The 72089-nt window shown below is 36.1% G+C and overlaps 5 protein-coding genes across 5 annotated transcripts in view; 2 read left to right on the top strand and 3 right to left on the bottom strand.

Moving 5' to 3' along the window:
• Positions 1-2332, bottom strand: part of LOC130742399 (NAC domain-containing protein 54-like) — a 4035-nt gene extending 1703 nt beyond the window's left edge. The window contains exons 1-3 of the mRNA XM_057594500.1: positions 2052-2332; positions 1538-1818; positions 298-657 (exon numbers count right to left, since the gene is read on the bottom strand). Coding sequence (XP_057450483.1) covers positions 298-657; positions 1538-1818; positions 2052-2208 — 798 coding nt within the window. The 5' untranslated portion in view covers positions 2209-2332. The remainder of the gene's footprint in view (positions 1-297; positions 658-1537; positions 1819-2051) is intronic.
• A 12885-nt stretch (positions 2333-15217) lies between these two features.
• LOC130748983 (E3 ubiquitin-protein ligase RGLG4-like) lies at positions 15218-20993 on the bottom strand. Its single transcript, XM_057602234.1, has 11 exons — positions 20517-20993; positions 18861-18945; positions 18561-18701; positions 18357-18470; positions 17986-18083; positions 17832-17911; positions 17333-17438; positions 17109-17236; positions 16659-16791; positions 16432-16488; positions 15218-15545 (listed from the first exon to the last, which is right to left on the bottom strand). The coding sequence occupies exons 1-11, from the start codon at positions 20829-20831 to the stop codon at positions 15459-15461; spliced, it is 1344 nt and encodes a 447-aa protein (XP_057458217.1). The 5' UTR covers positions 20832-20993; the 3' UTR covers positions 15218-15458.
• Positions 20994-23085: 2092 nt separating this feature from the next.
• On the top strand, positions 23086-48578 carry LOC130745973 (protein FORGETTER 1-like). The gene is made up of 33 exons (XM_057598448.1): positions 23086-23436; positions 24821-24886; positions 24996-25169; positions 25253-25383; positions 25555-25631; positions 25877-26058; positions 26208-26285; positions 28948-29080; positions 30251-30311; positions 30404-30485; positions 31021-31146; positions 31245-31388; positions 31480-31579; positions 31671-31802; positions 33895-33951; positions 34187-34260; positions 34335-34504; positions 35823-35916; positions 36212-36309; positions 36397-36529; positions 36787-36893; positions 39058-39153; positions 39245-39332; positions 39441-39561; positions 39679-39790; positions 39872-39995; positions 40088-40165; positions 40257-40375; positions 43326-43379; positions 43468-43570; positions 46071-46199; positions 46539-46650; positions 47858-48578. Exons 1-33 carry the CDS (start codon positions 23182-23184, stop codon positions 47887-47889), a joined length of 3642 nt encoding a protein of 1213 aa, XP_057454431.1. The 5' UTR covers positions 23086-23181; the 3' UTR covers positions 47890-48578.
• Positions 48579-48862: 284 nt separating this feature from the next.
• On the bottom strand, positions 48863-49903 carry LOC130748295 (17.8 kDa class I heat shock protein-like). The gene has a single exon (XM_057601478.1). It carries the CDS (start codon positions 49661-49663, stop codon positions 49145-49147), a length of 519 nt encoding a protein of 172 aa, XP_057457461.1. The 5' UTR covers positions 49664-49903; the 3' UTR covers positions 48863-49144.
• A 16093-nt stretch (positions 49904-65996) lies between these two features.
• Positions 65997-69003, top strand: LOC130748023 (uncharacterized). Its single transcript, XM_057601109.1, has 5 exons — positions 65997-66771; positions 67008-67065; positions 67174-67257; positions 67347-67482; positions 67999-69003. The coding sequence occupies exons 1-5, from the start codon at positions 66138-66140 to the stop codon at positions 68284-68286; spliced, it is 1200 nt and encodes a 399-aa protein (XP_057457092.1). The 5' UTR covers positions 65997-66137; the 3' UTR covers positions 68287-69003.
• The last annotated feature ends 3086 nt before the right edge of the window (positions 69004-72089 follow it).

Here is a 72089-nt window from a genome sequence, read left to right as displayed (position 1 = left end):
TTGATGTGTGATAGTGAAGCCCTTAAATTAAAAAGCGGCAATATAAAGCAGAAAAAATTGCTGGAAATGCAGGACATGACAAAGGAAGTCATGATGAGGAAAAATGCTACGGACATGGGAGAAAAAGGAAAAGTTAAAATTCTTCTAAGCAGATCATTAGAATAATGATCATGCTTTGGTCCAGCTTGCTTTTTCAATATGCCACGTCTACGTGAATGTTGCTACCATACAAAATAAATCAATGATGAAGATTATGAAAGTGAATCTGTAAAAAACAAGCCATTGAATTAATGTTACCTGAAATAGATTTGACGGGTAGCCTAATATTCCCATTGGATATGAATTTGCTGCACTATTTGCTTCATCACAAGAAAATTGTGCTTGGAAATCATCTGCCATGCAGGTTTTATTTCTATCTGTTGGGGTACATGTCCCTTGTGTGACATCAGAAGAAGAAGCATGATTAAGAAGTTTCTCATCCATGGTTTCGATTTCTCTTGAAATCTCAGTGCCAGTACTTGAGTCTTCCCTTAATACTTGTTCCTCTGAGAACCATTCCTTCTTTGCACCCTCCTCGGCTTGTTCATGATCTTCTTCTTTTGGCTTGGCTTGAACTTGAATTGGCTTCTTGAAAATGCGACATAAGGAATATGAATCCTGTTATGTGTGGTGAAATTTTGTCACAACAGTGTATATTGTCTTTTCATTATCACAAAGGATCAAGCGTGAAAAAAATAAAGCAAATTTATGAACAGTTTGAAAAAAGAAAAGGGTCAGTGAAATAGTGAGATGAGAACATGGATCTGAATTTTTCATCATGTTTCGATCATAAGCTGTTGTTCTTTTTACAGAGGAGAAAAATTAAAGTTTACAAATCATACAAAGAAAAAGAAAAATAAAGGAACACATATTGCAGGCATGTGCATCCTTGTAGAACAAGGTTCAAAACAAAGATGGGGTTAGCTAGCTACTCTATATTAAAAGAGTTGTACCTCAATTCCTTTATCAGTGTTAGACCAACTTAAAGAAAAGACTTGATCAAAGCAAGCTCTAAATGAGGATTTAGTTGTTGGTCTCATCTCATAGACTTTTATAGATTTGTAGGGTTTCTTCTAAATACAAATCTCACAATCAATTATTATCAATTACACTTAGAAAAGTATATATAAAAGATAATACAAAATAATTTCCCAACTAATATATACAACAAGCTAACAAATGACAAGAAAACAGTGAAGATCTACCACTTCCCTCCTTTATTTGCTGTCATCCTTTATCTTTGAAACCCTAGTTTTACTCACCCCTCTCTCTATATGTGTGTTTCACACCATTAAAATATAAGTGATAAAATATATAAATCACTTATAATTCATTTATAACTAATTTAGTTTGGACTTTTAAGAATGTGTAATAGAGCTCACAATTTGGAACACTAAACTCAAAATTATAAAGAATAGAAGAGGAAATCAAGGAAGAAAAAAGAATAGAAGAAAAATGATGAGCCAAAGAAGCAAGACAGGTACCATAAACTATATACCTTCAAAGATGAGAGTGCAGCTCCAGGCACTGATTCCATTAAGCGATATTCATGCATAACCCAGTTGGTTCTAATCCCATGTGGAGCTCTGCCTCTGTAGTACACCAATGTCTTCTTCATTCCAACTTGTTTCTTTTGAGAGTTCACTGCCCTATCTTTCCCAGTAGCTTTCCAATAACCAGCTCTTGTCGCCCTGTTAGTCCTTGATCCGTTCGGGTACTTCCTGTCTCTTGGACTGTAGAAATACCACTCCAAGTCCTTGCTCGGAAGGAAGGATTTATCTGTTTTCACAATTCATAAAAGAAATTTCCATGAGATGATGAAGAAGTTGCTATCAAAATGACAAGAACTGAATCTCAGTAAATCATGACAGCATAGAGACTGCACATGAGATGATGATGAAGTTGCTATTAAAATCACAAGAACTGAATCTCAGTAGATGGTGACAGTAGATGGTGACAGCAAAGAGACCGCACAGTGATAACAAATTATGAAAGTATAATAATGTATATACCTGGTAAATCCCAAGGTTCGCATTTGTAGAGATCAACTTCTGCTATGATGTCAAGCTCTATAGAGCGGCCTGTTATTTTTCTTTCTAAGTAGTAAGCAACAAGCTCTTCATCTGTGGGGTGGAACCTGAATCCAGGTGGGAGAGTCATTGGAGCCATTGCAATGTTAGATGAATTCTAGAGAGAGAAAGAGAGAACTAGAGAGAGAGGAAAATTTGTGAGTGTGGCACGGATATGAAACAAAACAGCTTGTACGACATTGAACTAAATAGGCCACTGTTGTGACACATTGAACCGAATTTGCCCCTGAAATAATGACATATTACAAAGTGTTTATTTGTGTTGTGCAAGCACAAAATGTAGTTAATTATATATAGTGGAAATTGAAGGGTAAAAGTGTGAAGGGATAGCTATGTCTTTGGCTTTTGAAGAGATTCTATGTGTAAGGTTTTGTGTGAAAACCTAGAGGGCTAGAGGGAGAGGATAAGAAGCTTCTCTGCTTTTGTCTGCTCACAAACTAACAAAAATCAGAGACTCCCTCAAAAGGCTGTGTGGGCCACCACACCGTCCATCTCTGCAACACGCTATACTAGGAGTATTTTTAGTTAAATAATGGCTGCCACATTTATTTTTATCTTATAATATGTCGTATATCTACCATCATTATACACTTACATACGTATTCTACAGATAATGTATACAATACAATTGATAAATGTACTATTTGTTAAATGAGATTTTAATACAATCATGTATTTTAAGATGTCACGGCAGTTGCTTTCAGGATAATATCACAATTATTCTTAGCATTCCATGCTAAGGGGAATAAGGTATAGAATCTTATACGTATTGTATACATCATATGCAAGTAGGTTACTGTCCAAAGCTGCCTGGTTTTCCTTTATAATAAATAATCATGTGAAAAGATAAGGAAAAAAACAATCTATGATCAGAAAATTTAGAAATACCGCATAGTGTGTGTTTGGTTTGACGGCACTTTAAATCTAACCTTGATTTCACATATTTTAAGGTGTTGATGTAGGAATTAGAATTCGTCACATTGATTTTTTAAATAAAACGGAGAAGCAAAATTATGACACATTGAGTTTAAATGAATTCACTTGTTGAATTTAACGGAAATTTAAACACACATTAAGTCCTACATGGGAGAGTTGAAGAGTAAAACAATAATTTATAAAACAGGATGTAGAAACTTCAATTGTTGTATAGGTAGTTTTGGATCACATCACACACAAATTTAAAGTCGTCACTGTTCTGGACCACCAGCTTTGGGCCTACGTGCATCTTGTCCAACAAGTGGTATCATATATCACACCATATAGAGCTACCACTCTCCTGGAAAACTAGCCCCATTTTGGGTTCACATGCATCCAGCACAACAATCGCATTAAAAAAGTGTTATTTTTGCAATTTGATGTAGATTGGTTTCAAAATTTTAAAATGAATCCTTGAACTTACCAAATATTGAAGTATCGTCTTCGGCTCACCGCATAAAAACACCAATCTCTTTGTCTTCCATGGTCTACAATGATGAGCCACCATTGACACTAGAGCACCTGGATAGTGGTTCTGGTTACGAGTGTTCGCGGTTCGGTTTGGACCGATTTTAGGTGAAACCAAAAACCGATCCAATCAAAATTCATTGGTTCGGTTTCTATCCATTGTTAACAAAAAAAAATCCAAAACCGAACCAAACCAAACCAATGATGAACGGTTTGGAACGGTTCGGTTCATCGGTTTTACAACTTCTTTTTTTGGTCAATATCAATACCACAACTTTAAATAAATAAGAATCACATATAATTCACAACTTAACTATGCATAAAAATGACAAATTAGTAACTCAATCATAGTTAATCACAAATTCATAATGCAAAATCAACAACTTAAGTACTTAACAATGTAGAAATGCTTAAAATAGTGTTTAGTATTAGCACCATTACAAATTAATCAAAGTTTTCAATCAATAAGAGGGTGCTTTTGTTGTAAACAAAAACATTACCAATTAACAATAGAAAACAAAGCATAATAAGTATGACTAACATAAAAAATCTAACCTAAACAATATTTCTTCAAAACATTTCTTTAATAAAAATATATATATCTATACATATTTTATAAATAAATATATATCATCGGTTCGGTTCATCGGTTCATTGGTTTTTAATTTTCCAAACCGTGAACCGAACCAATTTTCATTGGTTTCTATCGGTTTGGATCAGTTTTAAACCGAATAACAAAAAAACCGATCCAATTGCTTTGGTTCGGTTTGGTTCGCCGGTTTCATCGGATCAATCCAATCTGATGAACACCCCTAGTTCTGGTGACGGGTTCGTTGCGCGATCGGAGGAGCTAGCGCCAACCTTGATGGAGACGATGGTGAAGTGGTGTTGGTTGTGAGATGAAGCTCTCGGCGGAGATGGTGAGGATGTGATTCACAACAGTGCAGGCCACTCCCCGAATCTTAACCAGAACCACCACACGCACACACATCATAAACCGCATCCCATCCCATCGGCCATCCATTTTTTAAACACCATTGTCGCAGCTTTTGGTCGCACCTTTTTCCAACCAACATCGAACCCAACCAAGACCACCCTTGCTTAGCCAAGAACAAAAAAACCTAACCCGGCCTATTTCCCTCAACTATGTCGTGATTGGTCCCTTACTTACCATAAACCAATATATCCACATTGAGCCTGACCTCGTTTATCCCAGGCAAAGAAAAACCCATAAGTTAAGCCTCTAAACCACATATCAGAAACCATTGATCCCACCACCATCGACCACAATGAAGCTAGACTTCCTCAAGCCACGACCTAAAACTCTTTCGTCATGAAAGATTCACTCACCTCCGTTGAACCACATCTAGACACTAACCTAAGGACATCCTCATAACCTTTTTTGAGGAGGCGGAAACTTTCTGGTTTGATCATGGATTGAAGGGAGTGATGGGGGAAGTAAATGGGACATATTCTAGGAGGACAGTTGGATGGGGAAGAGTAAGCTAAATGATAGGTTATGTCAGCTCTAGAACCTATCCTCATTGAAATTTTCATTCATCTTTGACATGGGTAGCTGGGACAATGGCTCTTGGCGCTAGAATCTCATGTGGCATAGGCCTTTTAGCTTCTCCCTAGAGAATAAGTGATGGTGGAGGAGCTCTTGAACTTCGTGCAACTAGCCCCCTTGTTCAAGAAAGAAAGGATAAATGGATTTGGGAGGCAAATAATGAAGGGACCTATACTGTGAAGTTAGCATACGATCTTTTGCAATGTTTGGATTTAGAGGAGCCGATTCCAATGTACAAGATTTTGTGGCAAGGGGTTGTACTATTTGGTTGGCGAGTTTTGTGGGGGAGAATTCAAACGAAACAAAATCTGGATAAGAGGATAATCATCCCTGCATAATTGTCCTTGGTGTCTGTCTTCTGTCTTGACAAGGAGGAATCTCTGGAACACCTTCTCTTTACATGCCCCTTTTCATATCAAGTATGGAGCTCCTTCTACAAGTGGCTAGGTGTCTCTACAGTCCTACCAGAAAATTACTGGCAGCATTTCCTGCAGCATAGTGCTGAGTTAGGATCCTTATATCAGCGTCAGGGGGACACAATCGATGTGGCTTGCAATCGCCTGGTCACTTTGTCTTCTCAAAAACACGATTATTTTTAAGGATGAGAAGAAGGATGTAGAGATAGTCATGGAGATTGCACAATTAAGAGCTTGAAACTGGCTAAGGGTGAAGATAAAAAACTTCAGGTTTTCTACGTATGAGTGGATCTCAAACCTAAGGTACTGTTTAGGATGTTGTTCCTTCCTCTGCCCTGTTGTAAATATGAGTTATCTTTGGTTTGTGGGCTTTTGTGGAGCCAGCTACCCTGCTTTATGGCCTCGCGGGGGTTGCTAATTTGCCGGCTTGGTTTCTCTTGGGAGAGGTAGTCTTTCTCTCTGTTTTTAGAGTTTGAGGGTGGGAAGTGGTCTTCGTGGTGGATTAGTAAAGTGTTTTCTTGGTGGTTTGATGTGATGATGGAGCTTCGACTTTGTTTTTTCCTGATCAGTGAAGGGGTTGAATCGAGTTGTTTCGAGTGCTCCCCCTTCCTTTTCTAGTTGTTTAAGTCTCTGTTTTTGCTTAGTTTTGTCTCATTGTATTCTTTGGGTTGAGGTACGTACCCGTAGTACCTCCATTAATATTCATTTTTCTTACAAAAAAAGACCCTCGACACATACTTTTTCTCTCACCATCATTAGCCAAAATCTCCATAGACCTTGCCCCACCAAACCTCTGATGCGAGGCACCCGCTATTTCGGGGATGGCATTGATGGTTTAGGTCTCTCAATCATTCTCCATGTTTTCTGTTTGATATCTACAGTATTGTGGTTCACTCTGCTGAGGTTTAGGCTGAGAAGAAGATTTTGTGTTGGGGATGATGTCTGGTCATGGGGGGTAGATAGATGGTTTTGGTGGTGGTGCAGGTGAAGTTGATGGTGGAGGTCGGTAAGAAATGCCCAGAGGATATGGTGGATTGGTGGATGAGTGCTTAAATATCATGTGCTTGTAGTGGAACTACCTCATAGAATACAATCATAACATGAAAGAAAAAAGATCCCATTGTTCGATCTCATCCAAAGCCTCATGTCTATCCTATTGGTTTACCATGACACTAAGAAAGAGTTGAGGAGTTGGTTGGAAATGACTCATGACATTGAATCATCTTAATGCCAACGAGGTCGATGATTTGAAATTGGCACCTGATACACTAAATCAAACGCAGGGTTCGGCAACGACGGTTCATCCCAACTATTTCCATCCCCAAATCTATTGCGATTCCAAGCACCGCCACTGCCACCGAAACCACTACTAATGTTGAAAGTACCATCTCCACCGCTTTCAGGGAAGAGGAAACCTTTTTTTCTCGAAATCGTCGCTCGACAACTTACATTTGGTTTTTCTGTTGTAGAAGCGTCCGACAAAGAACCCTACATGTGTTGGGCTTCATAGGCGGCAACACCAAGACGTTGTAAGTCTAAATTGTCACTCATATATGGTTTGACGAAGGAAGGAATCAAATTATTTACTTATGTTTTGTCAATGGTGAATCTGTAAATAATAATAAATAAAAAACCACTCCAACCGATTGCAGGTAAACAATCTTAGCCATCTAATAAAAAATGAATAAATCAAACGGTAAAAAAAAGTCTTGCACCTACAAGACTTGGGCGCTAGCTAGTTCACCTTAGAAGTCCCTTTGAACCTAACCTAATATAGAACAAGGATCAAAGATTAACAATGTCTAAATGATCATGTGTCATGTGTGTAATCGAGGCAGATGTATTAAATTAATTTCATGCATAAGAAATTAAAGCGGCTGAGTAAAGTATCTCCGGCATGTTGCAAGAAATGACATGCTGCAACATTGTTAAATAATTTATTAACAAAGCTGTTCTAGTGTTCTTGCAATATTCTTTCCTGAACATTCACTTATTATTTTAATAATTGCCTACAAGCTTTTAATATGTTAATGGCTCGACAATCTTGTATTTTCGTTTGCTTTTGTACGATGTGGTGGCATACGCGGTATCTTTAATCTGATTAATTGGATATGTTGGAGGAAGAGGATCCATATACCATATATGGTCGCTATTAATCAAAAAGCTTGTTTTAATCAAACCAATGGAAGTTTATCAGGACCACCTCTTAATATATATATACAATTAAAAGTAAGATGACAAAATTATCTCTTGAGCAAGATTTGAGAAAATGATCAACTTGCTCATCACTCTAATCAAAACCGATATAATGTGTTTGGTCTGGACATGTCTTTTGGGGACTAAAATAAACTATTATCATAATCAGCATCCTAATCATCCTTGATCAACAAAAGCTGGAAAGAATTACAATATTTTAATTTTTTTCCTATTATTCCTTTGAGAGTGGTAGATGATTGAGATGTGTGTGATAGAATAGAATATTCTTGTATTAATTCTCATGTAATTATGTCTATAATTAGGGTTTAGTTTTTATTAATAGTCAATAGTGTATTTGTATAAATAGGGTGTTTACCCATCAATAATATTCACGGAAAACATTTCCTTCATGGTATCAGAGCAGGTTCAGATCAATAACATTCACGGAAAACATTTCCTTCAACAGTGTATTTGTATAAATAGGGTGTTTACCCATCAATAACATTCACGGAAAACATTTCCTTCAGTGTGCAAATAATTAAGTCGAGCAGTTCATACCATAATTTAATTTTTATTTGTATTGTCCCAGAAAACAATGCGCTCCTCTGTTCTAGAAATCATACGGGGTGTAGTTATAAAAGATATTTTGCCACGCAAGTTATCTGATCTATATCAAATCCCTTAAAGTTTAAAAAGAACAATGAGTTACTTAAATGAGTAATACTTGAGTAAATGAACAATTAAATTCATATTTATAAGCACAATGATCGTTAACTTCTAAGAAGCCTTGATGAAAGACTCCCGAGATGATTATTAACTATAGATAACCTATTTTTTTGGCTTCATCCGCTTAGCTAGTATTGGGACAAGAAGTTTCTTAATTTAGTCACATCGGCCAACCTACTTGGTATTGGTTGTAAGACCTTTGGACCGGTTACGATGCAATCGGGCCTTGTGGCCATTTGGGAAAGCTAGAAATTGAGCACTATCTTGACATGTAATGCAATGAAATGTCAATTATAACCGTTAATCAAATTTCAATAGTAAATGCAGGGCTCAAAAGGAAGTGCCATTTATCCAATAATGATGCAAGCAATCCATAACGGGTTTAAGGCGTTGATTTCTACTTATTTGAGCTAACTGAGTTGTTATTGGGTCTTATGACCATTTTAACTCGAACATATTGATGTCTTAGACATAATAATCATGGAAGGATTAAACTCATGTTAAAAACTTAGTCATATAGTGCTATCATTCTTCGGCTAAAAATGTGTTAGTCGAGTTGGAAGAATTGAGCTAAAGCATTTTTGTGATTACATTTCTCAAATGTACGTAGTATGTTTCTAGGTGAAAGTACATCATATAGTGGGTCATACAGTGTAGCGAAGGGATGCTGCTGGGCCATATAGTGGGTCCATTAGTAAATTCCCTTCCCTTTAAGGCTTTAATATTAGCCCAAGGGAAAAGAACCCTTTTATCATTACATCAGTTCCTGATTTGAAGACGGGCCCACTAAGCATCTGAACCAATCTATCTGGCATACAATCACTGTCTTCTTTTCTTTTTATAGTAAGCCCTTTAATTCTTTTTCCCTTCCATCCAACCTTACTTTTTCTTTACTGTTTCCTTTGTTCCTTGTTTATTGTCCTTTCCTTAAAAAATCATTTTCATATGAGTAAAGACATACTCACCACTTTAATGATTGCAACACAAAAACTTTGACTGGATCAGGATGCCCCCCTCACACACTATAGTGTACTTGCTAATAGCTACTGAGTACCATGCTAAAATTTTGTTTTGCCAACATTGAGCAAATTTATGAATGATTGGAAATCACTTAAGAAGTTTTTGAAAGTACATTCAAACTCAATGGATGTGGGGACATTAATATGTATATGATGTTAGAAATTCATCTACAATACAATTCATTTTAGTAAATCAATTTTTAAAAGAAGGTTTGTAAGTAATTTTTGGGTTGCGGAATTCAGGGTGTTAATCGGACATGTTATGTTTGACATTCACCTGACCCTAAATATTGATCGGGCTAATTTTTAAACTTGAACTCATCTCTAGACCAAAGTAACTCGATGAGGTGCGGGTTTAGGAAAAACAGGGCCATAAAATGATGCGATCATGTTTATACTGATAAACAAGTCGAATGATAATTCCAAATCTCATATAAAAATTATATGATAAATACTTCTCACTATGTAAAAACACTTCCTTACAATCCTATTATGACTTGTAAAAGAATCTCCACATATATTAGATTGTTTCTACTAATTTTCTAAATTTCCCTATATAATGATATGAGATGCATTTTCTAGTAGGAGAGTAGGTTGAGATGAGTTGTGTTTGTCTTTCACACTGCCCTATATCATGACTAAATCAGTTTTTTAAACTCGAACTTGTCCATAGATCCTACGAAACCCGATGAGGTGCGAGTTGAATTGGGGCCATGACGGGTCAAGGTACAATGTTGGGTCTTGTACACTGCTAGTGAAATTGATTTGAGAAAAATAAGGTTAATCAAAACATGGTATTAGTGACAATTATATATTCATAGGAGCTGCATTATCATGTCTTGATTAGTGTTACAAGTTGCATGAAATATTGGTCTAAAGTAACGCATATATACAGTAACGCATATAAACAACTTGCTTGTAGCACCCAAAAAAGTAAAAGAAAAACTATAACTTATAGGGTTTATATATGGCGGTAAAATGAAAAGAACTAAGGTCAATTAATCCTTTTGGCCCATACAATTTTGGTCGAGAAGTGATAACATTCAAGTAAAACGGCTATTCCACTCTCTAATCATTGGTTAACTGCCTACTTTTATCAGTTTGAAACTAGCTTTATGGTTTTAGTACTTCAAATGTGACGTGGATTGAGTTGTGTAAAACCAATTATATTGAGAGATAGTAAAATAGAAAGGGTTCTATAGGGGTCTTTTGCCGAAAGACCTTTTCTATTGTCTTAAAATTCCGTCCTCCATAAATTTTCCATTCTCTTCCGTTGAGAACAATTTCAGTAACCTTATGTGTGAATTTTTTTGAGGAATATCTTTTGATTTGCATAAAGAGATTCTAAACTTATTCATTACCCCCAATGGAATAGTAAACACCATACGCTCCTAGATATATAAAGCAATACTAGCTATTTTAGCTAAGTACAGTATCCTAAACATCTCACAAGATTCTGATCCAGTTAATGTACACATAACTTTACCACATGTCACATGGGTTTTTTTTATTGATATCACAAAGAGAGAGATGTCTAATGGTACCTAAAGCCATGCAACCTTTCACACGATCTTAGTTGTTGGGATGATGATAAAGCACGCAAATGCATGAAAGCATAATAAAAGGGTGATGCAAATACGAGTAAGGTGTAGTGATGAGTACTCTCTTGAGCGGTGGTTGGCTTGGATATATGATATGGAAACAGAAAATGAATTTTCTATATAGTGTGATATATATATAGAGAGAGATGAAAGATGCGAGAACAAAAAAGGGTATGGATATGTGTCTAGAGCGGTGGTTAGCTAATTGCTTTGGATGAATGATATGAAAAATATTGCATAAATATCAATGAATGTAGACACTTGGAATAAAAAAAAAGTTAAGAAAATTAAATTAAGTTACGGATGTTATATGTCTTGTGATGTGATTAAATACGAAAGATAGAAAAAATAGGGGGTGTATAAAATGTTTGTATTGTTGGCTCGGCTGTCAACATTACTCTTTTTTTTTCAATCATAACTTATACTCTTAAGCTTAATAGTATTATATTTAATATTTAAGGATATGGAGCAATAGATTCCCAAAAGTTGTCACGATGTGTGACCATATTAGTTAGTGCACAAAAGACAAATTGGTCAGATTTTTCTTCTTGCTTTCATGTGGGTTTCTGAAGATTTTATCATATGATAGAGATACTTACTTGAGGTTGAATGGGAAAAAAAAAGTTTATGATAAGATCTATTATGTGTAACTTATGATTGGCACGCACGCCGGCAACTTGGACCATGTTTTTTCACCTGAAGGTTTGAACGTAAGCCGTAATGGATTCTTTCCTTTCAAGACAAAAAGTGTGATGATACTTGATAGATAGACAAGGACCAACATTTAGCGGTTGTGGCCTGGTATCCTATATACCTGCGAGGTGTAATTGTTACTTTATTCGTTAAAAATTAATATTTGCATACAAATGGTTGATCAAAAAATTTCTCTTAGCTCAAAAAATCACTTCATCCACCATCACATTGATACGTTAAAATAACTACACGATCATGTCATGTGGTAGTCAAGTTAGTCGATCGGAACAACCAAATTAAATACAAGACTTTCACTTTCCAATGGACTAGCCTAGCATAAGGCTTGCTAAGTGGATAGAGTGATGGTTAAATTCACTGAAATAAGATTGACATATATCTCAAATATCAGCTAAACGAGAGCTTAGCTAAAGGTATAACGCTGATCTACTATTGTTTACTATGACTTTTATATATACTGATTTTGTTGTAAGCTAAGTGTTATTCATAGTTACTTTAATATTGCTTTTCTTGATTTACACAATTATTTATCTAGTTCGTTAATCCTGATTTAAGCTTTAGAATGTCTTTTGTAGATACTTCACCCGTCATGGATTATCACTAGCTACTGCACCTTAGTCATCACACCAATGTTCCCACCACGATTGAACAGAGAATATCTCCTCTCAGATCTGGAAGAACAACTAGTGTTGCCGGTCAGGAACGTTGTAAGTCAACTCTCGTTACCATGGTGGAAACATGCCATGATTTTCTTCATCTAAGTTCCATTCCAAGCGAAGAATTTGGAGTTCAAAGGCCATTCTCGCAAGCGATTTGATCTTCGAATCTCCCAAAAGAATCGTTGAAGCGGATTAATGTATAAACCACATTCTGGTGGACCTGATCTTCTGGGGCATTTCGACGCTCAATGCATTCACAATGTTGATTGGAGCCATTGACGCCCAAGCTTGCAGAATTTTTCATTGACCCAGAGAAAAAGTGTCAAAAGAAATGACCCATTTGGTAAAACAAGTCACCAAAATCGTCCTCGTGCACCAAGGTACCACACACAATTTACAGTCACAGACATCGAGGTGCGAAACTCGGTTCAATCATGTTGGGAGGTGAGGCTCGACCTTCATCGATAATTTGACCTCACAAATTTTCAACTAGGAAACACCAATGCAATGTGGTCCTAGCAGAATTAGATCCAAGGATTGACATTAATAAGAGAATAGAACTCGGTCGTTCTCACCTTGAAGGCGAACTTGTTAATTTTAAAATTGGAAATTCACAAGATAGATGTACTCGAATATGGGTGAATTTTTTAGTTTGATTTCCCGGATTTTTAAGAAGATTAGTGGAACTTTTAATGAAAATAATATTTATTTTCCTTCACAACATCTACAACGCTTCTTCAAAATATGTGTTGTAGCATATATTTATACTACCACACTTTTCATAAATAAGGGTTGTAGATATTTCATATTCTACAATGCTTTCTTAAAAAACTGTTTGACAGTATTATAGTGATGGATGCTACAACGCTTTATAAGCGTTTTAAAATGTAGAAAATAAGCGTTGTAAAATTACTTTTTTGGGGTAATGTTTTTTGCCATAAGCTCGCCATTCGTCGTAAGTGTAGGTCAGACGTCCAAAAGAAAAGAAAGATATGATAGGCCTAGAGCGTAAAAAGGAAATTAATGAACAAGTAATTAAGCTAGCAAAAGATGAATTCATAAAGGAGATTTGTTATGCTTGTTGGTTGGAAAATCTAGTGTTGGTGAAGAAATCTAATGGCAAATGACGTTTGATCATTGATTATAAATATTTGAATAAGGAATGTACAAAATATCTACTCCCTTTACCCAATACAGAAAGGGTAGTAGATAATTCTTTTGGTTTCTAGTTCTTGTGATCAATTGCAAACTTAATAGATTTTCCTAGACAAGATTGAGATTAGCCATTTGCTATTTGGGTCGAGATGATGCTTGCGTCTCATTCTAACCACATCGTTATTAGTTTGATTCCCACGAACAGTGCCAACTGTTCTTCCAAAAAGTGAGAGGAAATGCACATCATACCAAGATGTGGTGGTGCATACACGGTAGTGAACAAGGCAGAGGCCTATACTCAACCACAAAAGCTAGCTCAAGAGTTGAGGTTTGCACTACCCTTATAAAGCTTATCTTGGCTCTATCTATGTTAGAAGTCCCACATTGGCTAGAGATAAGGCCAATCAAGTGTTTATAAGGGTAGTGCAAACCTCAACTCTTGAGCTAGCTTTTGTGGTTGAGTATAGGCCCCCCAATTTCTAATATGGTATCAGAGCCTATCCTAGATCCATTTGTTGTGGAGACCTCCCATTATTGGGCCACCCGTTGTTAATCCCACGTTCCAGTCTGTTCAATCCTGGACGTGAGGGGGTGTGTTAGAAGTCCCACATTGGCTAGAGATAGAGCCAAGATAAGCTTTATAAGGGTAGTGCAAACCTCAACTCTTGAGCTAGCTTTTGTGGTTGAGTATAGGCCTCCCAATTTCTAATATGGTATGTTAGAAGTCCCACATTGGCTAGAGATAGAGCATAGATAGCCTTTATAAGGATAGTGCAAACCTTAACTCTTGAGCTAGCTTTTGTGGTTGAGTATAGGCCTCCAAATTTCTAATATGGTATCAGAGCCTATCCTAGATCCATTTGTTGTTTGTTGTGGAGACCTCCCATTATTGGGCCACCCGTTGTTGTTGATCCCACGTTCCAGGTTGTTCAGTCCTGGACGTGAGGGGGTGTGTTAGAAGTCCCACATTGGCTAGAGATAGAGCATAGATAGCCTTTATAAGGATAATGCAAACCTTAACTCTTGAGCTAGCTTTTGTGGTTGAGTATAGGCCTCCCAATTTCTAATAGAAAGCACGATGAAGCACTGAGAATCCACAGTGGGGGTGTACCTGCAAAAATACTTTGATGTTCAAGTTAGCTTAAGATCAGATAGAGAATCTCAAAGTTTAGCATAACAGTAATGAGTAATGTCTAACTACATGGTTAACATGTTCAAAAAACTACATGGTTAACTAACTTGTATTTAATTAGATAAAATTGAATAGTAATGAGAAATTCTAACCTTTATTAGGTACTTAGGTTGTTATGTAGCTGGCTTTCAAAGTATTTAGTCTTGTTTTAATGGTCTCGCATCATTAACTCCAACTACTTAGTCATCTGTTTAACTAGTTGTTTGGACGATTGAAGATATTGTCTTGATCGTCCTAGCCGACCAGCTTGGCATTCACGTTCTGTGAGGCTTTTAGGCCAACCAGGATGTGGGTGAACCGAGTGGCTGTGAACAAGACATAGATGGATTGAATTTTTCAAAACAATTTTAATTCATTATAAATGGATTAATGAACTGTTCTTCCCGCGATTACAATCCGATTCAAAATCCATCTAATATACAACTTCAAACGCATCAATGACATGAGCCAAATACATAAAAACATGTACAAATTCATCTCCACTTTTCAACACTCTTAAAATATTCAAACAAATTACACAAGCCATCTTTTTTACAACAAATCCATGTCCAATTCTAAAACTCTTAAGCAACACGATGAACACTAAAGAGAAGAAGTATTTGATGCAAACCATGTAATGTGCATAGTTTTTCATTCTACAATCACCCACTGTACACTCTAAGACGACTGGTGATCCTCTGGCGACATATGGGACAACTAGTTAATCTGGATCCACAGTCTCTGCAAGTCTGAGTTCCAAAATAATTTTAAAAGTTAAAAATAGTTAAAAACCAACAAGAGATTGAAAAATGAAAAGATAATACTCTTTGACAAAAAAAATAAGCAGATACTCTAATTAGTTCTAGAGTCGTTAAACAATAGAAATTATGCTAAATATTCTGTCCGTCGAATAAATTTCTACATGTGCATTTCATGAGTCAAATTAAATAAAAATACTTAATGTAGTAAATATTAACTTGACTTACAAAACACCTATTGGACTTAACATAATCTTAACATTTAGGAACTATTTAACTTGGAAAAACAGACCCAAAATATTGCTCTAAATTGGGGTGAGTTGATGGGCTAGATGTGAGGTTGGTCTGAAAATGTCTTAAGATTCTATGAACTTACCATACTCTAGTTTCTTTTTTTGGTCAAACACTCTGGCTTACTATGATTTAGTTCTTGAGTCCACCGATGTGCGACTTGGTCTTCTAACACTCTCTTGTTAGACTTGCTCTTGTTAGGATTTAAATTCAAGTGGAACCTCAAAATTCATCGATGGACCTATGGTGCGTCGTCTTATCCTTGAGTTTCAAATGCTCATGACTTATCATATTAGTGGTAGTATTTTTCTATTGAGCTATTTTTTTTGTCTTTTTTATGTGATTTTTTCGCTCTTTTTTCTTTGGACCTTGGGCTGTGTTTGGACTATGATACCACCTATCAGTTTGGAAGCAAACAGGCTCAAAAGGTTATGTTATAGGCTAGATGTGAGTATACTTAGATCTAAAAATACTTAAGGTCATCAATGTGGGATTCAATCTTTTACCAGGAACTAATATGAGTATAAACTGTTATATCTTTGGGGATTCTTTGATTATTTACAATGAGTAAATGAGGCTAGCTTACCATGTGCCCACATCCAAATGCCAAATCTCTTCCATTGGTCAGACAAACAGGGCAAGCCTGCATATTTATTGAATAAATCATCAATCAACTTCAAAGATGACAGAAAAGGCAAAACTTGCTCTTTACTTGTAATCAAAAAATCAAATTCAATTGTAGAAGGATTTCCAGACATAGGAAGCAGTCTAATAGAGAATATAATATATTGAAGCACTCTAAGTTATACATACAGCTTGGTTTTGTTCTTCTGGTGTAGATGCTGGTATGTTGCTTGGTACACGAGGTAGTGGTGGTGGTGCAGGCCGAGAATAAGGAACAGGTGGAGGTCTTGGTACTATTCTCTTTGCTCTTCCTGTTACACGCCTGTAATGCAAAGGCAGAGAAGAAGAAGAAAATTTATTGCATGTTTGGAAACGAGTTCTGAAATCATGACTAAGCCAAATTCAATTCTGAGATAAGCTTATATGAGTAGCTTCTACGCAGGAGAATTGATTTTAACAGATAAAGAAACTGTAACAAATATGATTTTAATCATCATCCAGCAAATTCTCACTTAAAAAGAAAACTACCTTGTTTAAACGAAAGTTGTGACCAGAATAATGAATCAAAAGAATATTATAGCTCCCTTCATTTTTTTGCATACAAAACTTAGGCTAATGTATGATGAGGATCATAAATACCCAAGTATTCCAAATTCCATGGTTGCTTTATATTGGAAGGGGATCTCCATGAGAGCAGCCAGAGCAAAAGCTGTTTCTTTCTCTGAGGGGCTTGTGTTTTTAGACATGATGTCTGTAAAATTAACAAACTGCACAAAAGGGAAAATATGCTTCAAATCAAATAGACCAAATGATGGAAAAGAATGCATGTATGCCTCTTAATTTGCTAGGTATTATTGCCAAACCTGAAAATTGTCATAATCACGGGCCGGTATCTTGTCATCAAACTTTCTCATGTCTTCCCAAGGTCCATCACCAACTCCAACCAGAACTATCGCGAGCGGATATGCACTGAAACCAGAAACAAAGAATAAACATATGATATAAATGTTCTTTAGCAGATGAATATGTTAATAGTTAATTTTGTGAATGAATCCCCAAATTTGTTCCCCATGTTAATTGTGATGGTCCTATACTCATGTAGTACTTTAAACTGAAAAAAATAGCAAGAGTCCTTAATCTACTTTTGCAGGTCAATTTAGTGCGTCACCGTTACTTTTTCCGTCAAATTAGTCTTTAATCAAGAATTAAGGAGACAAACATGACCTACAAAAAACAGATTAAAGACCCTCATAAACTTTGGAGATGAGTTGAGGATTCACTTTTATTTTGTCGAATTTGTCTGAAAAGCATAAGAGACTTTGAATTGAGTTCTCAACTTATTAGAATCAATGAGCTATATACCTTGCATCAACGATTGCTTTGATTGTCTTTTCCTCTTGAGGACTGAGTTCTCCATCTTCTGTGTCAACACTTCTTGTAACCTTTAAAAGAAACAAATTCATTAAGAACAAGATTTGAATAACATGCATACAAGTAGAGGTAACATTTCATGTACCTGGCCATCTGCAATGACAACCAACACATGGAATTGGCCACGACTTTTCTCAACTATGTCTATTGCAGCTTCAATCACCGGAGCATAAGAAGTTGGTCCTTCAAGTAAAAATGCAATTATTACATCAGAAATGAATCTAAAGGAAAAGACTAGAAATACATGAAAGTTTGTCAACATAAGAGCAGCCTTGATACACAAGTAAAGTCCTTATCACGGTAGACAGAAACAACTTCCCTTAGTTTTTGTGACTGTCCACCATGAATTTGGCATTGCCATGATTTGCCACCGTGTATTAAAAAATGCACTTCATCTAGCCGTTACAACATGTTGAATTACTAATAAGAACAAAATAAAAATATGGCACTACTGACCTGAAAGTTTCAAGTTCGGAACTATTTTTTGGTAGCAAGCCAAAACTTCTTGAAAGCCATGGCAAGGTGAATGATCACTGTGAAAACTGAACACTTCTTGATCGTGTGTGGTAGCTGTGCAATGGTAAAAGTCCAGTCACATGCTCAATTGGAAAAACTATAACTCACTTTTATACATGTTCTGTTTTAAGGACTAGGCCTTACCATCACCAAAGCCAAAGCATGGAATCAAGTTGTCATCATCAAAGGGAGCCATTGTCTTGCCAATTATTGAGATGGCCTTCTCATAAGGGTTAGGTGTATCTCCAATAGCATGCAGGCTTCTATTATTGAATGATGTTTTGCCTACAATAAAAAATGGATGAATTGGATTCTTAGGCGAAAAATCCGAAAGAAATCATTGCAAAAAGAAATTATAACCAAAATCCATAATTTAGTGTCAAACCAGAAATCATCTTTAGCCAATTTTAGCTCTCAATAATGGATTCATGTACTGCCACTTACCAGTCCATTCATTGCTCTTTGTGAAATCAATTCCAAGGATGAGATTTGATGATTCCAAACCTTCTTTCCTCAAGGCCTCTGTAACCTGCATAAGTATACACGGAGAATAAAAATTTCATGAAATCCCCTGCAAAATACACATTGTCAATCACATGGTAGCTTACAATTCACTGATAACAACTATTTTTATAGCTCTGATTTGTGTAACACCGTTACCAATGTTCATTGCAAGACAAATGCTGCGTATACTTTCCAAGCTTTACAGTTTGCCGGGGAATAGAGATTGAGAAGATACAAAACAGAAGAGAGAATATGAGTAGAAAAAAACACGTGCGAAATAAAGTAGATTCATATGTTAGTTGTAGAAAATTAAAAGAGAGAAGTTTGATTTTTTTATGCAGATAACATTAATATTTCAAATATAAATATGATAAATTGATTTTAAATTTTTTATATAATTTTTTTTTTGTGCATGGGAAGAAAACCAACACAACTACGGCGCTAACAAATCACGCGCGATAGGTACAGTCCAAAGCTTAACATATTTTAATTTTTTTAATTCATAATATAATTTTCCTATTTTTTTAATTTCTATATTATTTAATTATTTATTGAGCTTCAAAATTAATTTACAATGTTATAGAAAAAAAAAATATAGACGAGTTCATGGGAATTCTTCTCAAATTTGAGAAACTACAAAAAAAAAAAATGTGTGTTGGTCCATTTTCTCATGTTAACATGAGTTGGCATAACTGGCTTTAGGAGTTTAACTCTCATCTCCTCATAAGTTGAGAGTTTGAATCCTCATGGGTCAATAAAATCTCAGTTGGTGGGCTTCAAAGATTTATTTGATCATTCACTCGCTTGTGATTTATCTTACATTAAATGTACTTGTCATTCAAAAGCTATTTTTATTTTCATTATTTAGATAAAGCTAATAGAATTTAGATTCTAATTTCTGATTATGGATATAGGATTTTATCTATTTAATAAAATGACTCATTTACGTGTCAACTTATCAAATCACTATGAATATAGCTTTGCCGACATAGGCTTTTTTACTTCATATATAGAGCTCGAATTCAAAATCTTACTTTATGTGAATCAAACATGACAACTTGAAACCAGGCAATTATAACAATATTTTAACATAACAATTAATGTAGAAATGATTATAAAAAAAAAACAATTAATGTAGAAATCCTTTTACAAAAGTATGGCATAAATAGTTTCTTTTATATTTATAATTATAATTATAATGTTAATAAATCCAAATTAAAAATGAAGTACGATAACTAAAATGTTTCCAGTTAATAACTATGTTCATTGTCATCAGTGGCTGTCGTGACCAAGACCATAAAACATAAGAATGGAAATTAAATGACCTGTGACTTAGCCCATCATCCCCCCTTACATATTGGGAACTTCCTTTGCCTCATTTTCGAATCCCATGTCTAACACTAACACATTTGAGCAGTGGCACTATCCTAAAATGAATTGAATTTTATAAATTATGTAAATAAATAAAATATTTTTTTTGAGGGCATATAAATAAATAAAAAAGCCCAGCCTCTCCCTCTATAGACCAAAGAGTACTAATGCATATATATTTTTAATCTAGTAAAGAAAGAAAGAGAAGCATGAGTAGTTGCGTACCTGCTCAAGGGTGTTGAAGTTATCACGAATCAGAGCATATTTCTTGGCAGATTGCTTGCTCTTGCTGTTCATGGCTACTGAACTTTCTTCAGAATTACCTGTCCAATAACCAGCTGGTTTCTTAGATTGTGGTACGGCTAGTCGTGGCGCTTGCGGTAGTGGTGGCGGTGGTGGAGGTGGCCGGGGTAGCTCAGTTGGAAAAGGTGATCTTAAGGGTCTGCCACTTACGGAGGAGGAGATTCTTCCCTCTCTTCCTCTATCAAATCTAGAAAATTGAGGGTTATGCTTTTTATTTCTACCAAAGAGGTTGCCCATGGCATCTTCAACTAATTAAGTTCTCCAACAAAGAAAGAGATATATGTGTATGTGATTTTGTGGTCACGAGAATAAATTAAATGTGGCCGTGTGATTCATTCAAAACGTAACGTGAACGAAGGTGCAAGAGTGGTTCCCAGAAAATTCACACAGACTAAAAAGGTGATGCATTTGAAAGAAAAATGGTACTACTTAGCTACTATTAGTATCAGATTCCTTGGCGCTTTTATTTTGCTTGCAAGCTTTCTTTTGTACCTTATTCTTTCACTTGGCTTAATCCAGATGCTGCTGAGAAAATCAAATGCCAAAACTAGAATGGCCTTTTAGTGGAGTGTCCTTGCGTGTGATGATGGATAGGCCATAAAATAGAAAAAAGATTGGTTTACACATTAAAGGCTATTTTTGAATTGGTGGTACATAATAGAGCTGAACATAGTGGAGTATAATGAGGCAGAGCGGAATGAGATGGAATAAAATAAAAAATATATAATCTCATTGTTTAGACATTTTATAAAGAAGTGGAACAAGTTTACCACTATATTATTTGAATACTTGACAAAATGGAATGAGTTATAACTATTTTATTCCTAAATTATCCTTTAACACCACCGATTTCGCACCTCACCACCACCAATCTTTGATTAGCACCACCTTCAATTTATTTCCGCTAAACGGATCCTTCTTCACCACTATCACCACTCACATCATCCCATTCCACGACACTCGTTCCTTTCCACTCTAGTCTTGGAATTAGATAATTTGAACCCCACGAAAGGAATCCATGAGCTTTGAGTGACCCACGTCGTGAGCTGCTAAATCCAACTCCATCTCGCAAAGGGTAGTTCCTCTTCGTTTGAATGATGGTAGAGACGACTGAGGGAGAAGATGCCTCCTCCTTCTTCTCTTTCTTTACATGGGGAAGAATGCGCTTCATCTGTTCGCCACAAGCTTCATTCTGTTTGCCACAATCTTTGTAATGTTTAGAACATCACATTACAAAGATTTTGAACATCACATTACAATCTATAGGACCCCTTGTTTATTACACCACATGAAAATGCAACCATCAAAACCCATGTCAAAGAGGCTGCAAGACTTAAGAGCATCCCTGAATAAAGATATCAGTTGTACATTAGGGGTCAAACCCCCTTCTTCCCATCCTCCGTCAACACCAAGTTAAAATCACCAAAAAAACAACCACTAGGGAATCTTACACTGACCTGCAAGCGAAACTAAAAGCTCACAGGTCAAATGCTTCCGATTTTCCTTAAGAAAGCCATAAATATCAATAGCCCTCCACTTCCTAACCCCTCCTCCATCACCTCCATATCCACATGATTTCACGAATAGGATAGAAGATTCACCACCACACCCTCACTCCAGAAGAACGCCAAACCCCTAACTCTCCCCCTCCCTTTACCAATACAACTCTCAACGAGAATATTATTAAGACCCCAAATGCTTCGAATCTATTTATTTCAGGGTCCTTTTTCCTAGTCTTCATTGTGACCGCCTCGGTCCACTTCCTCCATCTTCTCACCCACTTCCTCCACCCTAAAACCAGGTGGTTTACACCAAATTCCACATAGCACGCTTTGAAGAGAGCCTTTATGAATGGGCTTATCCTTAACCAGCTTCCCCACCACACTGTTCGCACCCATTCACCGCCCCCGCCATTCCCTTCGTCAAAAAACACTCTAGGAATATCTTCGTTCTCCACTCCACCAACACCCTTACCCCCACTAAACGGTGCACCGGATTCCATGAGCAGTGATCACGAAGCAACAAATAGAGCAACAAAAGAGGGAACACGACCACCAACAAACCGAAGGCAAAGTTACACACAAATGAAAAACACTTTACACGTTTAACTTGTAGGAGAAATCATAGTATACCAGCGATGCAAGGAATATCCAAGCTTGAAATTTTAAATTTTATCATTAGGGTTAAAGTCACGGATTTTTTTTGCTACTTTTATATTTTCATATGTTTTCATTTTCTATAAGGAAAATTTTAATTTCACATGTGTTATTTACAATATTTGTCATTTAAATTTTTGTTGTACTTAGATGGAGCATATAATAAAAAATAAAATAAATAAATACCTATAATATAATAAATATTAAATAATATTATAAAAAATTATTTTTTCTCTTCATAAATTTTAAATAATTCTTGAACATTTTCTCATTCATTTTATTTTCTTTTTAAATTCCAATGCCTCTGTCTATTCAACTCCCCACGTCTCTACATGACCTATAAAAACACGGAAAGGCGCGCCAAACCAAACCCATTTCCCCGCTTAACTTCTCGTCTTCCTCAACTTCCCCGGTTCACTCTCGATTCACGAATGGCGACGTTCCTCACCTTACGATGCGGCGGCTGCCGCAAGAACCTCCGCGCCGGAGCGGGGGTCACGGAGTTGCAGTGCCCTAACTGTCAAATGCCGAACTCATTCGCCAGCGCCATCGATTCCTCCGCTGCGCAACTTCGCTGCTCCGCCTGCAAGTCTCTCGTCATCGCTCCGGTTGGCCTTGCCAGGTTCCCTTGCCCTCAGTGCGCCGTTGAGCTCGATGTTCAAGTCGACGGCGACGACGTCAACGAGGTTTTCACTGTTCGCTGACCTTTTCACTTCACTAGTGTATCAGTTTTTGACTTCGTTTTGAGATTGCAATAGAATGTTACATCGCTTTGAAAATGATTCCAAATTGCTTACTTGCTTACTGTGATTTTGTTTGTTACTACTATTATGATTGATATTATCATTATTATCATTTTCAATTTGTGGTGAGGGTTTATGGTTTGGGATGACATTGATGTCTGACTTAGGAATGAGAATCAAAGATTTGGGGCTTACGCATACGCGTACCGTTGATTTCAATATTTATGTGCACAACATATGTTAATGTCAGTTTGAATGTGAAAATGGAAAGTAAAGTGCAGGGAATATGCTAAAATCAAGTCAATTAGTTAAGGGATTTTTCTCTAGAACCCGTTAAAGTAGATGAATCCATAATTTTTGTTTCATTGTGCTAACATGTGCACTTAATTTTGTAATTTGCAATAGTGTGAAGGATTCGAAACCCTCCGTTTTTTTTAAGGAACTGTAGTCTGTAGCAATGCCCTTTGTTAAGCACTGGTTGCTCATGCATTTCTGTGCTTTGGTTTTTGTTATCTTGTGTCTGTAACTTGCATGGAAATTTGACATTTAAGTTTCGCGCGTGTGTGTGGGGCTGCTATGTTAGTTTGGTGTAAATGGGTGCGGGATTGTTGGTTATAGAAGGGGCATGCATTGGGAAATAATAGTTGTTTTTGTGGGTTTTGGAATTTGGAGAGTGGCCCACAGCAGCTATCACCTATCGCCACGTATGATCAATACAGATTTCTTTGTTTTTTCTCTGTTGCATTAACACCATTGCAATTTCCTGGTGATCTTAAGTTCAGATGTAGGTAATCTAGAACCCTTGACACATAGCCATTAGTTACAAGGCTCTTAAAATTGTATAAACAGCCTGCACAGCAGGGACACTTTGGAGGCTTGATTTAGAGGAAAAACATTGGTTAATTTTACATGGTTATAGGGTTCTTAGTGTCTTATATCCTTTCTTGAGTATACAAGAAGAATTCATAAGAAAGGAGAAAGTACAATGGAGAAAAATTAAAAAAAGCTCTTGAATAACCATGTCCCGTTTGCAAGTCTAACTTAAAAACTCTCATTATATTCCATGCAGAAACTCACAAAGGGGTAGGAAGACAGCCTGTCCCACAAAATGTTGGAGAAGGATTAGAAAAAAAGAAACTGAAAAAAATGGATGACTTCGTCCTATGTTATTTCTACAAATGTGTGACCACATTTTCTTTCTTTTATAGATTGTGTTTATCAATTCTCTTGAATGTTTGATATCTTCGGGAATATTGGTTGTATATATATTATAGTTTTACTATCCTTGTAGCTTTATTTTTTTTTTGTCTGCATTAAAATATATCAGCTAGTTGTTGAAGTGGAGCGTGATGAAGATGGTGGTGGTGTGGCTGGAGAAACATTTATGGACTATGTGAGTCAAAGAACCTCTCCCCTAATATAATTTTTAAATTAAAAGTTCATTTTGGTCAATTTAGCAAATTTCATTTTTTACTTGTATTGCGGTTTTTCTCATTTTGCAGCGACCTGCCAAGGTATCTATGGGACCTCCCCACCCAGATTCTGTCGTGGAGACATCTTCCTTGTCTGCAGTGCCGCCACCTGAGCCTACTTATAATCCAAGGATTAAAGATCATTTGGAAAGTTCGAAGACTTTGTCAAGCTTGCAGATTGAGACATTGGTCTATGCTTGTCAGGTTTCTTTTACATCATGATTGAATATTGGTATTAAATAATTGTAGTTTGTCTTTCTTATGTATGATGTCTGTTTCCGTGGCAGAGACATACTCAACACCTTCCTGATGGCACTAGGGCAGGGTTCTTTATTGGAGATGGAGCTGGTGTAGGTAAAGGTCGAACAATTGCAGGGCTAATTTGGGAGAACTGGCACCATGGGAGGAAAAAAGCCTTGTAAGTTTAGGGCATAATTTGAGCATGGAGCCATGGATGTGTTACTTAGAATTGAGATACTCGTGCACCTCTACATACTCTTTTTGTGATTTCAACTTGTAGTTTTTCTATGCGTTGAGATTTCATTTGTTTTTGTTAGTACCTTTGACATATTTCAGCGATCTTACACAGGTGGATTTCTGTTGGTTCAGACTTGAAGTTTGATGCTAGAAGAGATTTGGATGACATGGATGCAACTTGCATTAAAGGTACGTGTTTTAATTGTCGGACAGCCTAAAAAAAGCTCAGTAGAAGCAATGACAGATGGGATTTGGTTTCAATTATAAAGGAAGAGTTAAAGTAATCAATAATGATGTGAATGAAATTTATTCATTTTTATTTGATATTGGTAATCTTTAAGATTATAATATGTAAGAATAAGTATAAATCTGTTAATGTCATGTGGAGACGCGAGACAGCTCTCTCTAAGATTTTTTTTATTTTATCCATGCAGTGCATGCTTTGAACAAACTGCCTTATTCTAAGCTTGAATCAAAGGCTGTTGGGGTTAGGGATGGAGTTATTTTCTTGACATACAGTAGCCTCATAGCTTCTTCTGAGAAAAGTCGTAGCCGTCTCCAACAGCTTGTGCAGTGGTGTGGGCCAGGGTTTGATGGTCTTATCATTTTTGATGAGGTATGAAACTTTCTTCTATGGAAACAATTCCTGTTTTGAATATGGTATTTCCAATTTTGAAGGATATTAATTGATGATTCAAATATTTCTTCTATTCAATTTATAGTTATCCACCTTTCATTGCTTAAGTGTTTGTGACTTCATTATAGTGTCATAAAGCAAAAAATTTGGTCCCTGAAATTGGTAAGCAACCAACACGAACGGGGGAAGCAGTACTTGATATCCAGGTTTGTTCTTCATGCTCAATATCTCAGAATAGTGGATGGAGCTTCGAATATCCCTCTTTCTATTTATAAAATACTGAGTTGATGTTTACGTGGTATTCATCGTGATGAATATATGTTGCTTTTATTATAGTTTTTCGAGCCTTTAATCCTCATATTTTTTTATGTATGTGAATAATACATTTTTTTACCTCAGCTAGTAGAAATAGATTTATGTTGTTTGTATATGAATAATAGATTTTTGGAAATATTTTGTAAAAAGAAAAAGCTAAATAAACATTGTACAATGTATAAACAAGGAAATGTATTAAACAACATAGATAACAGCTCAGATTTAGTATTTCTAGAAGACACAGCTCCTACCTTATGCCTCAAGAAGCAAAGGAAGAAAATACCAATTCTCAGTATGTAAGTTTATATGTATGTAGGGATTGGATCAAACATATACGAGAAAGGCTAGCAAGTAGCTAGACACTCTTATAGACACACTCATTATGATTGGTTTGTTTTTTGAAAAGTCAACACATTTTTTAAGAAGTGAGAAATATGTTGACTCTTCTATAAATAAACCAATCACAATAAGTGTGTCCTTAAAAGAGTGTGTTGCTAGCATTACTCCACATTTACATTTGACGTGTCTATCTCATGTTACCTATTGATTTATCTTTTCCCCTTAGCTAGTTGTGAGATAAGGAGATATATACATATGGCTTTCAGCTCATGGCTGTTTCAAGGTTGTTCCAACTGTAATGCAGGGTGATTGCGCTGTTTTGCTACCATTAATTTTTAAGTGTTTCTTGTTTGATCCACTTTTTGCTTGTGCTTTTCCTTTCGTCTTTTTAATTGAACATCTTCCTGATAAAATTTCGATGACTTCATGTGGGCCCTAAGCTTATGAGTACTTGATAAGATTGTAATTGGATAAGCTACTAATAACTTTAAGTACATCAAAAAAATATTGGTGGTTGGTGTCTGAGGTTATAGGAATTAGGAAGTTATCTTCTCACTATTGCTTGAAAGTGTGGAATGGGTCATGGGATGGTCGCAATTTTTTAGTTTTTTAAATGTAAATTTGAAAACGAAACATGTTTGGCAAAAATGGTGTTGAAATGGCTTTTTACTTAAATTCAAAACGATTTCAGCCAAAATTTTAAAACCACTAATTTTTTTTTTTATTAAAGTTTCAGTTTCAATAGCATGTAACACCTCTATCCTCATTGCTTTCTTCTACCCCACTTTCCACCACCATTGACTGCCACTTGACAACCTCCACTGCCTCGGCTCCTATTGATGCTACCACCACCATCACCGCTTTGCACCCTCCACCACACCCATACTCCACTACCACCACCATCTAATATCCCACATCACTCCTTACTATTCGACTCTCCACCGCCGCCACGACCCTGCATCCTCCACCACCATGGCCAGTACTCTCCATCACAAGAAATATCCTTTGACATCCTTCACCCCCCATTGTCACCACCACCACCTACCACCCACCACCTGATAACCTCCACCAGCACCAGCGCCACCCGTTAACCTCGACCACTACCATCTTCTTCACCAACTCCACCACCACCACTTCTACCTAATACCCTATACCACACCGCTGCCATCGGGTACCTGATAAGAACAAAATTTATTATAGGGATGATGATACAACTTTGGTTTTCGAGAGCCAGCCTCTCCCTAAGTCTGGAATTCAAGAGTCTAGTCTCTCCCCATTAAACTCACAACTTCTGAATCAAACAAATGAACAGACACACCCCCTATTTAATAACCACCCCTAGACAGCTACAAACAGACATAACTAACAAATAATAACTGAGCCAATTTAAATTAAAACACCCCCTAACTGCTACTGTTGGGTGCAACTGGTACCGTACTGTTCACACGCACTGTTCATGCAATTCCCACAGACCCCTATCACTACCCTCCACCATCGCACTGCCGCCACCACCCAACACCCTCTGTCACCATCGCCGCCTATTACCCTCCTCCAACGCCACCACCTCGGTACCCTCTGCCATCGTTGTTGTCTCCACGGTTCCACCTCTACTTTCTTGCCATCCAATTTCGTCCACTACCAAGTTGCTGCAACTATCATTGACTCGTCGCCCCCCTTAGGCATTCAGAATCAGCCAATACCCTCCATCGGGGCCACCGACCACTATGCACGCTATTCCATGCCAAGTGGTGTGATATTGGTAGAAGATTTCTTGCAATGGTGGAAACAACCATGAATTTACAAAGGTGACAACAATTTTTTAAAACTGAAGACCACAAAAAACTAAAACTATATTTATAAAACTGAAAACTAGTCTTTGGTTTTTAAAAACTTCGAAACATAAAATTGAAAAACACGCTGAATGAGGCCTACATTTTTTCATTTCAAAGATATTCGTGCATTGATAGGCCATATTTCAAAATCAATACTTGGAATGAGATGTTTCTTGTTGTTTCTAATGTGTGTAAAATTAATGTCTTTTCTGCAGCAAACCACTATTTCTGCTTAGGAAAACCTCTTTCTGCTTGCTTTCTCTGCATTGAACATGTGTTGTCTCCTACTCTAAAATGATCATGTCATAATCAAATCATTATTTTGTGATTGTTAATATTGATATTGTGGATACTGGATAGTCATTTCAATCTAATTTTACAGGCTCGTCTACCTGAAGCTCGTGTTGTTTATTGCTCAGCTACTGGTGCATCTGAATCTCGCAATATGGCTTATATGGTTCGACTTGGTCTTTGGGGAGATGGGACTTCATTTTGTGATTTTGGTGAATTTCTTGGTAGTGGTTCTTTCTTTTATCTTGTTTTGTGAAGTAACAAGTATAGCTAATTCTTTTTTTTTCAGTTTTTCTTTTATTCATGACATAAACTTTTGGATATCCATTGTTGGACCTTATTTCTTTCATACAGTAGCTGCTACAATCTTTTTGGAAGGAAATATTTTTCTGTAGTTGATCATGTAATTTTGTCATCTGATATATTAAAATTATTGCAATTGCAAAAAGTAGTTCGAATTTTTTATTATCTAGTATTTTATTGTCAAGTAACATATGCTACATGTAGAGATATTTGCTCATTTTCATTTTGTGTTAATTGATATATGTTTTAGATATTTTAGGTTGTATAAATAGGAAAAGATGGCCCCTGTTTGAGCATGTTTGGGTTCTTATATAAGGTAGTGCAATCCTTACCCTGGGCTACCTTTTTGGGTATAGTTAGGCCTAGCCCTAATTCTTAGATGCTATTACCGTATCAGAGCTTATCCTAAATTGGTTTGTTGGGCCACCCATAAATTGGTCACTTGAAGATCTCCAGTCGTGCAACTTCACGCTCCAAATGTCAAACCCTGAGTGTGAAGGTGTGTTAATGCCCCATATTGACTAGACATATGACTAAACTAGTCCTTATATATGGTAAAACAATCATCACCGCTGAACTAGTTATTGGGGTACAGTTATGCCTAGCCTGAACTATATGAATACTAATATAAATATGACAACATTTTTATTCTTTTTTATTTATTTATGAAGGCTTCAGTAGGAAATGGTTAAAACAATATTTTCTCATTCTGATCATTTTCCTTACATAATCTTAAAACTATATTGTAAACAAGGTAAAATTTTGTGATTATAGAAAACATAACTGAAAATGAAAGCAAGAAACAACCAAGCACCTTCTACTATTTTCAATTGTATTATCATCAGTGTGCAACTGTTTAACAACCGTTTTGCATGTGTTGTTGAATTAAGCTGATTAGCACTGGATGTGTAGATAGGTTATATTTTCAGACTCTGATTGTATACTTTTTCAACTTTCTATTGCTGCATTACTTGGAGCATTTCAAAATTTCTGCTAATGATTTCTATGTTTGCGTATATACCTATCTTTCCTACATGTGGCTGTTGGCCCTCAACCTTTAATTGTTTAACCTAGGCGATTTATAAATCCAGGTGCTCTTGAGAGAGGGGGTGTTGGAGCTCTAGAGCTAGTTGCAATGGACATGAAAGCAAGGTTATAATATTTTCGCGCACACACCAATTCTTAGCTTTATGTACATCTATATTCATGGAATATATATTCTTTTGCTTCATTTCTAATTTCAGGGGGATGTATTTATGCCGTACTCTTAGTTACAAGGGGGCCGAGTTTGAAGTTATTGAAGCACCATTAGAAGATGAAATGATGGTACAAGCTACTAATTTCTTTACATACACAGATGATTGTTTTTACTCTAGACTGTAGCAGTAATTGTCTTGTTTTGAAAGTAATAATCAGCATTTTTTGTTAAATTATAGACTCCATGTTGGCCAGTTAGTGCGTGTTTGGATAGAATTCCCTTCACACTACACCACTGAGCTCGATCAAACCAAATTATGAGGGATACTATTGATTTTGGGATCATTTTTAACAATATCTGCTCAAGTTCTTCTTGGCCTCCCTCTACCTCTCTTCACAAGACTAAATACTGTATTATCAACCCACCTCACCGTGGACTCCAAAGATCTTCTTTGTACATGTCCATATCACCACCTTAACTGATTTTGCGTCAACTTATCCATGATAGGTGCCACCTCTATTAATTTAATTTAAGAATTTAATTCAAAATTAGAGGTGCTGCAAATCAGTCACAACTGTCTATATCATGTAAACATTCATTCATTTATCTTTTGAGTGCTGTATTCACATCTGATAATCTAACTGTTCTTTACAATTTTCTTAGAACTTGTATAAAAAGGCTACAGAATTTTGGGTAGAATTGCGTGAAAAATTGCTGTCTGCCATTGCCTTCCTAAATGAGAAACCTAATTGTAGACAACTATGGAGATCATACTGGGCAAGCCACCAGGTATTAAGTCTACATTGGTGCCAATGAACAAGTTCTTTTGATGTGTATTAGACATTTATGTTGCTTTTGGATTGTCACTTTTTATTGTAATACTGCAGCGCTTCTTTAGACACTTGTGTATGTCTGCTAAAGTACCTACTGTCGTGAGACTAGTGAAGGAAGCATTAATAGAAGATAAGTGTGTAGTCATCGGTCTGCAGAGTACTGGTGAAGCAAGGACAGAAGAAGCTGTTTCAAAATATGTGTGTAACTGGATCCTAATTTTATTTCATATAGGCAATTTTTTCTTCTCAATTCAATTTCAATATGTGCTTTTTATATGTTTTTTGATAGGGTTTTGAACTTGATGACTTTGTTTCTGGACCCCGGGAATTGCTGCTAAAATTTGTTGAAGAAAATTACCCATTGCCAGAAAAGCCTGAACTTCTCTCTGGTATCTTTGGGCTTTGTTTTTTTAGACATGTCTTATTTATTTCCATTATTTTGTAATCATTAATTTGTTTTACAATTCTATTCTATTATAGGAGAGGATGGTGTAAAGGAGCTTCAAAGGAAGAGGCACCTGGCAAGTCCTGAGATTTCTGCAAAAGGAAGAGTCAGAAAAATAGCTAAGCCGCAGCCTCCTAGTGATGCTGAGAGTGATGAAGAATCTGAAAGTGAGTCTTTGAATTTTTTCTTTTGATGAATCTTATGTATCTATCCTTCTGGGTGTTAAGCTTCAAGTGCTTATGGCAACCCTTTCTCATATGCCTTTATTTTTGTATAGCTGATAAAGGATGCCTATTAACTCTGCTGTTGTAAAGAAAATAGTTAATCTGTAATACTGTAGTTAGCAGGTTATAGTTCTGTAAGATGTTAATTAGGCGGACGAAGCTTTTTCTGGAAGCCACCTCTAGTAGGTACTAGGTACTAGGTAGTATATATGTACAGCTGTAAACAGTGTGTTAGTCAGTTAATCAGCCAGATTCTGTTTTCTGTTTGTTATTCTCTCTATCTCTCTCTGGTTTCTCTGATGGTATCAAGAGCATAACCTATCCTTGGGCCATGGCGGAAGCACTACCACCTCCGCCGCCTTCTCCGTTCCGCTCTATCCTCGTATTTGATTTTTGAGAAGCTTTCTGCCAAAAAATTCTTGCTATGGAAGCAGCAAGTTGAGCCGATCATCAAAGCTCATCATCTTCACTGTTACATTGTGGAACCTGCAATTCCACCTCGATATTCTTCTGATGAGGAACATGCGAATGGTGTCGTCAATCCTGCATACCCAATCTGGGAGACACATGATCAATTTCTTTTGTCTTGGCTTCAATCCTTGCTCTCGAGCTCTGTTCATACATGTATGATTGGATGTGTTAATTCCTTTCAACTTTGGGTGAAGATCCATTCGTTCTTTCATAATCAGACTCGTGCCAAGTCGACACAAATTCGCACAGAACTTCGGAGTGTGAAACTTGGGGGGCGTTTGTTACATGGGTATATTTTACATTCCCGGGAATGATGGGTGTGGGAATGTAGATTCCCACGTTTGGTAGGAGATTATGAAAATATATACCCAGGTATGACACATTCCCGGGTAAATTATTTACACTTGTTACCATAGTGCTCTATTCCCAAGCTTGAGGGTGGGTATCAAAGATTCCCAGGAAAGTTTAGATGGTGGGAGTGCAGTTTTGTACAGTAAAATTCCATTTTGCCCCTTTCATTTGATTTATTGCCCACGTTTGTCATAACCATTCCATCCATGTCGTCATTTTTAGTTGCAATTTGTTGCCTCAATTAGCATCTTCTTCTTCTTTTATTATAAAAGAACATGACCTGGTAGCTATTTTATTGGTACCAAAAATTGAATTTAAGGGAAATGTAGTCTGGTGAAAAATATGTTGAAAAAGTGATAAGATTTGACTTTTTATTTTGAGTTATTTAATAAAAAGCTACTATTTTTATAAAGTGTTTTATTAAATGACTATTGTTAAAATACTTTCAATGACTATTGTTATAACAACTTTTTAACAATAGTCATTTAATAAAACACTTTATAAAGTGTTACAAATAAAAATAGTCAATTAAGGAATTACATTTTTTATTTGCATTCTTGACAAAATGTATGTTTTATTTTTTTATTAAAATATAAAAAAGATTCCCGGGAATTGAATTTGTTACCAAACACATTTTTTGAAGATTCCTGGGAATAAGAATTTCATCTTAATATTCCCGGGAATGAAGATTCCTGGGTATCATTTTTCAATCCATGTAACAAACGCCCCCTTGGTAATTGCTCTGTTTTCAAGTTGGCACTTACACCTCATAACATAGACTAGACATACTCTCTAACACACATGACTTAGAACTACAATATATAAGTTTTAGAACCTGGGTTAGGCCTAACTTTTTCTCAAAAGTTAGTTTAGAAGTGAGGGTTGCTCTACCCTTTATAAAGACTTATTTTACAATAACTTTAGTCAATGTGAGAGTGAGACTTCTCAACAATTAGTGTCCTCGTCTATCTCAACAATAGGTTTGCTAGTCTATTCCAAATCATTATCCACAAAATTAATCCTATATGGTACATGATAACATGATAATACCTTCCATAACTAATCATATCATAACAAAACATATCTCATATCTAATCTTGTCTTATCATGACAAAACTTATCTAATATCTCTACAAACTATATCCTAACAAATAATGATACACAATACTATAATAGATCAATAACACCTTTTATTTCCATTGGATTGATGCAGCTGCTTCTGCTCTTGAATCTTCTGATTCTGATTACGGACCTGAAAGGGATGAAAGTGGTGCGTTTTCTATTTTGGCCAAATTACGTTTCACCCCTTTTGTGTTATTTGGATTGTTATATTTATTATTGAGAATTATTGTACACATGTGTATGCTGTTGTGAGGAACTACTATGTGAATGCTGTTTAAGAAATGAAACGATTGTCTGAAGTTCAGTTGAAATAGTGACGATAATATTTAGTACATGAAAACTCGTCATGATGGCCATTCTGTTTGACAACTGTTTTAATGCAGCCTTATCTGACCGTGAGTCTACTGACTCTGATTACGATGAGCTTCAGACATGTGAAATTTGCAGTACTGAAGAGGTATTTTTTAACTTTATTTTCTTGAATTTCCCTGATGGTGTTGTGTGGGATTAGATTCTTATTTTTCCCAGCAGGAAAGGGAAAACTTGCTGCAGTGTTCCAGCTGTGGTAAACTAGTCCATCAATCATGCTTGGGATCCCCAATTTGCGATTTGGTTCTCAAAGAATGGTTATGTCATTTGTGCAAGGAAAAAACTGAGGACTATCTCCCTGGAAGACCTGCCTACATTGAACTGAAGAATAGGTTTAGAATTTACATTATATTTTTTTGTTCTGTAGTCTATTTTCCCTGGTGTGCTTTTTTTTTGTTAGATAACTAGCCTTAAAAGCAACTTGCAGGGGCGTTTTCTTAAATCAACCAAAATTAGGGCTTAAAAGAAGAATAGGTGAACTTATCTTGATTGTATCATAGAGTAATTAGGGTAACTTAGATTATTGTTCTGGATTGTCTTCCACATTTCCGTTTATATCTCGTTTTTTCCTTATTTAATTAGGATTAGGAGTCTTGTATTAATATAAGTTTTACTGCTTTGTCTTCTGTAATAGCAACCAACATAGCTTTCACTTCAATATCAATATAATTTTATAACTGAGTATTTCTTTTCAGTCTATTAAAGTTCAAGAGAGTGAGAGTTGGAGAAATCTGAACCTGACTCTCATCACTCAGTGAGATCGTTTACATGTGTGTATATAGTGTTATTCCCTGTGTTTTGATTCCGGCTATCCTAGATGCGGTCTAGCTCTGGCTATCTAATGCATTCTTGCCCCAACTATTTCCCACAAAATTTCCCCCTTTGCTTTCCCAGATGAAATCTGGCCCTGGATGTCCCTGAGGTGTTTGTTCTCTTTATCCTTGAACCATTTGGTATCACTCATGATGCTATCTTTTCCCTTACAATTTCCTATGACTTCTTTCTTACCAATTAGTACTTATGTATTAATGATGAACTAGCTGTGATTCATACCATTCTCCCATTGTAAGTCACATTAATGGTGAATTCTTCATTGCTGTGATGCAAACCGATGTTAGTTTTAGTCTCAATTTTTTGGGTCTCCTAAGTTCTTTTATGGTTTGTGGCTTAGACGAGTTGTTCTTGGTGAATTTGGAGTAATCTAAGTTCTTTCTGATAGAGTATAGTATACACTTGTACTGCATGTTTGTTAGATAAGTATTAGTATTTAGTATACACTTATACTATATATACTGTGCTAAGCACACATCTGTAACCACCTAATCATTTCTGGGGATGATTAGCTTGCTTGGAAATTTTCACTAGTGATCATTCCAACGAAGCCTCTTATTCATTTGTCATGCAATATTCCGACCATATTACATTTCTGTTTTTTCTAAAGAGTACATTCGAAGCAAACTTAAAACTTAGTAAGTTTTATCTTGGCGGGTGTGTTAGAATATATGAAAAACATCTTAATTGTATCTTAGAGTAATTTATGGTTTATTCATTTCCATATACCTTCCTCATCAATATCAATATAATTGATTATTCTGAGTACTCTCATTCCTCCCTCTATACCTAGAAGATTAACATATAACTTCACAACAGGTATGACACAGTGTTGGAGTGGAAGACAAAGTTATTAGAGATGATTCGTGCATTGGATCTTCCAAACAATCCCTTGGATGATATTATGGACCAGGTAGTGACCAATCGTCATCCTTACCTTTCTCTTTAAACACAGTTCCTATTCTACACCATGTTATTAACTGTCACCAAACATATGACAACTTGAAACATACAAATATGCATATGAAGTCTAGTTGTTGGATATTGCCAGTCCCATAACAATAAAGGAAGCAACTGCTATGAAGATAAGATGTCTACCGAACATTTTACACTGTGCATCATGAAATGTTTTCCTGCTATGTATAACTAATGCTAAATGCCTAAATATAATTATTTTCATAAATGCTATAATTGTATTATTTTTGCAGTTAGGAGGCCCTGACAAAGTTGCAGAAATGACAGGAAGGAAAGGTGTGCTTGTGAGGGATCCTAGTGGAAAGGGTGTGATTTATCAGGCTCGTAATATGTGAGTTGCACTTGCAGTATGTTCATATCTTAATGATAAACATCGTTTCATGCTAGCTGAACTAACTCTGTATGTTTTTCCCTTTAGAGATGTCTCTATGGAGATGGCCAACATGCATGAAAAGAAGCTATTTATGGATGGTAAGAAGTTAGTAGCTATTATCTCCGAAGCTGGATCAGCTGGTGTTTCATTGCAGGCAGACAGAAGAGTTGGAAATCAGGTATATGAAACTGTCTTGAAATTTGTTCATGCGTAGCACTGATGGTTTTATCTGTCCTATTATTTTGATAGTGAGAAACCAGGCATATCAATTTGTCTTGAAAATATTTTGTTTTGTAGCTGCTTTTCTTTGTCTGTTGTTTTGATGTTTTGTGCAAATATTCTGCCCGGAAACAACTAGTATTATATTCTTGACTGAACATTATGTCTAGGTTTAATGCTTATGCTATTTTGTGCTCTTTGACCTTTACACAACAGAAAAGAAGGGTTCATATAACTCTAGAACTTCCATGGAGTGCTGACAGAGCAATTCAGCAGTTTGGAAGAACTCATCGGTCAAATCAAGCTTCAGCACCACAATATAGGTAACAACGCATTGTTGATTGTTTGAAACTAGAGAGAGAGAGAGAGAGGGAGGCTTGTTAGAGAAATTTCAGGGAATGATTCTGATTTTTATTAACTAAACTGAATAACAAGTAGTGCTTTTATAATGAGCACTTGATAGTTATTAACAGCAACACTTAGTAACTGTTAAGTGAGTTCTAGCAGCCTAACCAGAATCTAATAGAATAACAGTCTTAATAGCCATATTACAATGCTGAGCTCTCACTCTTACAGTAACATGGCCCCTTCAAACTTGGGTGGTATAACTAGGGTGTACTTGTCAATCATTCTGAGGTTGCTTCATAAATCATTAAACCTGATTGGTGTGCGTGGTTTAGTCAAAACATCAGCAGTCTGCAGTTCTGCTGGATTGTGTGAAACAATTAGTGACTTGTTGAGCCTTTTTCCTCGTATAAAACAAATCTGGCTCCATATGTTTAGTCCTAGAGTGTAAGACTTGATTTTGTGAGAGGGAACATGTAATGAGGTTGTCACAATACAGTAGAGGCGTCTGAACTTTGAGTTGTAACTCAGCGAGTAATGATTGAATCCGTGTTAGTTCCGTAGTTTGTTCCATGCCTTTGTATTTCTCCTCTGTGCTAGATCAGTTCACCAAGTTCTTTATCTTGAACCATCGAGAAATCAAATTTGGTCCAAGGTAAATGCATGAACCTAAAATTGACTTTCTATCAACCGTTCCCAATCCACATCACTGTATACGATAAGGGAGAGTGGCTTTTATATTTTAGTAGGCTGTAATACCATGGAATTTTTAGTTTTCAAGATAATGAAAGTTGAAGAAGGAATACTGAGTATAAAATTGTATTCATATACTATATTGAGTTGGATCTTACAAAAGACAAAGTACTTACCCTTATTTATAATTATATGCAAATCTTAATTCTGATCCAATAGGGAATGTAGTTAAGACTGTTCATCCTAATTAAATAAGGAAGCAAATCAATATAAATAAGGAAATATTGAAACCAATCCTAAAAGATAATCTAAATAAGGAAATATTGCCCTATATTACTCTATGATATGATCAAGATTTTACAAGAAACTCGAAGATATGATCAAGATATTTTAATGGTAGACCAATCCGTACCCCTAAGCTAGCTTTTGGGCTAGAGTTTGGCCTAATCTCAATTCTGAGATGTTAACGGAGTGGTATCATCTTCCATGTCCTCTCTCGTTACTATTCATTGTCGAGTTCTCCAGAATTTGGACCTTTGTCGTCTTGATCTTTAGAGGTACCCTGTTCCTGTTTGTGTTCTTATTTTTAGGATTCTGGTTGTCTAGTTTAGCAAATCATTCTTCATTGTTCATGTTCGTGGCCAGTGGTCATGGTTTATTCTTGGTTGTGACTGCTTTAGCTACTGATCCATTATCGCTTTCGGTTGTGGTTGTTTAGTTTAGCGAATGATCCCTTTCATGGGCTAGTTGTGCTCGGTCCACGTCTCCTAGTCAGAGATGCTCTTGTTTCTGTGATTCGTGTTGTGTATATGTTTCTGCAGTCATTATGTGCTGTAGGTGACTCCCTTGTCGAACCTTTGTACGCCGTTTGGTAAGTTTCGATCTCGAATTTGGTTTTCTTGTTTTAGGGCTTTAGCTGCTGTCAACTCTGACCCACTCTATAATTGTCAGAAGTCAAAGGTAACATCCTAACCCGTCTAAGAAGTCATCAAGTGTTGAAATTGACACCATTGTCCATCTCAGAAGCTATCAATCAGTCGATCCCATTTTTTTTTTTTCTTTCTTGTATGAAGTGTTAGTAAATTTCTTCATATTTAGCATGTCCATGCTGTACAGGATTATGAGCGGTGCTGATTGCATCTCTTTTTTCATAATGTAGCTTCATAGGTCCATCAACTGCCCAATGCTGATTGGTCTTCTGGGTATACTATAATTCGTAATGCATGACTTTGTCTGACCTCACCCAAGTCTTAGGCTCACTTTAATGATAATATTAGAAGAATGTGCTATCTTGCTTGGCCAAAGAATTATATTCCTGGTGTGAATCTATAAGAATAAGATGGCAGCACTTCAGATCTGATTTTAAATATTTGCAATGACATTGTTGATACTGAGCATCGAGATGCTCCACCTGCTTTAATAATTTCTGTCCTCGTAAATTCTTTTCAGGTTACTATTTACTAACCTTGGTGGAGAGCGCCGATTTGCATCAGTTGTTGCTAAGAGATTAGAATCACTTGGTGCTTTGACTCAGGGAGACCGCAGGTAAGATAGATTCATCAGTTTTCTAGTTTCACTGAGCAGACTAGGATAAATGGTGACATGTTTGTCTTTGGTTTTTCTGAATGCATTAAAGGGCTGGTCCTTCATTAAGTGCTTATAATTATGATAGTCCTTATGGAAGGAGGGCTCTGATGATTCTGTACCGTGGAATAATGGAGCAGGTAGGTGTCTGAATTTCATTGAAAATGAAAAATTTGCATATTGACATGCCAAGTTTATCTGAAAAATAAATCAATTAAATCCATCCACTGATAAAATAAACTTTGCAGGATACTCTTCCTGTTGTACCTCCAGGATGTTTTTCTGACAGACCAGATACAATCAAAGGTTTTATAATGCAGGCAAAAGCTGCTCTTATATCTGTTGGAATTGTTAGGGACACCATTCTTGGTAATTCATTCTTTGCCTTCATCTAGCATTCTTGGTCATTGACTGTTGAAATAGTTTGTGATACGACATTCCTTGCATATTTCCTTGCTAATAAATGCTGACTTCTTATATTTAAAGGAGATGATGAAGATTCTAGAAGGTTATTTGGTCGAATTACCGATTCAGATATGCATGACGTTGGGCGATTCCTCAATAGGCTTTTGGGACTGCCTCCTGACACTCAAAATAAGTTTGTATTGTCTGAATTAATGATTTGATTCTTATACTTTTTGGACAACGTACAATATGCTAAAATATTCTGTACCAACAGGTTGTTTGAGTTATTTTTGAAAATCTTTGATCTTCTTATTCAAAATGCTCGGAATGAAGGTAACCTCGACACTGGCATTGTTGACTTGAAAGCTAATGCCATTGAACTGAAAGGGACTCCCAAGGTTTTTTTCTTAACGATAAACTTCTTTGTACTACTCATTTGTATAGGTTAGTTATACAGCTAATATTAAGGCCGGACCTTTCCTTTTAACAGACTGTCTATGTTGATCAAATGAGTGGGGCTTCCACTGTTCTGTTCACATTCATCTTCGATCGTGGGATCTCATGGGAGGTGCATATTCTTTTTTTTCTTTCAATGGCCTAACTAAATTGTTGTGCTATACTCTAACGGCCTTAGTTTGCTGCTATTTTTTACGTCTTAGTTAGCAAATACCATGCTGAATGAGATGCAGAAGGATGGACTGGGTTCATCTAATGATGGTTTCTACAAGTCCAAAAGGGAGTGGCTAGGAAAGCGGCATTTCATTTTAGCATTTGAAAGGTGGTTTTCCTTCTTTTTATCATATGCGCTATGTAATGTACTTTCAGTTTCAGTGAATGTAAGTTTATTTCAACTATCACGCATCACTTTCTGTTGGCTTGTGGTGTGGGTTGTGAATTTAAATGATCTGAGCTAGTTTGGGTTTCACTTATGGCAACACAAGAAAAAACAGATGTAGATATTTCACAATGTTAGATTGTGATAATATCAAGTAGAGAGAGAGAGAAGAAAAGAAAAGAAACAGAAAAATAGTATATGGATATCATGTTATCAACCCTTTTCACTGGTGCCTCCAAGGGTCTTCTTTGTACAGGTCCATACCACCTTAAGCGATTTTCCATCAGCTTCTCCACGATAGGTGCCACCCCAATATCTTCTTTTATCCACTCGTTGTGTATCTTATTATTTCTTGTGTTGCCTTTCATCCATCTTAACATTCTCATTTCTGCTACTCCAACTATTTTCTCATATTGTCCCGTTAAGGCCCTATATTCGCTAGCATAGTAGCAGGTCTTATAGCGGTTCGGGCGAACTTTCCTTTGAGCTTGGTAGGTACTTTGCGGTCATAGATAATGTGTAAAATTATCTCATTATAACCCCTGATGTTTTTCTCATTTTAACCACCTAGCTTGAATTGCGTGTAACATCTTTGCCAATTTCCCCAATATTTTGTCATTTGTGTAATCGATCCAGGATACTTGAACTCGTTTCCAATTTTTACTGCCAAATTACTTCCAGCGTCATTCTCACTAAAATTGCAATCCATGTATTCAGTCTTACTTCTGTTTAATCTAAAACCCTAATATTCCAAAGTCTACCTCCAAATCTCGAGTGTCAAATTAATTTCTTCCCTTGACTCTTCAATTAAAACTATATCACCTTCTGTATATCTCTGGTATGCATGTCCAACACCATAGTATTAAATAAATATGGACTCAAGGCTGAGCCTTGATGTAAACCTATCTTTATAGAGAAGTCGTTAGTTACAACCTAGGAGTTCTCACACAAGTAGTTTCCCCCTCATACATATCTTTTAGAGATCGAATATATATACGCCAAGCAAACAACTTTCTTTTCCTTAGCCTTCCACAACACTTCCCTAGGCTCATGATCATTTACTCTTTCCATGTCAACGAAAACCAGATGCAAGTCTCTCTTTATACTCGATACTTTCCCATCAACCTTCGTAGGAGGTAGATGACATCTGCTGTTGACCAACCTGGCATAAAACCAAATTGATTCTCTTTTATCCTAGTCTTCTCCCTTAGTCTGTGCTCAATAACCTTTTCCCATAATTTCATAGTTTGGCTCATAAGTTTTATCCATCTATAGTTCTCATAACTCTTAACATCTCCCTTGGTTTTATATATGGGGACCAAAATACTTCTCCACGCATCTGGCATATATTTAGATCCCAAAATCTCATTGAACAAATTAGTGAGCCAACTGATACCTTGGTCTCTTATGCACCGAACCTCAATAGAGATATCATCAAGACCCACTGCTTTACCATTATACATGCGATTAAGAGCTTCTTTAACTTCTCTGACTTGAATTCTACGATAGTAAGTCATATTTTGCTCATCCTTTCTCACTTCCAAGGTTTCCATGTTAAAGGTCAATCCTTGATTCCTTGTCTATCATTGGAATTTTTAATGATATAACTGAAAGTCTTCCATCATCATCCTTAATACATCTCATGTGGTCCGTATCTCTTGATCTTCTTTCTCTATTTTTGGCAAGCTTATAAATTTTTTCGTTCTCTATTCCTTGTTTCAAGATATTTATAAAATTTCTCAAACGCCTTGGATCATGCCTCACTCACAGCTTTCCTTGCTTCATTTCTTTCCTTCTGACACCGATCCCAATTTTTAGCATTGTTGCATCCGTGTAAAGTCTTGAAATATTCCTTTTTATATTTTACCTTTTCTTGCACACTTCCATTCCACCATCAAGATTCCTTATCTCTCAATCCAAAACCTACAGATAAGCCCAACACTTCTTTGTCCACCCTCCTAACCTTCTCAAACATATCATCCCAAATTAGATTAGCATTAGCTTGTGCCTCCTAATTATCTTCCTTCTCAAGTTTCCTCTTAAAAGTTAAAATTTTCTCTCCCTTAATTCTTGGATTCATAACTTGTTGAGTTCTGTTTATGACTCTTAAAATGATCATCAAGGACCAGAACTCAATTTTGTGTAGTCAAGCGCTCTTCCGGTGTTACCTTGCAATTCTTGCAGGCCCTCCTATCTAAGCTCCTTACCAAAGTTAAATCAATTTGTGGATAGGGTTAGAGAAGTCCCACATTGACCACAGATTTGCCCAAAAATGTTCTTATATAGGTTAGAGAAACCCTCACCCCTAAGCTAGCTTTTTAAGGTAGATTTAGGCTTATTACGCATTCTAATAATTCCTTTTCTCAACTCTTTAACTAGGACTGTATCATTTGCAAAGAATTACGATCGTTACAACATCTTATATATGTTCAATAAACATATCTCAAACCAAGATAAATGGATAAGGGCTTGAACAGTTGAACGTAAGTACGTAATCCATGGTTATCAAATTGAGATTCGTAGGACTGTATCATTTGCAAAGAATTATGATCGTCACAACATCTTATATATGCTCAATAAACATATCTCAAACCAAGATAAATGGATAAGGTCTTGAACAGTTGAACGTAAGTACGTAATGTCGTAATCCTTGGTGCAGATAAGTTTATTTGAGAAAGACAATTAAATAGTATGGGAGGAAGTAAGAAGTTTCTTTTTATGTCATGTTTGTGTACGTGTATAAATTACTCTATCAAATTTTTAATCCAGGGAACACAGTTTCTCTTGGTGGATCTGTAATTCTGTATATAGTGAGATAAGAAAATACTCTGCTAAATACATGCAAAGGCTTTCCTTATATTCTGAAGTCGTTTTGTTCTTCATTCTGTTTCAGTTCTGCTTCAGCTATGTATAAGATAATTCGTCCCCCTCTTGGAGAATCACCTCGGTATGTATTTGATAATTACAGTTACCAGCTCTTTTTGGGCTTTTTAGTTTTCTTTTTTTGCTTACCCATTATTTCCCTACAATTATAGGGAGATGCACCTGACAGAACTAAAAAGAAAATATACCAAAGTATCAACATTAGAAGAGGCTCAAACTGGCTGGCAAGTTGAATATCAAGCGTCATCTAAACAGGTATGTTATGTACGCTTAGTAAGTTATTTCTCATAGTTGTAACTTTAAGTGAGGAAACCAATGTGTTTTAAGTGTTGAGGATTGAGGTGAAAGGTCAAGTATTACTTGTTATTGTATTAGCAATGTTCCATTTTATTTAACAAGTAATAAGTTGTGGATTTTTTAATCCCAGGGTTAGCGTAATATGTTGTTAATTGTTATTGTTTAATAATGTTTAATACTTGAATATGAGAAATATATATTGTGTATTTTATCAATATGATTTGCACAATTTATACATACAACAAAGAGATCATTCCTAAATCAACGCTAATTCTGTCCTTGGGAAATGCTAATCCAAAATAGAGAAACTATATAAGAGACACAATCTGTAGTTTTATGGGACTGCTGTAATCTAATAACAAACTGAATAACAAATATTCAACATTCCCCTCGAGCTGGAGAATATATATCAGATGCATCCAACTTGTTACATATATATTTTATCATAGGACCCGTAAAGACTTATTTAACATATCTTCAAGTTGATCCTTAAAATGCACATAGTAAGTCTTAATTATGCCTGAGAGGATCTTCTCTCTGATGAAATGACAATCGACCTCTATATATTTGGTCCTCTCATGAAAAATTGGATTTGGAGAAAGATAGAAAGCTGGCAGATTATCACAAGCAAGCTCCATAGACCCTATCTCACAAAACTTCAACTCCTGAAACAATTGCTTTAACTACAACAATTCATATGTAGCATTAGCCATAACACGATCTGCTACTGTTGCAAGAACAGTTCTGGAAATTAGATTTCCTCCAATGACAACACAATAACTAGTAGTGGTCCTCCTATTTTAACATCACCTTCCCAATCTGAATCAACACTTCTAATGATGTTAGTATGACCCTCCTTTTCCGGGTAATCCTTATTGTTTCTTAGGATCCAGATGATTGCATGCCAATGACTATCACGTGGTGAACTAAGAAACTGGCTCACAACACTTACTAAAAAGGTAATGTCAGGTCTAGTCATCGTAAGATGATTCAACTTCCCCGCTAACCTTCTGTACCTCCTTGGATCAAGATAGGGCTCCCTCAGATTAGGAAGAAGCTTTACATTAGGGTCCATAGGTGTGTGAACAGGTTTACGATCAAGCATTCCAGTTTCTTCTAGAATATCAAATACAAATTTCCTTTGAGAGTCTTAGAATTTGGGTTAGGCCTAACTCTACCTCAAAAGATAGCATAGAAATGAGGGTTGATCTACCCTTTATAAGCACTTATTAGGTCATATCTCTAGTCAATGTGTGACTTACCAACACCCTTCATGTTCAGGGCTCGACATCTTGATCATGGAAATTCTGTAGGAATGAACATCTGTGGGGATCTAGGATATGCTCTGATACCATCTTAGTATTTGGGCTAGGCTTAACTTTCCGCAAAGCTAGCTTAGAGCTGAGGATTGAATGCTTATTTGGCCATATCTCTATTCTCTAGTCAACTTGAAACTTCCCAACAGAGATATAGCAACCTGCCTTTGATTGAGCCACCTAAATCCCAATAAAGTATCGTAACTGGCCAAGATATTTAGTTTAGAAATTCTTGAACAAGTGTTGTTTGGAAGAGGTGAAGCTTGACCAAAGCTAGTGACTTGTGCCGTAGACCTATCAGTAACATTAACACTGAGGTTTTAGGAGATGACAATTTAGTGAAAAGAGAGGGATTACAAACCAAATGATCAGAAGTACCAGAATCCAAAATCCATAATAACATATTGGGAGTGGTATATGGTAGAATTACCTGCATGTACTGTGCTCTCTCACTCTACTATATATATATAGCTCACAGTATCATTCAAGTTAATATACTGGATATTCAGACGAAGAGTTTAATTTTTGGTCTTTCTATTTCTTATACCCAACCAATGATCATATGATATTCAGGTAATAATGCAGAAAAATAGGAATTCTTTCTAGTAGTAAGCATCCTGTTTGTAGATTACAAGTTCCTAATTTTTGCTAGCTTTGTGCTGGAGCAGTTATTTTCTGAATAATGCCTCAGTTTGGCATTACTAATTACTTTGATGATTTCTTTGTTTTGCATAATGAAAGTTCCAATATATTTAGTTTGGTGATTATGATTAACAGGAGCCTTTTTCTTTAATTTATCACAGCTAGATTTAAGAATTCTAATTTATATTCACAGTGCTACAATGTTTGATGCTTTAACTTGGGAATCCTTGATGTGTGCAAGTGTCATGAAAACATTTAGTAATTACTTCTGAAATATTAGCGATGCCGTTCATTGTTTTTTTTCAAAAGGAATGAAATAGAATCTAAATTTAACACAGCCCAATACAATTTTCTATTTTAAGTAAATTAATTATGCCATTAATTGTGATTTTTTAGCATTTATAACCATATTTATCTGTACGTAACTATGCTAAATGCATGGATGTTAGTTTGTTGAATTCGCATTATCTTACATTTTGGCTTCTTACCATTCTTGTCAGTGCATGCACGGTCCCAATTGTAAGCTTCGCAACTTCTGTACAATTGGCTCAAGACTGCAGGAAGTAAATGTCTTGGGTGGCCTCATTCTTCCTGTTTGGAAAACCATAGAAATGGTCCTTTCTAATCAGGTACTTCAGCATAAAAAATATTCTGAGAACTGCATATTATGCTGATGCTAAAGCTATAATTCGTGCAACGATTGGTCACTTTATGCTACCCTTTATATCTGGTGACTTGAATTTTGAATTGGTAACTGGTGAGTTTTGGAGTGCAAAAATTGCAATGGATAGCTTTGATTATGATAGAATATGATGTAATGTTACTTATTATAGTAACCTTTGAACTCCAGTTTTTTATTCTGTAGAGCCTCTGGTGGTTTGTTTAATCATTGAATTAATATGCTTATTGAAATCTTATTATTATTTCTTATGTAAAAAGCTTCTAACTGCAAATAAAAATCTTTACAGGCTGTTCAAAGACATAAGAGGTTACGTGTTGTTCGTGTAGAAACTACACCAGATAACCCACATATAGTTGGTCTTCTTGTTCCTAATTCAGCAGTTAAAACTGTGCTTCAAGGTTTCTTTCTTTCTCTCTCCACCCTTTCCACCCTTAAAAGAAAACCTGCACAATATGGACTTGCATTCATGAAAGAAAAAAGACACTTTCCAACTAAACATGAGTGTTAAAAAAAATGAAAAAATTGATATTAAATAAGTGAACTTTTGAACTGGTTTTAATATTAAAGAACATTACTCCCTTTTTTGGGCTAGACATATGTATTTACCATTGAGTGGCTTGGGTTTCTTGATTTTAAGGGGGTGTCATGCAAATTTACAAACTTGTTTCAAATTATTAAACAAGTCTAATAAAATTGTAGATATTTGATTGCTTGTATATAATTCATAGACTGCCCGTTTTAGCATGTATATGGTGCGGATCCAGTTATAGTGAGGTCTTGACATACTCCATAGAGAAAAATTTTTATGAGAGTTCATCAATCTGACTCTTTGATTTGAAGTTCATGGGATAGATTAAGTTCGTAAAATTTCAGCAGATCTCAAAAGTAATTGATACTTCATTTCAATTTCTTTTTTTAAATTGTAATACAATATGGTTTGAAGATGTAGGATAGGTTGTTCCAAGAATCTTTCTCTTGGCAGTGTACTTCTCTTATAAATAATGTACTCCTTCAATTCTGGAGTACATAACTTAAATTCAGATACTGTCTGATTAGAAACCATTATATCAATTAATTATCTCAAAAGTTTAAATCACATGAAGCAGCTAAAGGGTATTTATAATGCAAAGATCATAAAATTCCAAATAATCCAATTCTTAAATAAGAATTAAATTATCTTATCAAAGGAAAAACCCTAAAAATAAGACAACATTTATGACTTTAATTCAATCAAGTTCTTATTTTTAATCTGTAGATATTAATATCTGAAATAGGCTTCGTTGCAGTTTTTTTACTGTTTTTCTCAACATTGTGATCTTGATCCTTGTAGTTTCAAGTAGTTCAGTTATGTTCATTTACTTTTGAAATTGTACAGATGTGCTCTTGACATTAACTTGGCATCCAATAACTACTGGGAAAAGCTGATGTAAATCATAATTTTTTACGTGATAAGTAACATAATTTTTGACGTGATAAGTAGCATACTCATTATCAAAATGTTCACGGTGAAAGAAATCATTGTCGCTATCTGTCTGGATTTCGGTCTATTCATTTTTATCCTAAGTTGATGCAGGTGCCAATAAAAATTTGCCTTTGACATTGTAGGTTTAGCATGGGCTCCGAACGTTGATGATTGATGTGAGACACCAGACTCTGCTAACTTTTTGGAAGTTCACTAGTAATATTTGTTTACAGGACCATACTCTAAGCTTGCTGCTGAATTTTTTTGGGAAAGGGAAGTACTCGTTCTCTCTAATACAACACAACAATGCAGTGCAGTCTTCTGTACAATGTTTTTGTTATATCACCCGTTTTTGGCATATAATTCAAAATTGTATAGTTTTAAAGGTGATCACTGTCTTAGGTCTTTTTGTTATTTTTGCCGGGCGCTTTGGGGCTTCTTGCGGTTTTTTGTAGTCTTGCGGTTACCGCCGGCGCTGGTTGGATTGTACTCCCTGCTTGAGAGTCTTGCTCTCAAACATTTAACTAATATACCTTTTGCTTTCTAAAAAAAGGTGATCACTGTCAAAGTCAAAGTGAAATACACTAGATGCCTCGGCTGTCACATGATGCAGTTCAGTGCGAGCTCGATTGTTTGAGAAACTACTCATTTACCATTATGTAATACATTTTTTTGCCATATTAATTGTCCCAAAGTCGAGAAAGTACTTGCGAACCATTGTAAATTTTACTGCCACTACCAAATCAGCACACAAAAGTAGCAACTTGATCATCACTGCCATATAGTGCAGGTTTTTGAGTTAAAACCTGCCTCCCAAGTTTTTTCCTATCAAATCAGCACACAAAAGTAACAAGTGTTTTAAGATATTACGCCTCATATAATTATGCTTTTTTATTTCATAATAATCATTTTAATTATAACATTTAATTGCAGAATAGTCCAAAAAAGAGGTTTAGGTGACTTAACCCCATTTCTACTTTGGATGATTTAGGCCATCTCTCAACAAAATTATTGAAAAATAGTTTCCAAACCAAAAAAAAACGGCACAATTTTTGCATTCTTTCAGCTTTGAATTGCTATGTCACCCAACCCAAACCTCTTTTTTATGATTACCATTGTTCATATCTCATGATAAACCACAGGAAAGATACAAGAACTACTGAGCCTTGTAGAATTTCAAATTTACAATCTAGTATGACAGATAAAAACAAAATTACAGACTGTAAAATTTACACACAAAGTACAAAACAATCAGTTATAATCTATAAACAACAATACATACACATATTTTTTTCTCTCAATCTCTCACTTATCATATTTCTATTCTCTTATTTTCTCTCCAAACATTTTCCCAAAACAACTGCAAACCAAAACAATTAGATTCTTCACAAAACTGTATACTTGTGTTTGTATGATAGGACTTGAAAGTTCTAAGCTTTGCAGCAAACGAAACGCCCAATTCCTTTTGGGGAAACGCCTTCACCATCCTCCCCAGAAATTTGAACCTCCTTCTTGTGATGCTTGTGCTTCTTCTTGGTCTCATGATCCTTAGGCACTGTTATGGTCAACACCCCATCACGCATTTCGGCCTTGACATCACCAACCTTTGCATTCTCAGGCAATCTGAACTCCCTCAAGAACACACCATTCCCTCCTCTCTCCCTGCAATGCCATGTGAGCCTCTTCTTCTCTTCTTTTTCTTCTTCTTCTTGCTCTTCTTTCTTCTCTGCTCTGATGCAGAGTACTCTGCTTTCACGTACTTCAAGCTTCACATCCTCTTTGGTAAGCCCCGGAAGATCGATTTGGAAGATGTGGGCATCGCTGGTCTCCTTCCAATCCATTTGGGTGTTCCCTTCATGCAACGATGAGTGTGGATTTTCACTGAGAAGTGCTCGGAAGTGATCAAAAGGGTCGCTCTGGTTCAACAACAGGGACTGAAACAGAGACATTTTGGTTTGTTTTCAGAGACTCAGTTGAATGCTTGGTTGTCTTTGTGTTTGTTTTATTTTTCTCGGCAATTTGGTGCGTGCAAATCTCTGTATATATAAGCTTTGCGGGTGTGTGAGAAAAGGGTGAGGTTGTAGCTTCTTGAAAATTCTGGATTTGAGATCATGCGACTTTTTCGAGATGAAGGAATGTCACATTTTTCAGGGTGAGATGAGTGCGCCACTTGATAATGTTGGAGAAATGTCTAGGTGTTACTAGAAAAATTGGAAGAAATAACAACGTTTATTTAGTGCAAAGACTAGTGATTATATGATTATATCAACATAAAAACTTGTGTGATTCTTTTATTTTATTTTTCCTGGAAACACCGGTGATGCACCATTGAACGTTGTTAGTGCCAAGAACGTTATTTTATTCTAGGCTTAATTGCACTTTTGGTCCCCCAACTATACCCTTCCTGCGAAAATCGTCCTTAAACTTCAAAATTAGCAAAAAACGACCCTGAAGTTTACACCCGGTTGCAAAACTGGTCTGCCGTCCAAAACCATCCAAAACTTAACGGATTCTGGGTTAAAAAATGAATTAAAAATTAAAAAAGTGAAACCCAACAACCTTCATTCATTATTCATCTTCTTCAAACATCTTCTTCTTCATTTTCATCCCTGTCATTTTCTTCCCACATCATCCTCAATTCTTCTATTTTGATTCAAAATTCTATTGGAGAAAAAAACTAAAAGGAGCAGCAGCAACTTCCATTTGGTGTTTCAAAAGAGCGTAGGTGGCAGAAGCGACAACAGAAGCGATGAAAGGTGGCAGAGATGGAGAAAAAGGTGAACGAAGATACCCATAGCTTTGCAGACGAAGTTGAGGTTGCTGATTCGGTCAATGGTTCGGCGACGGTGGCGGGTGATGGTGAAGGAGGCAGATTCAAGCCACCACCTTTCTTCTTCAGATCTGGTCTCTGTTGATTCTGTGTCTCTCTCATTTCATATATTCCTCCGTCCACGACTCCTTCCTCTTTAAAACTCATAAAAGTCCCCCTTTGTTCACCCCCAGAACCCAGAAAACCCACCGATTTTGGAACACCAACACACTTGCATTTTCAAGTTCTGGGTTTTATGGTTGTTTATGGTTTGAGTACTAGATTTGAAGGGGGTCAATTGATCTTCTGCTTCAATTGCTTGGATGTGATGGTGAATTTTGGTTTCGATTGAAGAAGCTGAGAGAAAATGCAGGTTGAGGTGGAAAGGGATAACAAACAAGAAACGATAAAACTCACCTCTTCAGTTTTTCAGGATTTGTTTTTCCTGGATTTGGTTTCCTTTTAATCTGAACAATTTTTTTTTGGATTAAAATTTCAGGTTGTGATCATTTGAATCTCAAATGCTCTCATGAATTGATGTAATATTCTGGGTATTTCTGGATTTCAATTAAAATACTATTATTTTCTCAATTTTATTTTTTATTTATTTTTTAATACATTTTTAACAGAATATTCTGTTAGTTTTTAGACGGAATCTAACGGAAAACCAATTTTGCAACCGGGTGTAAACTTTAGGGTCGTTTTTTGCTAATTTTAAAGTTTGAGGACGATTTTCGCAGGAAGGGTATAGTTGGGGGACCAAAGGTGCAATTAAGCCTTTATTCTACTATCTTTTCATATCTAGTTCTAGTGCCTTTATCGTTGTTCTTATCCTCCATCCTCTTGCAACTCTGATGTCGGCGACAGATCTAGCGCTCCGCCCTGTTCTCTTTGTGAGTTGTTGGTGGGTGGAGTAATGGCAGAAGGTGCGGTGCAGCCGGTGCGCTTGTCATGGTTTTTGTGCTTGTTGAGTGCTACTCAGGGGTCAACAATGGCAGATTTGGGTCGGCGGTGTGCATTTGGGGTCATTGGCGGCAGATATTGGCTTTTGGGTTTAGGTGGTTGTAGCTTCTCTTTGATCTCGTTGTTTGGTATGCTAGTCCAGCCAAACTAGAGCGTGCACGTGCCCTATACTTTGGGTTTGTTTTTATGCTTTCGCTTTCTGGTAGATAGCATGTGTTGATGCCCCTCCGATGGCGAGATGAGCTCTTTTTTTGGGGTTATGTGGCTGTTTTTTCACCGCATCTAGGTCCCCGACGAATACCCTTTCTAGTTGGGCATATGTCCTTGTGGTTCTTGCTTGATGTTTATCCTGCAATTTTCTACAAAGGAGGTGTTTCTTAGGTGCTAGATTTCTAAAGTTCTATCTTTGAGTGCACCTAAGCAATCTAATTCCAAGGTCTTTTGCCTAATGGATCATCGGGTAGCAATTTAGCTCTTCCTAAATTGCTTTTTTTTAGGTTTTTCTATGTATAATTGAGGGGATTATACTCATTTTATGGGGTGTTGTTTGTACTATTAATCATTCCATCTAATAAGTGGTGTGGATCCAAATGAATATAAACCAAAAAGTGTTAGTCGTGCAGTTTATAAGGGTCAGACGATGAAGTTATCTCATGTTTATCGAAACATTTTTTAGATACGTATCCTAGATTATATGCTTGAGTTTCAGAATGTGAATAATGTTAGTCAATTAGTTCATTCACTAGGATTTGAATCATGACCCCTTCACCCTTCATTCCTTCCAATTTTTACGTTCTCTAACTCTTACCACTTAAGTTAATCCTAGGGGACGATCAGATCTTTCATGATGATAGATAATACTTTTTGCTTTCTAATACAAATCCAAACAAATATAATATTAAAAAGGCTTAATAGCTCCAAAGGCCCTTGAAATTGTACCCCGTATGAAAATAAGTCCCTGAATTTTTTTTTTCCGATTCCCGGTCCCTAGAAAAATTTGTTTGATCAAAATAAGTCCCTGAGCGTGTATACGCCGGAGAAGACGGTGGTTGACGACGGCGGTCATGGCGGCGCTGCGACCGGGGTGTTGGGCCGGCTTCGTCTCGTCCTCAGGAACTCAGTGGTGGTGGTCTCGTGGGCTGGGTCGTCACAGTTGAAGAGAAAAGGTCAGTTGCAAGTTGATTTCTTCTCGCCGGAATTTATGGAGCTTCTCGGTTTCTTCGTTTTAGCTTTGTTTCTTGCGATTTCTTCGCCCAGATCAGATATATGAAGGTCTAGGAGTGTTTTAAACATGTTATTTCATGGTTTGTGGAAACAATGAGGAGGCAACCACCGTCTTCTCCGACGTATACACGCTCAGGGACTTATTTTGATCAAACAAATTTTTCTAGGGACCCGGAATCGGAAAAAAAAAATTCAGGGACTTATTTTCATACGGGGTACAATTTCAGGGACCCCCAGAGTATTTAAGCCTATTAAAAAAAGTTATAAAATTGGGCGGCCCATGTATGTCCATAGTGGGCCACTCCCGTTTTCCTACACATATGCTTTAACTGCAAAGTCCAAAATATTAGTTCTAAAACATAGAAAGGAAAAAACTTAACTTATGTTTTTCTCCGTAATTAAAATTTTAGGATTAGAGAAGGATCTCCTAACAAACTTCGAAGTTACCTTAAAAAAACTTCGGGTGGGAGGGGTATAGTTCACTTGGTTGAACTAAGGGTAGAAATAGGTGTTAGAGATAGAGGTCCAAGGTTCTAACCTTAAGGAGGAATATTTGTAATTACTAACAACTAAACACTAACATTTGCCGATAAAAAAAACCTTGAAAAAACTTCAATTTTTTTTAAGTAAAGTTCTCAATATATTAATTTTTTTAAGTTTCTCAACATATTAATATATGAAAGAGAAGAGTGCAAAAAGAGCATCATACGTTTATCAATACAGGATAATACAGGATGGAAAGTCATCCCACCATAATTGTGATGGGAAATTACAAACAATGGAAGTTAAGATGCGAGCAACATTGTTGGCTTTCCTCCTAACATGCTCAAAGCTTATTGATGGGAAATAGTTATCTTGTGCAAATAACAAATTAAAACAACAAACCTAATGAAGACCGAGTCATTTAAATTGAACCCTTTTGGTGCCCAACAAGCTTAATTATGCTAGTTAAGAAAATGGCCAACTGCAACGAAATTGCATTTGTTTCTGCTTGTCTAAAAAATTATGTAGTATTGAATTGAACATAAAACATTAATGAACATAAAACATTATCTAGCGTACACTAAAAATGAAGTCCCTTGTGCTTATGCATGCTTTAACATGAAAAAAGGGTAACAAACATGCATATAAGAAATAAGTGAATAGAAGGTAATTAGCGGTGTTGGTTAACACCATGTATTGAAGAATTATGGTTCATTTAAACTTTCACTTCATTATTTCACTTACTATTTATCTCTCTTCCATTTTTCTTAGAACATATCTCCTCTTTTAATATCAATTTTCACTCATTAGATTTTTTTTTTCTTTCTTCTCTTCACTCCATTCATACTTTAAATGGAATCTTTACAAAACTGCTTTATATTGAATGAGTTTTTTGTTTTTGTTTTTGAGTAATTGTATGTTTCAATTAAGCTTTTTTTTTTATAATACGTTTCAATTAAGCTTTGATCTCACCATCCAGACAAATAGACAATGAGGATGAGACGAAAGGCATACATGTGACCCTATCTTGCAAACTAGAAATAAGTTCCGGTCCTAATTGTACCATTGAGGACAAACAATGAAACAAGCATCTCACAAATAATGGTCCTAAGGGGACATCTTCTAATCCAATTAACTTGTTATCCATATATCTCTATGGTCACTTTCTTTGGTGCAAATGTTATTGAGCATCTAAACCAAGAAAATAGTAATATTGAGCATTTAATTTGGTATTTATCATGTGTAATCTCGAATAAATAATTAAACATGCAAGTCTATAAAGTATAAATAATACAAAGTTGATATTCCATCAAAGAGAAAGTAAGCTTAAAATTAATGAGAAAGTAGAAATGACTCTCAAATTGGGATGATTGGGCAAATCCGATAAACGCGTCCAACTCAAACTGATCTAATAACGAAAATGCAGGTTGGATTGAGCAAATAGATTGAATTGAATGGTTTAATTTTATTAGAATTCAAGCACGTTCGCATGGGATATCAGATTTGTAAAAAATCCATCCGAACCAACACGATACCCAAATATATATTAATGATATATTTATAATTTACTTTGTTGGTACTCATTAACTCTAGATTGTAGTGATGAGAAGGAGAGACTGAAAATATGATTTAAAACTTTTTAAGGATGAAAATTGATGCGGAAAAATCCATGTGGACACCATCTGCTGACTACACTCGCCATTGGACAGTTGATCAGTTAAAATTGAATAAAAGGACTTAATTTGATTAAAAAAATATTTCATAGATTACATTTCAAAGAAAAAATTTCTAGTGACCCAATTTGATTTCCTTTACTATCTCAGGGACCAAAAGCTAATTTAAGCATTTTTTAAAATATGATCCCAAAGCAGCGGGGAGGGGGAATACTTGCCCGAACCCGACTCGAAGTTTGCCCCGATGTAATAATTACAAAATTATAATTATAATAGTTAGTAAATAATAATTTTTAACTCATATATTTTGCTAAAAAATTGATTTAATTATTAATTCTCTTATATTTTAATGTACTTCTAGACTTATTTTTTTTTATAAATATTGTTTTGGATTAAAATATTTTTCTACATGTTTTAATTAAAAATATAATAAGATTGAAAATGTTATATCAGTAACGTGAATACAGATCAGAGTAGAGAGAAACACATAAAAGTTTCAGTCACTCAGTTCAACCAAATTGCCTACATTTGCGACTATATAGTAGTTATAGTTCCATTTATTGAATCGTTCTGAATACTATAATTAAAATTTCAGAGTTACAAACATATATAAGGATACTAATGATCCAAATTATAATAATACTCTAAACCGCTCAGTGGCTCCGCCCCTTACCCACTCGATATTGCCTATGAGTCATATTTAATAGAAAAAAAAAATGAAAACTATTTTCCAAAGAGAAGAAAAGTCAATGTGTACTTGGGTTTCGCGCGAGTTTGGTGCGATGAGATATAGAGTAGTTGGGTAACATATTTTTATTCCTACCTTGAACCTACCATGCTCTTCCGTCTAAACAGAAGCTGAAATGGTATGGGAAGAGAAAAACCTGCGCCCTCCCTGCCCTGTTTTCTAGTTAACATAAAACTAAGAAAACACAAAAGAGTATAAATAAAAGGATTATAAACAAGAGTTGAAATACACGAAATATAGGAAACTTCAAATTAAGTTCTTACTATAACTATTAAAGTGGAGTTAGATTGAATTAAACAGAAGAGAGTAGACTTCCAATTAAGCAATTATTTAAATTGGCGTATTTGAGTAGATATTAACATATGCAATATAAGTTTGAATTGAATAAAAACTACTCTCTTTCCCTTATTATAAGACTTCTTATTATCTGACAATAAGGGTGTTGGAATCAAGTGTTAGAGTCAAGTCTCACATCCGAGAAGTCAGGATAAGAGGGAGAGTTTATAAGGAGATAGATTGACCCACAAACCTAATAGATTAAGGTTTTGGGTTAAGATGTGGTGTCGATATCTCTTGGTGTCTTGCTCCTCGGCTCATGGGCTCCCATGTATCCCCCAACAAGTGGTATCAGAGTCGATGGTTCGTGGGACCATGTAACGGCTCCTTGTGTCGAAAGTCTTCCTAGCAGTGTGGCTAGGCGGCAGGTTTCGTTGGCAGTGAACGACGGTACAAGATGAATAGCTTCCGCATGGGTGATGTGGTTGATGGACTCACACTTGAGGGAGAGATTGTTGGAATCAAGTGTTAGAGAGTCAAGTCTCACATCGGAGAAGTCAGGGTAAGAGGGACAGTTTATAAGGAGATTGACCCACAAACCTAATGTCTTAAGATTTTGGGTTAAGATGTGGTGTCAATATCTCTTGGTGTCTTGCTCCTCGGCTCATGGGCTCCCCTGTCTTCTCCCCCCCAACAAAGGGGGTTACATTGTCCCTTATTATAAGATCCCTTAAGAGATCTTTGTAAAACAATAAGAGGTCTTATAATAAGGGACGGAAGAAGTAATTTGAGAAGTAATTTTATTTAAAATAAATCCCGAAGCATAAAAAATTATTTTGATAATGGGATCATAAAACACATATATGTATCTTGATAGTTTTTTTTTACAGCAAAAGAAATTATTTAATATAAGATAAAGAGGTATTGCATGGGAACAATCCTCCCAGTTGAGAAGCTGATAAAAGCTAGCTAATAATAACAAAGAGAAAAGTTAATACATCAATAGTAATTTTTTTTCATGATCATTCCAACAAATTAAAAATCATTCTTTTATATAAACTAATTAACTTTTAGAATATTACTCCTATACAAATTAATTCTTTCAATTTTATATGATAAACTTTTTCATCAATTATTAAAAAATAATTCAAAATCTAAAAGAATGTCCTAAATAGTTTATCAAAATGACTGTGCTCTCATGCATGTGCAGCTCGATAAAGAAAGACACATGGGAAAATAATTGTACGTACAAAGTTAAGGTACAAATAATTGTACTGATTGTAATAGCCAATCTGCTTGCCACATCATTTTCAATCCAAGTTTTCATGAACTCACAGAGCATATCGAAATTGATTATCATGTTGTTTGTTTACAAGTTGGCATTTTTCACTTACTGCCTATCTATTTACAAGTTGGTCTTTTTCACTTACTAATATTACTACCTATCTTTATTCATGCTCAATTGACAGACTTGCTCCTAAACCCTTAAACTCCCATCCCTTTTCTCTTCTTTCCATATACTTACCATATACTTTCCAGCTTGTGGGGTATTACCAGATTAATAGTTTCAATTTGTTGGCGTTAGTTATGTGAGGTAGGAAGTTAGTTTTTAGTCATTTGTTGGCCTTTCACTTGCATAGCAATTGACCTAAAAACCACTAAACCCACATGGCTATAATCAAAACCCATATCAAACAATATGCTCCAATCCATGAACCTTCAAAGAAACAAAGAACAAGGAAGCAACGCACCTTAACGCAAGGAATCAAAGTGGAGCACAGAGCTGCACGAGCGACGGCGGAAGTGGAGCAAGGGAATTGGAGACCGAGAGAGAATGAGAGTGAGGTGAATGGTGAGCAACGGCGAAACAGGAGCTGCACAACGCACGAGCGACGGCGAGCAATGGCGAGCGACGGCGAGCAACGACGAAAGAGGAGCAAGAGCGTGGGCGACTTAGGTTTTCAACGGCGAAAGAGGAAGAAAGCTTTCAACGTTTTCTAATCCTTTGTATCCTGTGTAAAAACTAAAGAAAAGAGAGACTTTTCCCAACGGTTATATTATAACCGATGTGAAAACTAAAGAAAAGAGAGACTTTTCACATCGGTTATATTATAACCGATGTGAAAACTAAAGAAAAGATGGACTTTTCCCAATGGTTATATTATAACCGATGTGAAAAGTATTTCATTAAAATTTCAAAAATGCCACCGCATTTAGCTTTCACATCGCTTATTCTAACAACCGTTGTAAAAAATGTTTACTAATTACTTTTCACATCAGACATATTCTCAACCGATGTGAAAACTCTCATAAAAGTTCAATATAATTTCAATATTGCCACCGCGTTAGCTTTTACATCAGGTAATTTATCAACCGATGTGAAAACGCTGATGTGAAAAGTCCTTTTTCTAGTAGTGAGGGAAGTGTACTTTCTATATTTGCTATTATATTTATATTGGATGATGAAATGAAAACCCCCGATGAAAAACAAAATAATGTTACACTTTTTGTTTTGAGCAAGACAACTAAATATCCCTGATCACCACCCAATCCAGCTCTTCATGTTGCTAATCCAACAATGCCAGCCCCAAATAGCCTGCATTTGATCATTTAAGATTTTAAGGGCATTCATCTCTCATTCCTCACGACTAATATCAATCTGTGCACAATAATAATACACAACATCCAAAACGTTAAGGGCTTATATGAACTCAATAAGTTAGTTGAAATTTATATATTTTATTTATAAAAAATTATATTGGTCCATTGAGTTGCAAAATAAATTTATGTAATTTTAATCTAAAATAAAAACTAATAAATGTGATAATAGCTAATAATTAATATAATGAAATAATTCAAAACGGGATGCCTCCGGGAAATTATCATCACGTGCCATGGTCATCAATCAAGACAATAAAAGAACAATCCTTAATCCTTATATATACTTGTTTAAAGACTTTACAGATAAAATAAATAAAGAAATAAGTTGTCATGGTTCAATACCAGAACAAAATAATTCAAATGGAAGCCTCTGGGAAATGAGAATCATGTGCCTTTAATTTTATCCTAAGAAAGCAAAACAAGGTTAGCAGGAAACAAAGGATTGCAGAATGCTTGTTACAAATTGTCGTGGCATATCCGGACACCTTATTTTGACATATTTATCTTGGCAGTCATTATTAACCAACAATTATTGAGTTTAGAGGTCGTTTATAATCACATGCTATGTCTCATTCGTCGGCCAAACGTATCAACTTAAACTTGGCTTGGGGATGGAAAAAAAACTTTGTTAGGGCTTTGAGGGTATCGTCCCCAAGAAGGATGATCCCCAGGCGAGGAGCATGACAAAGGTTTAAATCTGAGGTAATGTTCTTGACCTAGGTGTGACCAAGATAAGGTAATTAAAAGGAAACATTAGCAAAGCATAAAGAAGGAAATAGGCTAGAGAATAAAGCCTCCATGTCATAAATGGAGAAGAAAGATCTTTTGTACAATAACGACCTCCCTTTTATAATGGAGGATGGCCCGAAACTCTAAACTATTTGGACTATAGTGGGCCTCATAAATCTTCGGCACAATAGTCCTTACACAATAAATATCCTAAGTCGATGTCTATAGGGCGTGCCTCAGCCCATGGTTAGGTCGCCCTCCTAACTATATGTATCTGGTGTTAGAGCGCCACTTCCTGATCATGCCTTGCCTCGTCTCGCCTAGCCTTTGCTTGATCGTCCCACTCACTAGGTCTAGGCGGGTCCTACAGGACCAGGACCGTCCCAGCCCAGGTTATATGGAGAGTAGATAACTAGATATAGAGATGGAGGCAAATGTGATGGTTGAGGTGCAATAGAAACATTTTCTTACAGAGACAAGCTCAATAACTGTACGACAAAGGTGATTGAGTTTTCTTTTAAGATGAAGACGAAAACCAAGTGGAGAACCACTAGTATAGAATGGAGGAAGAAAGAGAATTGATCCTTGCCCATAAATCCCAATGACAATGGAGGAGTTTGAGGGCTGGCGCAAATCATGGAAGCAAACCTTGGTAGTAAAACTACTAGCGTTGAATATCTCATGACGTTTGGTTGAGACCAGTCCCACAAAACTCTGGGCAGATTATGGGAAGATTTAGATTGTGGACATGCCTAAGAATCATTTCTTAGTGCATTTTTCTGATGTATGGGATTACAAACATGCACTATATGAAACACCTTGGATGATGGCGATGCACTACTTGATTGTTCAGTGGTGGATGACTTTCTTTCTGGGGAACGAAAAATGTTGTTTAGAAGATTGCAACGTGTGTCAAAATTCCTAATCTTTCCATCAAGCTATATAATAATTAATTCCAATCATGAGTTGGCTCAAGCATATGAACCATGTTGAAGATTGATCATTCGTCTTCTATCGACTCGAGAGGAAAATTTACATGCATTTACATTGAGACTAACTTGCTTATAAAAAAGGGGTTAATGGTTAAATTAGTCCCTGAGTTTGCAAGTGAGTTTGATTTTAGTCCCTCTAATGAAAAATGACGTTTAGTGGCGGTCAAAAAACCGCCAATAATTGTAAAAATGACTGTCACTCAAGGGCGGACCCACAGCCATGTAATGTTTTTTTTTGAACCCCCTGAGATTTTATATTTGCACCCAGACCCCACTTACTCTCTCTCTCTCACACTCACAGTCACGCAGTCACGCTCTCAACCTCTCACTCACGATTCACGCTCACCCGTCACCAGTCACCACGCCCTCACCCTCTCGCACAGCGCACCACCACCACCGGCCACCGACCACAAGTTCAGCAGAGGCTCTGCGGCTCTACCCTAGGTATGACTGATTTCCCTAACCCTAAATTGATTTCCTTTCTCTTCTCAAGCTTGATTTCCCTAACCCTAAATTGATTCCCTTCTACCCATCACCTTAGCTTGATTCTCACTTTGTATTTTGTAGTATATATTTGTGTATTTTTGCTATAGTCATAGGGTTTTAGATGTTCTCAGTTTATGAGGCTAATGGGATTTTAGTAAAGTTATGTTATTTGCAAAGAAATTTTGAAATTCTACTATGGGAAACCAAAATTTGGGATTGGGAGTGTAAGGTACTAGACCAAGTTTATCATTCATATTTCTATTGTTCATTTTTGTTAGATCTCTATTCTGGAATTTTATGTGTCTGAACAATCTTTTGATCTTCTTTTGTTTAATTGTTAAAACAAGGAATAAGCACAGGACTGCTTGCTTTGTCATAATCAGGCTCTATGTTCATTTGCAGCCACATTTTAATTACAGTTGCCACTGCCTAGAAGGGGGTTTAGAATTCTGTTATTGGAAGAGAAGTTGATTCATTTTGTGTAATCGTTGTTTGTCTTTTGCTTGCTTACCTATTTTAGTTAAGCAGTTGAGCTTCTTTCTTGTAATATGCTTATACGTTGAATTCTGTAGGTATAATATTATGTTATGGTTTAGTTTGTTACATAACACAATGTAACATTTGGAGTTAATGGCTATGCAGGAATTCTTCAAATGCCTTGCTATATGCCATATTGTGCTTCCCCAGGGGGATGAGTCCCCTGAGAAGATATGCTATCAAGCTGCATCACCTGATGAGTCTGCTTTGGTAATTGCTGCGAAGAACTTTGGTTTTTTCTTTTACAGGTTCAAACTTCTTTACTATGTTCTAGTTTTCTGTATAATGCTTGTATCATTGTGCCTCACCTATCTTTATGAAACAAAATTTATTCTATCATTTAAAAGGGTATGAGTTTTAAATGCCCTATCCTCTGAAGCCTCTTATTTGAGAAAATTGGTAAAAATGTAGCCTCTTATTTGTTGAGTATCTCTAGAGATGCCCCTTTAGATGCTTTGGATCTGCGCTGCACAGAGAATTTTCCTCTGTTTGAGCATTGCTTTCTCAAGATGGGACTCCACGATCATGTCTTTTTTTCAGTTTGAAGGGAAAACGGATTCATTGTGGTTCTTTTAGTACTTGAATCCTTTGTACTACTTGTTGTTTTTTCCCGTGAAAGAATATCTCTGTATGTATTACTTGTTTGACTTGATGAAAAATTTGAAACCCCTGACCCCGGGGTCCTGGATCCGCCACTGCTGCCACTAAACGTCATTTTTCCTCGGATGGACTAAAATCAAACTCGCTTACAAACTCAGGGACTGATTTGACCATTAACCAAAAAAAACATTGATATTGTCTCTATTGCTTCAAATTACATGATATCTTGCACGGTTGCACCTACCGCTCTTCTGATTTCACCTCCCAACGCTTTCCACACCAATATTCCATGAAATCCATTATCATTTTTTTTAGGCCAATGTTAGTTGTTAATTGTTAGTAAATTAGTTCTTTCGCCAGGATTCGAACTCTGGCCCTTCACCCTGCAAATCCCTTCATTCCACTCCCCCCCCTAAAAAAAACATGCATATAGACCACCTTTAATTATCACACATGTGTGTTTTATTTGTTTGCCTTTGCTTTTCTATCTATACATGTTGGGAGAGACATTGCAACTCATGGGTCGATGAGCAAGACACTAAAAGATATCGACACTACATCTTAACCAAAATCTTAAGGCATTAGGTTTATAGGTCACATCTCTTATAAAGTCTTCTCCTCACTCATACTTAACCAATGTGGGACTCCAACTCTGCATCTGAATTATCAACAATCTCCCTATCAAGTGTGAGTCATCTCCACATTATCATGGGCACCCTCTGCGAAAACTTATCCACCCTTGTATCGTCGTTCGCACCATGGTCCAACCATGTGCAATAAGATACTCCACACTGACCACGCCGTCAGGAGACTTTCGATACAAAGAGTCGTTACCATGGTCCCACGAACCATCAGCTCCGATATCACTTGATGAGGGAGACAAGGGAGCTGATGGGTTGAGGAGCAAGACACCTTGAGATATCAACGCCACATCTTAATCCAAAACTTTAAGGCATTAGGTTTATGAGTCACATCTCTTATAAAATTTTCTCCTCACCCATACTTAACTAATGTGGTACTCCAACCACGTACTTGAATTCTCAACAATACCAAACAAGGCAGAAGTAATTATTATTACTTTCTTCGGCTTCAGCTATAACTATTTACACCCACACCTCTCAGATAATAATTGAGGAAAAGAAAAGAACTACTGTGTCGATCTTGTGGGCGAGTGATTCTTTTCCTGTTTTTATAATGCAGCTAGCCCTGATTTCTGGGATTTGTTTTTTGTTTTCTTCTTTTCTTTTACCCCTAGCTACTTGTTAAAAACTCAAAGCTCGATGCAGAGTTTAGATATACAAAAAAAAAAACAACTCTGCCAGGTTCATTCTGTTCTGTAAATCTCTCTCTTGTTTTATTTTCCATATAGAATGATGAAGTGGTATACTTGGAAGCAAAGGTTCTACATAAACCTCATGAACACTACTGTGAGCAGCAAAGGTCACTGGAGCAAGCAAAGTATAGATAATGTAGGAGCAGCGGAATCATATGCTTTCCATTATAAAATCTGAATTATATGGTGGTGCAATTCGATGCCATAGTACATATTTTGTTAAGTCTTAATTTTTTTTAAAAGGTTAAATATATTTGTTAATCCCTATAAAATAGGGGTGAATTGAATTTGGTCCCTCTAAAATAACAATAACTTCTAGTCCCCAACATTAGTAATAAGTGAAATTAATCAATTGATTCATTTTGTGGCGGTTTAAACCACTACTAAAACCAAGAATAAATAATTTGTGACGGTTAAAAATCTCGATAATGCACAAAAACTGTCACAAGACGTGCGACTGGGACTACTTTTACCTATTTCAATAATTTGGGACTAAAAGCTATGAAATTTTTTAAAGAGTCCAAATTCAATTCACCCCCATTTTACAGGGACTAAAAACATATAGCACTTAAAAAATTATATTACTTATGAATTATATTAGGTGTTGATAAAATAGTATTCGTTAACTTTTAATATTTATACTTACACTTATAAAACACCTATTCTGACACGGACACGCAAGACATGAACACCCTGTGACACAGCTAATATCCAAAAAGTAGGACATATAAAACTCTACAAATATATCCACTTTTTAAAAATCAAGACGGGTTAATCTATTTATAAATGAAACATAAAACAAATTTGTATACCCTATGGAGGAGCGGAGGGAGGGGGACATGGTGGTGACATGCTCCACTAACTTCTCAATTTTGTTTACATGTCATACATATGTATGTAAGTTGTAGAAATTATTGTATGCATGTCATATTCTTTGTTCTTGCCCCCTAGTCTCAAATTTCCGCCTCCGTCAATTATTTTTTGTTACATGGAGGGGCTAAGCCCCGAAGAAAAACTAAGCATCAAGCTCAAACGGCTAGGGGGAGGACAGGCCCGCCTCAGCATCTATCATAAGATAACGCTGGCATCTGCCGAAAAGAGAGGTGAAGATATGGGTCCCAAACGGAAAGGACAAAGCCGCAATCGTGAAAGGTAGCTCAGTGACTCATCTGACAAAGAACGTCTATATACGGGTGATCTGAGTCCTAATGAGAGGACAACAAGCAAATTGCTTCTAACGAGTTACTCTCTATAACAACATGGGGAAAGAAATTAATTTTGCAAAGTAAGCACTATGTCTCAAAAAGAAAGAGTTAATTTATCTAACGTAATTTGTTAGAAAAAAATTCGAGGCCTAGAGATGAGATATCAGAGGTTGAAAAGAGTAGCTTTCACTTTGGTGATGACAATGAGGAGGTTGAGGCAATATTTTGAAGCTCAGGCCATAATACTCAAAACAGATTTACCTATCAAGCACATCCTTCACAAGCCAAGCTTAGCTAGAAGAATGATAACATGGTCAATCTAACTCATTAAGCATGACATTTATTCTCATCCATCATATAAGCGATCAAATATAAACAAATTAAGAACATACTTTGTCCCGGAAAGGACTAAGGAAAACACAAATGAAGAAGATACTAAATAGACGTTGCATGTCGACGGTTCTTCCCATAAGAGTGGAGCAGGAGTTGGGATAATCATAAAATAGTGATCGAGCAATCATTAAGATTCGAGGTCTCAACTTTGAATAACCAAGTGAAGTATGAAGCTCGCATTGTAGGACTTATCATGGACACCTACTTGGGAGTGAGATCAATCATTCTATGTAGTGATTTCAGCCTGTGGTTACTCATGTCAATGGAAGTCGTAAAGCACCTATGCACGAAATTCCAGAAAGTAGAATTTCAATACATTCCCAGAAAATGTAATGCTAGAGCCAATATTCTAGCTTTTTTTTTTTTGGTTAAGCCAAACATGACTTGCTAGATTGAAGAATGAAGGAAACAACCGCTCCTGATCCAAAATGGATACAAATTAAATAGTGAAAATGCTAGGGAGTATTTGACATGTCATTCAAATGCTCTGTGTTTCAGAAATTATATATTGTAAATTAATAAATAAATAATAATTTTTTTATTTCAAATTGAAATACTAATATTTTCCGGTTTACCAAAAAATTGAAATACCAATACTAATTAAAAAATAATGTCTTTCCGTTTTATAGTGAATTGTCGCATATAACTTCTCCAGGTTGATGATTCCAGAACAGCACAATATTCCAACCAACGAAACCTCTTTCAAGCTTCCTTGATTCTCTCCTGATTGAAAGCTTACAAAACTTTAATACCAAAATCCATTATATTACATGAACTAATCACAATCATCAGCTTGAGACATTGCCAAGTGGCCAGGATTAGAAGCGTGTGTCACATTCACCCCTCGTGGATTAGTTTGCAAAAAGTAATCCTCTTCACAAGAGGTTGTATGGCAGATCCCCACCTCCCCATGTTACAACTTCCCCTCCACCTGTCCCCACCTTTCCTGTCCGAAAAATGCTAGTAACACTCATTTTAACACTCTCTTTTCAATACTTTTTATATCGATCAGTTATAAATTATGTGGGTCGGGCGAAACTGGAAGTGAAATCAATATTTTCAGTTGATCCTACATGAATTTCAACCAATAAATGAGAGATTATAAGAAAGAAAGTGTTAAAGTGAATGTCGATAATAATTTTCTTCTATACATTATAAAACCCCACACCCCTCCCTTCTCCTCCTTCAGTCCCTCATCACAAATCATTGTGCTATTGCCATAACAGTTGCTTATTCATTACCATCCTTCCTCTATTTTGTTTACACTTTTCCTCCAAAACACACTTTCTCCCATTGAACATTGATAACAAAATGTGCAGCTCCAAGGCCAAAGTGACTGTAGGCATAGAAGCCACCACCACCACAATTATACATCCAGTGGCCAGAATCAATGGCAGGCCTGTCCTTCAACCAACTTGCAACCGTGTTCCAAGCCTTGAGAGGAGAAACTCAATTAAGAAAGTGACACCACCAAAATCACTTTCTCCACCATCACTCCCACTTCCAAACAAGGCTTTATTGACACCTCCAGTTTCTCCAAAGTCCAAGTCCCCTAGGCCTCCTGCTATAAAGAGAGCCAGTGACAATAATGGGCTAAATTCAAGTTCTGAAAAGATTGTTGTGACACCAAGAAACTCAATAAAGACTCCAACTTTAGAGAGGAAAAAGTCCAAGAGTTTTAAGGAAGGGTCCTGTGGTATTGGTCCTGTAGAGGCATCTTTCAGTTACTCTTCCTCTTTGATCACTGACTCCCCAGGAAGCATAGCTGCTGTGAGGAGGGAACAGGTGGCACTGCAGCAGGCACAGAGGAAATTGAAGATTGCCCATTATGGAAGATCAAAGTCTGCAAAGTTTGAAAGAGTTGTTCCTTTTGATCCTTCAAGCACTCTTGCATCAAAGACAAATGAGGAGGAGAAGAGATGCAGCTTTATCACAGTCAATTCAGGTAAATATTAAATATTTTGAATTTTTAATTCAAATTCACATCCATTTTGATAAATGAGTAATGATACTTAAATATACAAACATTGCATACATCTAACATACACTACTTTTTTTTTACTTCTTGTATCTGTTGGATGTGTTGCATGTCTACAAATCATTTTTCTATTTTTCCTATTTGCAAAGTGTTTATCTGAAAAGAAAAATGTGTTAATCTATATGTCTCTTTTTGATAAATAGATCCAATCTATATAGCTTATCATGATGAAGAATGGGGAGTTCCAGTTCATGATGACAAGTAAGCCCTCACTTCCTTCTTTTTCTGTCACAAGCACAAATGATGCCAAACACATATATGGAGAGACTAATGATGATGACTGACATAAACATTATATAATTCATTCAGGGTGTTGTTTGAACTTCTAGTTTTGAGCGGTGCTCAAGTTGGATCTGATTGGACCTCAACCTTGAAGAAACGCCAAGATTTCAGGTTCATATTCATAATTGGCTAATTGCATATGTAATTTCACAAACACATGCTTTTATTCAAAGAAACTAATAATGTTAAATTATGTGCAGGACTGCATTTTCAGAATTTGATGCAGAAACTGTGGCTAACTTAACGGATAAGCAAATGATGTCTATTAGTTCAGAATATGGCATTGAAATCAGCAAAATTCGAGGAGTCGTTGATAATGCTAACCAAATTTTAAAGGTAAGCAATTAGCTTTGTGCCTCAAAATTCAAATATCAATAACCTTTTCATCATTCTTTTAATCTTTGCTACTTGATCTGTCTTCTTTTTCAAATCATGTCTCTCTAAGCCACAGTTTGAGCTGATTTAAGTGCATATTCTAATAGGAAACAACAGAATAGTTAAGGAGTATTATATTAAAGATTTAAAGGTGACCTGTTTTCAGCTACAAGTATTATTTATCTTTTGATACACCCATTGACAAGAAAGTTGCAAACAAACATGTTCCAACAGTTTAGAAGTTTTAATTCCTGGCCCCACATGAACTAACTAATCTATCTGCTAATTTTTTTTAGCCATATTATTTTAGTTATTGTTGTTTAACAGACACTAGTTAGGAGTTGATTTTAACTGAAGTATAAAAAAAAAAATTCAATGGTGGGACAGATCATGGGATGATTTCTTTTTATTTTAACAGATCATGCATTAAACATTAAGCTTTTGCTAATATTTTCTTTGGAAATTGGGGCATTACAGGTTATGAAAGACTTTGGTTCATTTGACAAGTACATTTGGGGGTTTGTGAATCACAAACCTATCTCAACTCAATACAAGTTTGGCCACAAGATCCCAGTGAAGACATCAAAATCAGAAAGCATTAGCAAAGACATGGTTAGGAGAGGGTTTAGGTTCGTTGGTCCAACCGTGGTTCATTCGTTTATGCAGGCAGCTGGCCTCACCAATGACCACTTAATCACATGCCACAGGCACTTGCAATGCACCTTGGCAGCTCGCCCCCATTGTATCATAGAGCCCTCTCCATAGAACCAATTTCAACTCATAAACAAGGAGCAAGATAATGTTGACCCACAAGTGCTCATCAAGACATAAAAGTTATGTGTGCTCAAAAGAGCATATGTAATGTGCTAACTAAATAGAGTTTAGTTTCAGCTTTTAAATTGCGGTTATATTGTGAAATTATGGACAAATGCAAGTTGAAGCGGCAGCAACGGTCATGATACCGATGTGGGGAGTCCAAATTCCGTTACTTTGCAATCGCAATTGTAGTTGCATACCGCAATTTAAAGTCCTGTTTTGAGTTAATCGTTGTGTATAATATTTGATTTGATAGGCCTAAAGGTTAAAGGTTATGTGAGATGTTGTGAGAATTTTAATTTTAGTTTGGGTGTGCTATTGATTGCATAGTTCAAGAAAAAGAAAAATATGGTATTAGAGAACAGTCAGCATGAGCATGTGCAATTGGGAGGCAAGGGCATGTGTGGTGTCAGCTTGCTTTTTAGTCCATGTGACCCATCATCAGACTTTGCATTATTTGCTTTCCTTTTAACAGCCTGTGTGGGATACTTGTTGAGGGGAGTGTAGGACCACCTTCCCCCTCTCTTATGGGGTTGTTATCTTCACTGTATTCCTCTAACTTTTTGGCTTGGGTGATATTATGCCCCCCAATATATTTTACAGTTGGTGTGAATGTTTCAATGATGATAAACAGTGCACTTAACAGATACTTCATTTTCTTTCTCAGTCTCTTTCTTCTTACATTATACTATCAATTACATTCTCTATTCTCTTTTTTTATTCTGAGTAGCTGTTGGAGAATAATGTTACCTTAGAGGTGTGTAGAGGTGGAAGGAAGAGAGAGATAGGAAGAAAAGAAAAAGTAAGAGAGAGAAAGTATGAGATGTGATAGATGATAAGAGGAGAGAGATAGAAATAAAAATAGGTGGAAATGAAGTGTTTAAAAAGGGAGGTGTGTATATATCATTACTCAGCTGTTGGATGCTTGCACAATTCCACCATATGAATGTCTACCATTTTTTCCTTTTGATTGAGTGGCCTTCAATACATTTGTCATGTGCTTCTGTACTATTTGATTGCTAATATATACTTTTCAAAATGTTAACCAGATAAGATAAGTATCCTCTCCCATGTGCCCACTCACTTTCTTTGTGAAAGAAACAGTCTTCCTCTCTTTCTTCCTTTCCACTAATTAATTGGTACTAATTCCAATTCCAAGCAAACAATAAATACTTTGTGAAACTCATGGCTACCACTGTAGCAGCATTTAACATGGTTACACATGCAGAGAGGGACTTGAATATGTATGAGAGTTTAATGGTGGCGTGATAAGAAATTAATAGACTGGTCCTATAACTTCAGCTTCCTAGACAAAAGAATATTTAAAGGGCCAATTTATCTCTAAGGTAGTTGAAAATTATAAAAGCTGTGTAAAACACAAAAGAATCCACTTAATTATTGAGGAAGTTTCCTCTAGTTGCAAGATAAAAATGTAACTTCATGATCCATGCCAACGAACATTTGTACAAAACTAAGTAAATACACGTAAATAAATAGTTGACTGTGCTCGCTGTCTCTCTAAGATACACCCAACAACAATAATCAAAGAGTTGGGTATATGGATATTGGGACACCAAAATATCCACCCGGGAATAATGTCTAATAATGATTTTCCTTTAAACTATATAAAACAAACTTTGGGATCATTGATTATAACAGATTCCTAGTGATTAAGAGGTTTAGAGTTACGTTCCATATTGTTATCATGCTATCTAATAAAATAAAGTTAAATTTAAGCATTAAGATAAATGATTTTCTGCATTGTTCAATTGATCCAAACACTTAAGCTTGGCTGTCAAACAAATTAAATGTGTGTTTGGAAAACTCATTCAGGATCCACGTTTGGCCCCGATCCACGTTTACAGAAGCAAGAAATAGTTGCTTTTGGATTTCTAGATCCACGTTTGGTCTCTCCAGATTTGAAACCAAACACACACTAAGCCTAATGTAGACACAGATTCCTGTAGTAAGAGGATGTTACATTCATTAAAGTTAGGGGTCCGTGACCATATTTGATCTTAATCAGATGACTCTGATTCAAATAGGTTTTTGTTCAAATCAGTTGATTTTAAATGTACAGTAACCTCTAAAAGTCAGAGCCATTAGATTAAGATCGGACAGTTACAAGCCCTTGGTTTCAATGAATGTATGATCTTTTATTGCAGCTGATCCCGGCTAATGTCCCTCTTGCATAAGGGTACATGTTAAAATATATTATAAAATTATTCATTTGTTTTTAAGAATGTTTAACTCCAAATTTATATTTTCAAATGATTTCTCTAACAATCACCCACAAAAAGGGAAAAGAAACCTTCATGTTACTTTCTCAATCCAAATGCAGATAGGTGTAGCCTCCCATAATGTTGCAGACATTTCAATTATTTCCAGGCGATGCTGGGAGAATATGCAGAGGATGCAGAAAATGATTAGCCCATGCCCCTCACATTCTCTGTGTTTATCAGAAACACCATTCTACATTGCTCATCTTTACTTTCCTTTCTGACATCTTCTAACTTTCGGGTGAAGTTGTTATAACAAGAAAAAGAAACACTTTTTTGCTTGTTGGTCTGATCCAGTGACTGGATTGTATGATGCTCCAGGATAGTATCTAGCCTGGAAAGCACACACATGCTAGACTTGGGACACAAAGATGACACTTACGAAATTTTCAAATTAATATGAAAACATATATCTTAAATTATAAAACTACAAGAATTTTAATTTTAATTATTGTGAAATGTTTTCAAAATACATAAAAGTTGCAAAAGTGAGACTCGAAACTCAAAAGTACTGATGAAAGGATATTTAATGAAGAGGTTTTCCTCCACTAGCTACTATCAAATCCCTTTCAAGACTCAATCGTAGTATAGTATCGGGTTTTGTCGTCTCCACAGGGATTGTGTTGCTACGTATTAATCTCACTAGCTAGATGTTGGATGATCGATTTAACAAGTAAAATGTGATTTTATGTAAATAAAAGAGAAAATATATTTAAAGCGATAAAAGAAGTTTCACGGAGGCGAACAAAGAAGAAAGTGTATTTGGAAAATGAGTTCACTTGATTTACTACTTATTATCAACCAATATACTTTTATAAGATGAAATTAACCTTTAAGATGCCGATAAGAGCTATTCACCCACTAATTTCTTAGCTAAGTGAATCTACCAATTAAGAACCTAGCCTTAATTCCTTAAGCCCTAGTGATCATAAAAGGAGCATTATAGCACATACCTACTCGATAAGACATTCCCAAGCTCTGTTCCTAACCTAAAAAGTTCATGTCCTAGCGGATAGAATCTCTGACTGTCACTCAAGAAATTCCAATAGTTCCTACTAGATAATCATATCCTAGAGAGGTGAGTATCCCGACTAGTCACTCGGTTTAGACCTCTTTTCCAACTCATGATATTCATACCTAAGAGTTAATGTCTCCTATTGTCACCTAGAAAACCTCAACCCTACCTAAGACATGTCTTTCTTAAGATGACTGATGCAAGAGTGGTTTCTCTCATTAACTAAACTCACACCAACTTTTCAATTGTCATGCAAATCCTAAAAAGCATCAAATTGGTAAAAGATACATGAACGCGCAAAGAGAATTATTAAACCTAAGACATAGGTGTTTTTCCTCTTTCTATGAACTAAGCTACATTAATTGATATCAATTTCTCAATTTATTTACGAATTAATATAAACCCTTAAAATTATCAATCGACCAATAGAAGCACTAAGCATAGAGAGAAACGCCAAA

This window comes from Lotus japonicus, chromosome 3 (assembly GCF_012489685.1).
Source record: "Lotus japonicus ecotype B-129 chromosome 3, LjGifu_v1.2".
NCBI classification, from domain to species: Eukaryota; Viridiplantae; Streptophyta; class Magnoliopsida; order Fabales; family Fabaceae; genus Lotus; species Lotus japonicus.
Note: the sequence above shows the minus strand (reverse complement) of the source record. Positions and strands in the feature narration are given on the sequence as shown.

What these genes read in the sequence shown, in the direction of transcription:
- LOC130748983 (XM_057602234.1), bottom strand. Translation starts at nt 20,831, where the DNA reads ATGGGCAACCTCTTTGGTAGAAATAAAAAGCATAACCCTCAATTTTCT. An exon ending in ATGCTTTGGCTTTGGTGATG is followed by an intron (nt 18,471 to 18,560) that starts GTAAGGCCTAGT and finishes ACCATTGCACAG; the next exon opens with CTACCACACACGATCAAGAA. An exon ending in AAAGCAATCGTTGATGCAAG is followed by an intron (nt 17,439 to 17,831) that starts GTATATAGCTCA and finishes TTCTGGTTTCAG; the next exon opens with TGCATATCCGCTCGCGATAG.
- LOC130745973 (XM_057598448.1), top strand. Translation starts at nt 23,182, where the DNA reads ATGGCGACGTTCCTCACCTTACGATGCGGCGGCTGCCGCAAGAACCTC. An exon ending in AAGCAGTACTTGATATCCAG is followed by an intron (nt 26,286 to 28,947) that starts GTTTGTTCTTCA and finishes CTAATTTTACAG; the next exon opens with GCTCGTCTACCTGAAGCTCG. An exon ending in ATCGTGGGATCTCATGGGAG is followed by an intron (nt 40,166 to 40,256) that starts GTGCATATTCTT and finishes TTTACGTCTTAG; the next exon opens with TTAGCAAATACCATGCTGAA.
- LOC130748295 (XM_057601478.1), bottom strand. Translation starts at nt 49,663, where the DNA reads ATGTCTCTGTTTCAGTCCCTGTTGTTGAACCAGAGCGACCCTTTTGAT.
- LOC130748023 (XM_057601109.1), top strand. Translation starts at nt 66,138, where the DNA reads ATGTGCAGCTCCAAGGCCAAAGTGACTGTAGGCATAGAAGCCACCACC. An exon ending in CTTTATCACAGTCAATTCAG is followed by an intron (nt 66,772 to 67,007) that starts GTAAATATTAAA and finishes TTTGATAAATAG; the next exon opens with ATCCAATCTATATAGCTTAT. An exon ending in GTTCCAGTTCATGATGACAA is followed by an intron (nt 67,066 to 67,173) that starts GTAAGCCCTCAC and finishes TAATTCATTCAG; the next exon opens with GGTGTTGTTTGAACTTCTAG.